The following is a 72,089-nucleotide window of genomic DNA, read 5'->3' as shown; positions in this document are numbered from 1 at the left end:
AGTATGCATTCATACTAACCGTAACCGTAAATTTTAGTTCCAATCCCCTTCTTATAACGTCAGCCTCAAAGAATTGTTTGTTTGAGCCAAAACGAGCTTGGAAAGTCTTGGTTCCAAGAAATGCTATTATCCTGAATATGGTTCAACCGTGAACTAGGTTAGATTATATAATGTGAACACGATAACACTTTCCCCGACCGAGAACGACCATAAACAATATTTGATAGCACGTTTACCAGTTATAATCAAAGCTAGTTTTAAGGCGGAGTGGCGCGGACCGATTGCCAAAACTTTTTTGTTGGACAACTTTGTGTTCAATCTACTTACAGAATCCTGATCTTTAACCATTGCATGGAGACAATACAAATACAAAACCAGTGATTTAATACACAACACAACTCTCCGCTCCCGCCAAATAAGAAACCATCAAATTTTAAATTTTCTTGTTTTCCTCTGCTTAGGTCACAAAATTTACATGCGTACGTAATTTACACAAATTCATACAAATACACACAGCTTAAACTCTATCGTATGCCGGAATAAGCAAAGTAAACGACAGCAATGACAGCTTGACGTCTTGCTAACAACGCCTGAGGCTGTGTTTGTCTTTGCTGCTACCACTTTGCTGTTGTAACTTCACCACTGAGAGAATTTCTCCGTTCAGCACCTATGGACAAATAAAAACAAAAATAACGAAAACCTTGAAGCGAAAAAGTAATTTGTGTTTTACGCTCCTTACGCCCTCATCAATGCCAATGCTAAGCGTCGCGAAGTTGCCGAGGTGCTTGCTTCTCTTATTACTGCCAGAGTCGTCAGTGTACCGCTTTGCCAAAGCAAAATTATTCTGTCGCTCCCGAGGTGTGCGTTGCTGGCGGTGTATTTACGCCAGAAGTTGCCAACTTTGCTCTGATTGCAACATATTGACTGTGGAATTTCAAAGTTAATGAAGAAAAGTTCACTCCGCGATGGGGGTGCTGCTGATATTTCAGCTACGTCAGCGCATAGCGAAGGCTGTTGTTTTTTTTTATAAATTCATTCAATGAGCTGTTTATTTTCATTTGTGATAAGCAACATTTACGATAAACATATGTTTGTATGTGCATGAAAGTGAAGTCATGTGCCAGATTTTTTCCGTATTTGGCAAACAATTCTTCGGGGCCATATCCATAATATTATATCTGCATTATGAGCTGTAACATGAGCGTACATACTATAATTTTGCATTAAGATGGAGCGTCAGTGTATGTACATTTTTTATATTTTCTAGTAATGTCATAGCAATGGAAAGTGGCTTAGGATAACTTTTTGAGGGCGCTTAGCCCATGATTCAAATATTAAAGGTGTGCTCACTTGTGACATTAGAACTCTGGCAGGTGAAGAAAGTGAACAAATTAAAGGTAAAAATGGTAACAAAAAAGTGTTTCTTTATTTAAATTATAAATAAATATATGATTTAAACGATTTCAATATGAAATTAAAAAAAAACAAAAATGGTTTAACTTAATCCAAGAACTTTATTTTGTGAGTTAATTTTTAAATTCAAAACGGCGAAGTTTCACCACCACGCTATTATGTTACCCAAGCGGTTTAATAATACATTTAAAATAAAAAAAATAAATAATTGGCGCGTACACTTCTGTTAGGTATTTAGCCGAGCTCCTCCTCCTATTTGTGGTGTGCGTCTTGATGTTGTTCCACAATTTGAGGGACCTACAGTTTCAAGCCGACTCCGAACGGCAGATATTTTTATGTGGAGCTTTTTCATGGCAGAAATACACTCGGAGGTTTGCCATTGCCTGCCGAGGGGCGACCGCTATTAGAAACATGTTTTTATTAGTTTTGCTTTCACCGAGATTCGAACCAACGACCTCTCTGTGAATTCCGAATGGTAATCACGCACCAACCCATTCGTCTACGGCGGCCGCCGTCATACATTTAGTAGACTTAAAAACAAACATTGAACACAACTTCACTCTAAATACGCTTAGGCCACGTAAATTTCCAGTTTAGACTCCAAGTCACTATTATTTTTACATTCCTAATTTCTTGACAAAACTACCTATACTAAATTATATTTGCATCAACCGCGGCCACGCTTATAATTGCTATAGATAGCCTTGCTATAAATACTGACGCATTACAAAAAGCGGGCTGTCCAGAAGAATTTTTTCTTTTTTTTTAATATTATTTATATTTTTGAATTAAAGTCTGTTCAATTTAAGCAATAAGTAATTATTTTTAAAGTAGTATTGGAATTCTTTGTTCTCTAACCAATGCTTCAGATTATGCTAAGATATTATTTTTTAAGTGTTATAATTATTATTATTATTCCCTCGGAGTTTTATTTCATTTTTCTTTATTGTTAATTTGTGTTTCTTAGGCTTTCTGTTTGTATACAATATATTACTTGCACCGTTTTATCTTTGTTCACCTCTATTCCCCATTTATCGAGCCATGTTACAGTGTCATTTAAAACCTTGTCATCCGCGAATGGGGCTATCATGCAATTTTTTGTTGTTGGGATCGGTATATCTGCTGTAAATATTTTGTTTATAACTCTGTGGCCTTGCTGCACAGTTGAATGCTGTCGTCTAAATCCAAATTGATGGCTTGGTATTATATTTATCTCTATCAGAATTTTGTCTAATCTGGTAAAGAATATTTTTCCAAACACTTTTGAAAGAATGGGCAAGAGACTGATGGGACGATATGATGTCGTTTCTGATGCATTTTATTTTTTGGTTTGGGGATTGCTGTTAGTTGTGCAACTTTCCTGAGGCGTGGAAAGCACTGTGTCCTTAATATGCTTTTAAATATTTGTCGTATATGTAATTGCTACATCAGGTAGTTCTTTTAGTGTTTCACCATTTATTAGATCGTAGCCCAGTACTTTTTTACTGTTCAGATTTTTCAAATGATATCTGATTTCTACTGATGTTGTCACTTTAAGAAGAATGGAGGCGTATTGCGTAATGCGAGGATGCATTACAAACACCCCTGTGGTATTTGAAACGTGGCCGCCGTAGGTTCATGAAACGTAAATGATAGAAAATGTTATTTGTGATAGCCGTCGCCCCTTTGCACGCAATGGCAAACCTTCAAGTGTATTTCTGGCATGAAAAAGCTACTCATAAAATACCGTCTGCCGTTCGGACGCTGTGATTAATTACTTATTGGCAAATGAACTTTTATTGGTAGCTTATGTATTTTTAAAGCAACTTCCATAACCTATATTTATCAGGTTTTGGGCTCACATTTTCAAAATGTTTATATTTCACGCGCATTGCCCCAAAAAAGTATCTACAATATGATGTCCTGATTTCAGCGGTATGTCAGGATGTATTCCATATCGTTTTGGTCGTGGACATATCGAGCATGTTCTTGCTCATATTCACATCTTTTTGAAAACGAAATGTTTTTCTTTCAAATTCTACTTTTCTTCCTCTTTTACTCAAAATGTTTGGAGTTAGCAAAGCAGTGTCTTGCTAAGGATCTTATTTCTCAAGAGGGAACGAGAAAGCTGCTTACTGAGCAAACCTTTTATTTTTGGATCATATGCTCAGCCTAATAAAATTTGGAAAAATAAACAAAATTTTACACAGCTCTAAATAAATTTCATACATCAAAGATTTTACTTGTTTTTAACTACAGTACTAATAGTAATAACTTCAACAAAAATAATTGAAACAATTAATAATACAAATCGATCTCTCTCGTCGCCACTAAAAATTCTCCACAATGCAGGGATTTTTCAATTCGCAACGCATTTATGGGAAAATGTGTGGTTCAGGACCTGATCTTCATAGAAACATGTTAGATTCCCCATAATGTGTGTTTAAGTACATACTTTATTCAATTTCTGACTCCACTTACTTTTCAAAATTTTTAAAGGAACTGAGATAATCTATAGGCTGATGGTAGAAGTGTCTGCTTGTTTTCTGCTTTGGTGGTCGTTCAGTGATTGGAGACATAAATAGATTCAAGTGATCAGATGGATAGCACAAAAATGCATTGTCATGATTCCCGAATCCTCTATAAGTAAGGGCCAGCTAACATAAATTCTGATAACATATTTCCACGGACTCGCAGAATAACTTTTCTAAAGTAACTGAAGAAAAATGTTTGCTTGCTTAGGACAAATGGGTGCCTACTCGAGAGGGGGCATAGAATCAAAAAATCAACCATTGTGATGCCATAAAGGAGAAAACAGAAAAGAACTAAACAAGGGAAAAAAGGAAGAATGGGCTTTGGATCGGAGGAGGATGAGCAATGGTGACTAATAACGTTTAAATTAACCGCTTCAAGCTACTGATGAAATTCACCAGAGTTGTAATATTAAAACCTGCAATTTCTGCAGGTGTAGCTAAAAGTAAGAGCCCACATATCTGAATCTTAGCCCGACGAGTGAAACGCAGCTTCGCAGAAGGTGCTGATATGATTCTACCTAATCCTCTAGTAATCCTAATCCTTTGCAGCAAGGACATGAAGTAGTTCCACGTCCCTCGTCTCATTGTGTTGGCGCGCAGCCCATCTCTTAGGAGTAGATCACAGATTCACAAGGGAACCACAATGATCTTACTTCGCAGTGAAACCGTCTCCAGAGTCCCTTGTCTAGACAGCTTATTAGCGCTGCAGTTTCGGTCTATGCAGGGATGGCCGGTAACCCAGATGAGTCTAATATCGAAGTATTCGGATGCAGTTGTGAGAACACACAGCATTCCTCGACTAACTTCGAGCTCAAAACAACGAGCCTAGGGCGCTAATTGCCGTCTGACTGTCGGAGAAGACACTTACCTCCCTTAAAGTCCGTACAGAAATAAGCAAGTACTCTAGTGTTTCTTTAATTGCGACTACCTCCGCTCGGAAAGCACTACAGTGGTACGGAAGTTAAATTTGAACATAATGGGGAGCTCCTCGCAGAATGCTTCTGCACTAGCCCTTCCGTTCAGCTTCGAGCCACTTGCCTACTTTTGAGCCAACCTCTATTTCATCGATATATATACATAAATTAATTTGAAATTAAATAAGTTTCGTAATGCTTTTTTCATGTTCGCTTGCTAATGGAATAGGGGTGACGATCCTGTTCAAACATAGGCGACACAAACATAGGAAACTAAGCAAAATCGAGGATATTTGTCTTAAAGTATAAATTAAAGAAACTCATCATGCCCACATTTGCACTATACTCAGAAAGAAAACCAGAATTCCGATAAATCTAGGACAACTTTTATGAAAATTGTTGAAAAGTCAATGATTAAAAGAGGCACAAGAAAGAACATTAACTAGTAATTAAAATGGATTCATTCAAGCGGCGAAGTGAAACTCACAAAGCCATGCAACATGGGTACAATTACGAAATTACAATCAACAGCTTTTGTGAGACTTTCATTACAGCAAAGCATTTCTAAGCAATGCCAACAACAATGCAACAACAATAACATCGATGCAAATGGAATCTGAATCCAGGACTACCTTTGTTCTATTTAACGGTGCATGCCAGTTGCTGTCAATGAGCTGCATTCGTACGAGCAGATACGCAAACACAAATCAACATTAGCGAAAGTGGCACAATGAGCAGAGCTACAATTATCTTATCTGCTGGATGCGTGGCACGATTAATTTGCAACCCAAACCAAGCACCCTGCCGGTAAGAGCAACAACGGGTGCAGCTAACGCAACATTTTCGCTAAACAAAAATAACAATAAATTAGTTGCAAGTAGCAGCTGCGTGGAAGCAACAGCTATGGGAGTAGAAAATTCATGATAACAACAAAAGCTAAATTCAACTGCAGCAAAAGTTTTGTATAGAAAGTTTGTAAACGCACGTTCGTTCAAGCCTCAACGGTAGCAGCCGTCGTCGCGGTATCGGGTTGCCACACTTGCGCTCATCCTCTACCACTGCCGCCGTTTCTATTGCACTCGCTTTCAATGCTAAACTTGTTGTCGGTGCCGAGGATTAGGCAACAGTTTTGCAGTTAAGTTTCGAGTGCGCGCAGTTTCACTTTTATAGCGAAATCCTTTTACCCACAAATCGGGGTCACCACGAGATCGCAACCAAATAAACTAACTCACTCATTCGAGTACACGAACAAAGCTAGGGGAAGTTGCCAAAACTAGGCAACGAAACCACTGACTGGATTTCGCAAGCACCAGCTCCGAGTATGGAATAACAAACAAACTGCACAAAAGTAAGTCAGCGAGCCGCACAACTACCAAAAATCTCACTTGACTGCTGCAGCACTAGCAAAGTGCTTGAGCAAACGCAGTAAATAGCGGACAAATTGAGCTGTTGCTAAGTTGTTGCGTATACGCCATGGCAACTTAGTGCCTAAGCCAGCACCGAGTTAACCGCCCCGGAGCTCACTCAGCCGATTTGCCAATTTGCCAAACAAATCACGTACATTGGCTTTAAACGAATTATTTCCAAATTATCAACGAACGAGAAGTGGTAAGCACTGCCACCAGCTGGGGCGCCTCTCCAAACGTATTTGCCGCAAGCATGCTCTTCAACGGCCGAAAATAGAGCGAGACTGTCCCATCGCTGTTGTTTAAATGTATATATCACTCACTCAAGTGCACACTATTTGAATAAAATTTACGAATCGCGCAACATCAAGCAGCACTAGCAGCCAGCCGTGCACCAGCGACTCATTTGCATACCTACGATTTATGCTTCAAGTGCCATTAGTAGAAGCGATTCTAATCGCTTTCACCTCCTCTTCTTCTAGCCTTGCATTGTGGCGAAAAAAGCAACAAGAAGTTCACTACTGCAGAAGCTACGCGAGCAATTTATGTAGAAACTTTGCCACAGGCATTGTTTTTGTTATCGTTGCCATTATTGGAGTTAAAGTTGTCGAACGTGCCTCGTGTTGTCAAGTGTTCTTTCTTTTGAGTTATGAGTAGCCGCGTTATTGATGCCTTGCTGATAATATTGTAGCAACACTAAAAAAATCAGCAGAAGATGAAAAGTATTTGAAGCTGCTACAGTGGAAGCGAGTGAGCCGAAGGCATAGGCAGGCAACGAGGAGAAGAGAAGGCAACCTGTAAAGACAAATTGAAACTTTCCTTTTATGCGCTAATTAATTTCCACTTGCTTTCAACTTCAGTGCAGCTAAACGTTGAAAATTCTAAAATGTTCACTTGAATATGTCCACCCGTTTTCCTTTATTGCCTCTGCTTTGACAGGCTGGTTTGTCAAACTACTTGAAAGACTTACGCAACACAGGCGGCATGCAGCAAGGCATCTTATATACATTAATGTAAAACTTTTTCTATTTCACCTAGTTGCATATCCATTAGTCGCTTTATTTGGTTGTCATTTTCTGAATTGCATCTCCAATATAAAATAGCCGGTACTATCCTTTCTCTTTATGGCATCTATTAGGTGGCCACTATCTTATGCTATTTATAATGTCCCGTTTTTCTGCTTTAAATTTTATATGACAGTGAAGTTGCAGCTCGTAAGGTATTCCAAGCAGGCGCTTGTCGATATCATTTTCTCACTGCAAATGGGACCTAAAGCATGGCAGCTGAGTAAAAAATTAGACACCCGATCTATTACACAAAAGAGTGTAACAGCCCATTATCTGTCGGCTGTTATTGTTGTTTTTTATTGCTCTTCCTGGCTGGCAGATCGACTATCGCTGGCTCAATAGAGCCCTGAGGAGTCCATGAGCCTTGAGCTCTGTCAGACCGAGCAGTTAAAATTAAATTTCTGTTATATCTTCAAAATGCTAGACGATGGAGGATAGTAGAGCATGAATGCAAACTTTGCGTTCAGGTGAGAAATTAATTTGGTAAATTTATCCCTTCACTTATTTTCATCACTTCTTTCAGGTCGATATTTTATAGCAGAAAGACCTAGTTTCTGTAGACAGTTTTTATTAACACACTTTTATTAGCTCGGGTTGTATGTATGTATGTATGTATGTAACGGAATCTTTGAGCTTATTTTCACTGGCTTCTAAAAATCTGATCGACTTGGAATTTTGCACACCTATCAAGGACGGATGACAATGCAATAATTTGATAAAAGTTTTCCATTATCCTTATTAGGATTGCCAGGATTAATATTTTCTTTTTTACCTGTGGGCAAAAAGTAAGGTGAATTTGGTTGTAAAATGAAAAATCTTTATTTATTCTTGTAAATCAATTTCATCCCCTTCAAAATAATCCCCTCTCGATGAAATACACTGCCAACGATTTTTACAATCTCCTCAATCGACTCGAAACGCGTTCCACGGAGTAGTCTCTTGAGTTTTGGGAATAGCCAGAAGTCACACGGAGCCAAATCAGGCGAATACGGTGGTTGCGGAACGATATGCGTAGAATTTTTGGCGAAATGGTCACGAAGAACGAGTGCAGTGTGAGACGGTGCATTATCGTGATGCAAAAACCAAGAGTTGTTGGCCCATAATTCTGGTCTTTTTAGACGAATTGCTTCACGTAAACGACGCATAACGCTCAAATAATATTCCTTATTAAGAGTTTGGCCAGGTGGAAGGAATTCATAGTGCACCACACCACGAAAATCGAAAAAAACTGACATCACGACCTTTATTTTTGAACGACTTTGAAGTGCTCTTTTCGGTCTGGCCTCGCCTTTAGCACGATATTCGCTTATTGGTCGGTTGTTTCAGGGTCGTAAGCATAAATCCAAGTCTCATCTCCCGTAATTATGCATTTGAGCTTCTCCTGATAGTCTGAAAGTATTGTTTCCCACACATCAACGCGACGACTTTTTTCCAAGAAATTGAGAGTTTTCGGTACCAAACGAGATTTGACTTTTGGTAGGCCCAAATGGTCTTTGAAAATGGTTTTCACAGATCCTTCTGATATTCCGATCATATCGGTAAGGTCTTTAACAGTCAACCTACGATTTTTGACCACTAGCTCCTTCAATTTATTGACGTATTGGTCATCTGTTGACGTCGATGGTCATCCGGAGCGCTCCAAGTCATCAACACGTTCTCGACCCTCTTTGAAGTCTTTGTACCACATATAAACATTTTTCTGCGACATGGTCGAATCACCAAATGCCTTCTGCATGCTAAACGTTTCCGCAGCCGAAATTTCATTCCGCAAACAAAATTTGATGGCCCTTCTCTGCTCACCGAAAAATGCACTCTTGGCCGTTTAGTAAACACAAGCGTAAATATTTTACTAATAATGACATTCACATGAAAGTTGGCCCAGATGTTATTAACAGTGCTGCCAACTCATGAAAAAAATAACTAGAGCGAAATTTTAATCCCGCGAACTTTGACAAATAAATGCACCTTACTTTTTGCCCACAGTAGTAGATCTTCTGTAGAAGTGTAAGAAAGACAGAGCTAACGTGCGGTCTGCGCATGCCTGCACTCTCCGAGTTACTCTTACTGATTTCGGGAGTCTGCGACTTACTCTTTCGAATTCGAACTTGCTCGGGCACGCGGCACTGCAGTACGAATAGAAGGCTAAAACGTTTTCAGGGTAGTTGCATTCTCACTTTGTATAGTCTTTACACATGCGTAGATACTACAAGTCTCATACATGCGAATTTACTCTATTCAATGTTCATATAAGATGAAATAATTTTCATATAAGATGTAATTTTGTTAATTACAATAAAATAATCAAAACATAAATTTTGAAATAATTTTACGGAACAAAATAAAGAAGGGATTTATCATTACCATAATTTCATTTATAAAATTTTATCGATTAAAGTACAATTCACAACAAAAATGAACTAAAAAAACCAAACTGGAACTTTACATCTCGTTTTGATTGTGTCAATATAATTCGCGGTCTCGTTTTTCTGTGCTAGGAGTATCTATTCTGTTGCAAGGCCAATGCTGGCCTTTCTTTGGATATATAGTCGGTGAAGAAGAAATTAAATATAACACAATTAAATCGGACTATAAATCACGGACTAAATGAGAACAATAATTTTCATTCAGAAAAACAAGGCTCGACCTTCAATTAATGATGTATATGGGAAAAACTATGTAACATATTGATTATGTCAGCATATTTTGTTGTTACCTCTCCGTTTCAGGAGTGGGGTAGCCGTTTCTCAGGCTCCCTCCACGAAATAAGTTCTTCATCCCGATTACTTCTTTATCACGGCCGATAACTGCATCCGCTCAAATGGAGATGGATATGCCATGCACTACGGTAACTTGCTTCCAAAATCAGCAAAATGGCCATCGACTAGAATGCAAGCGGATCGCGTAGGAGTAGACAAACCCGAAGCTCATGAGGCGCAGTCTTAATGATGAAATCAACTCAGCTGGGCTAAGCTCGACGTGGTCTCAAGTCAACGCAAAGGATGAAAAGTGAAGTAATTTTAAAACATTTGTGAAGGCACTATGCGTGCACCAGTCGGCGCAGTAGCAGTTGATTATATTACAATATTATTATTATTATTATTATTATATGATCAAATTTTGAGTTTGAATTCAATGGCCCTATGGACCTCAGAAGTTAGGTTATCGCAGAAATCAGTCATTTACAAAAAATTTCTCCTAAAAGGACTAAACATAAAAGAAAAGTGAATGAAACTATAAGACTTTAAAATTATTTCCCCAAGCTGCACAATAAATATTTGTCCCGCTGGTTTCATGAATCATCTAATCCTTTACGTGTCTTCCTCAAGCAATAAAAATGCACACTTCCCCTTCCGTTACTTATGCGCGCTGGCGTTAATGTCAACACCAAATATTGGCTGTCAATACCAATAAAGCCAAACTCTCGCTCAATATAAATCAACACAAAGGAAATTGCAAATTACTATTTAATTAACAATAAAGTAGCAACAAAAAGAATTCTAAGTGCTACAGAAGCAGTCATGCATCTTGGCATTGTTGCACATGCTTGGAGTGAGAATTCGTTTAATTTTATGTGAAAGTTTTGCGTGTGGCGGCCTCAGCACTCGAATGTGCTTGCATGTGGCGTTTCAGACATTGGGTCGAAGACTGTGAGTTTCATTCTAAATGCTTTACGAAGTGACCTTAAAACTACGAAATCACACATTTTTAAGAATAAAAGACAAAGAAAAGCGTGCAGCAAAAGAGGGGCCTAAACATTTCTTTATATTGCTGGTGTGCCGCTATTGAACTGACCAACGACAATGCACGGCGCTTGGCTGACCAAGTCCATTGTATGCGAAATTGTTGTCCAACTCTGAATGGAAAACCCATTTCGAAAGCATTCCAGCACATAACAATAAAAATCAAACTGCACTCAATTGCAACGCAAACTTTTACTTTAATTTCATGACTTTCTTGTACAATTCTTTTATAATAACACACACACCTACATGCACGTTTCTTTCCACTTCCTTTCATGCATTAGTGCATGCGTATGTGTGTGATTACAGATGGATATTTGCAGCCACACATCGTCTGCGATTTTCAATTTCGTTACAATGCTGTAAGTTTGCCACTGGGCGCCAACCGCACCGACAATTGTAAACCCCGCCTCCCGCAATCCTCGCTCCTGGAACGAATCTTATTTTTTGTTTGAATTTTATATTTGTGCGGAATTCTGTACTTAACTTCCGCCATAAAAAGAAACTTTACGACAGTCACGGTCAACTAAACCAGCATTCACCAACAACAATGTGCACGGCATGTAAGTGAGGGGAAGGGCAGATACAGAAGCACGAGCACATGCACACGTATTTTTATTTGTCTATGTGGGTTGAATGGAAACTTCAGAAAAACAACTTCCATTGAACCTACCACTACACATGCAGCTAAGTTTGTGCATACAACTCAGCGCTTGTACTTTGTTTTGTTTTCTCACAAAGCCCCGGTATATTTACTTCCCAGCTTGTTTTCGACCACTGTAACGCACAATAGCAGTCCCAACGGACAACTTCTATTCTTTGCAAAGCAATGCCTATGAATTGGCCTTCACCACTCCAGCGAGTGGCTACTTGCGTTGCGACAAACGGACAAAGGAAAAATATTGAAATCCCCGAATTTAATTTCCAACGCCGTCGGCCAAGATTTTAGCAACAAAATAAAGATGATGGCAGCAAATGGCTAAGCAAACGACTGCTTTATTTATTCATTTTATTGGCTTTACGCTTTTTAGTAACTTTATTGACTTTTTACGGAATGTGTTCTTTCTATTATTCTATTTACATATTTTTATTCCACTGCCATTTTTGTTTTTACCCTAATCGACTTTATGCAGTTACATTTCCCAGGAAAAAGAGGCCTATTCACTTGTATGTATACAGGTATTTGGGTCTAATTAGAATGTAAATGGTTACTTCTGCTTTAAATACTTACTTAGATATTGAATGGACTGATAAGCTCATTACATAGGAGGCTTTGGGAAGAACATTATCATCCTCTTAATACCTGAGGTATGTTTTTGGAAAGGTGGCGTTTAAGCGAACGCAGAGCTCCTATCCGACGGCTGTCGTCTGAATTCCTTCTCCACAACAGCCCTGCTTTCACGAGACTAAGTTCTTAGCTTTCAAAAATAGTCACCAGTAAGTACAGCAGTAAGCACAGCCCAGGCAGGTCTAAAAACTAGCGGCAAATCAAAGATCCAACAGCTCCACCTTTGGAAATATGCGGTACTAACATCGAAGAAGTAGTTATCCCAGGACTGTCATCAATAAAGGCGGCGGTTCGGCAGCCGATATACGCAGTCGAATATCGAAAGGCTCTGTGGTGTTTGGTATATTGAAAAAAGTGTAGAGGTCAAGGATATTCGAGTCCAATGTCAAGTCAGTTGTCTTGTATGGATTCGAGACTTGGAACGCTTCTGTGCGTGACATTCATGACCTACAAATGTTTATCAACCGCAGCCAATGCAGGATCATGCGCATTTTTTTGCCTAACACTGTCTCCAACAAAAATCTCTGGTCATGACAGAACAAGCGCCTGCCCAGCTAGAAATTCGGCGTCGGAAGTGGAAATTGGCTAGCCATACTTAGCCGAAAATCCAATTGGGACATCTCTAGACTGGAACCCACAAGGAAGTCGCAGATGCAGCAGACCATCGAACACGTAGAAACGACTAGTCGAAGCAGAGGCACTACAAGCTGTCCGTTCTTGGCGGCAAGTAAAGTTTTTTATTGAGGCCGTGTCTTTCACCTAGGAACGAAGGGAAAAATTGTATAATCTGGCTGAAAGAATGTATCGAAAGTGCGGTAATTTTATGGGCGATAAAGGCCACTTACTAATTCATTGCAGTACTTCAATTTATTTGTACGTCACCGTAGAAAAAGTGTGAATAAGAACTTTCGGAAAAGCGTCTCCGTCTTTCTTATGAAACAGACTAGACGAAGTCCAGCCGACTCAGCAGATAAAGACTATCGATCAGCAGTTTCGTTGTTGCTTCCCAGTTCGTAACTGAAAGCAGCTCGAGTTGGTCATTAAGATGATTCCTGAGTGAAACTGATAGTGAAACTGTTGTAAGGAAAGAAGAGGCGTCACATCGGTAAGTAATCGCACCGCTAAAGATTTTTCATCTTTTTTTTTTATTCAAGTTCTTAAATTAGTTCACACTAAAATGTTCACAATGGATGTTCCAACACACTACAAACCTAATATTTCAACGTAAATCATGTTTGACGATTTGCAAATTGAATTTTGAAATTTCTAATATCTGCATTAGGCAAAGGCCTGGCGATTTACGACCACAATTTTGATTACTCGACAATTTTCAATCTTTGGGCGATACTCGCAAAAATAATGTCCAATATTGCAGGCCATTGCCTTTTTCATAACATCCTTCACCTTACCTTCTATTTTCACTGCACATGACTTAACAAATTCTTTATTATTCTTCACTCTTCTACTATAATTTTTTCCTTGCTTCAACGCGTTTGCACTGTTAACCCTCCTCATTTTCGCCATAATAAAAAAAATATGACCTCAATCGATTTTTCTGCAGTGGCCGCCGTGATTCCTGTTTCACCAGCAGTAATTTATTGGCGTTTGGCAAAGGATTAAGAATACCAATAAATAAAATTGAATGCACACTTACAAACAGAAGTCAATGAGACCTGGGACGAATATCAAGCGAGAATGAAATCTAGATTGTCAGCGGAATAAATGTGTACGTATAAGCGAAGCAAATAGAAAACTGGCCTGCATCAGTGGAGCAACAGATTTCAACGCATTCACCCCCAAGTGAATTTGAGTGGCTCCCAGCTGACAAGTTTCATGAAAATTTCGAACCTTACGTAATTCACGCACAGCAAGTCGACGGACATTACTTAACTCGTCAATGCTTACGATAGATATCAGATTTTTCATTCCAGCTCCACAAGTTGAGACGCACAAATGCAGGCTGTGATTTGTTGGTGAGCATTACAAAATAAATACTGCCTCGTAAAGATGCGTTTTAACAAGGAATTGGCCTAAAATAGCAGCTTAGTAGTATCAGCAATAAGAAAGCACTAAAAACAGCGAAAAGAGCGTGCGGCAATAGCAAATATTCAACAAAATGGAATAAATGCGTATACGTGACAGATTTCTTTCCTTTGCCTCATTATTTGGTGCGTGCGAGGAAGTTTGTTGCCTTATGTGCTGAAATCCTTTAGATGCGTAGCCAAATTGCTTGCTTCCCCAAATAAATACAATTGAACAAAGAAAGAAAGCTGTGACTTAGGAAAGCAAATGGAACAATTTGTCCTTGAAAGATAAAGGGCATCATCTCTTGGCACCAGATGTTTGCACATACACACATTCATAGGAGTATATGTGTATAAACAGAGTCCTTTGTTAATTAAGCCCGTGCACATTTCCGCCTGAGGGTACTGCAACTTTATTTACGCATTCACGGTAATATAGAACTCTTCTATTCGTCACTTCTCTGCTCGGCTCACTACTCTTGCTAACGCTTGGCAAAATGAAGAGGCCTATTCAATCCAAAAACTCGACCCATTTCCTTGCTTCCTGTGCTAGCTAAAGTTTTTGTTTGTATAAAATAGTGAGGAGAAGATTGTGGGAATCGTGCGATGAAAAAATACTTAAAACTCAGCATACATACATGGCAAAGCACATGAGCATCTACTAAAATCAAAAATAAATAAAAGCTTAAGTCGTCAAAAACACTGCATATTTGTTTCTGAAGATCTCGAAAAATCATTCGGCAGGGTGTAGGGCAGATCGCCTCCTCGTGGTGCACCCTGGGTAACGCCAAATGATCTGCGGCCTTAACGGCCTTAAACCTGAACGGTGACGACCCTGCATTCTTTTGGCATTCTCTCTACTCTATGGTCTTGAACTTCGTTTCCTGAGCTGGTGGTTGCGGCATTCTGCCACCTGAGTACGCTGGGGTGAAACTCAACCGAAACGGCTGGTGGGCAAATGTCGTGACTGCCCCCGTCCCGTTAAAACCCTGGCAGGCCTCGGAGTACGTTCCAAACTCGTCGCCATTGGGTTGGTGGTGTAGGTGCGGTTGAGATGACTCCCGCTTTGCGTCCGATCTGGCTCTGAACGCATACCTCATAAGGGTATGCGTCAACCCTAGCACGGCCTCCCTGCCTCGGCACAGATAACCGTGGGATCACTTAGGGACGACTACACTTTCGGGTCATGGATAGCGGCTCCGAGTGGGGACCCAGTAAAACAAACATGAATATTAACAACAACAACAACAACAAAAAAAAAAAACCAAAAACCCGAAAAATTTAGGCGGCAGTGGGGATTCGGAGCCGAACCCCAAGGTCTCCTCACTTAAGGAAAGAGGGGCGGAACCGCCTTCTCTAACCAGCCCTAACCGAGAGGCAAACCCGGGGGACAAAACAAGTAGGTGCGGAAGGGTGTCGGAGTCGACGCTCAAAGCGTTATCTGGGTGGAAGTCGGAATCGACTTCGAGCACCATCCCAGGGGGGGTGAGCGGGAACCCGCTTTACGTAGGTAGACGGTCGCTTGCGGAACCGCCTGCGACCCGTAGTGAGGTAGGGCTGGAGGGGATGGCCAGTACCAGTAAGGGGTTTTCCCCAAGCTTTCCGGGGGTTTCTGGGACTTCTTCTCAGGGGTCCCTTGCTAGGCTTAAACGGCAGCCAGGACAGAGCAGGAAAGCCTTCTCTGGCCAACGCATAGCCGCTAAAATCCTGGAACGCTACGGCGGCCAAAATGCTTCGCAGGTACCTGAGAAGTATTTAAGGACGCTTGAGTGGGCCAGGATGGTACTTAGCGGGGCAGAGAAAGGCCGAGTGGAAAGGGTGGGTGCGGTAGCACCGCCAGTAGAATCGGCAGTGAAGCGGCAACGCTCTCAAGAGGAGGAAATTCTCCGGCCGAAGAAACCGAGGACTGGGGGCGGTCCGCCGAAATCTTTTAGCGAAGTCGCTAAGCAGGCGGGATCCATCACTCTGGGGGTGGTCGACAACAGCAGGGAAGATGGCGCCATTTCCAGGGACGAGTGGAAAGTAGTGGCATCGGCCATCTCTGCGGTGTTTATGAAGGTGGTAAGGGAAAACCCTGGACCTCCACCGTGCTGTGAGAGTGCCGGGTGGCACAACGGCACCTTTAAGCGAATTGTGTGTGCCGATGAGCGGTCGGCCACAATGTATAGGGCGGCAGTAGCTCTGGTGGGGGAGGTCTGGAAGGGACCCAGCCGGAAGCTGTGGACAAAAAGGACCTACCTCTTCGTCCGCGCGCCCGGGTCTGGCTTCCCTCAGAGCCCTCTGCTCCAGAGGATATGGAGGAAATCCTCCGTTACTGTAACCCTAAACTTCCCACGCATAACTGGAAGGTAGTCAAGGTGGAGAAGTCCGAAGGACATTTTCGGCAAGCGCTGATTCTGCTAAATGCAGAGTCCCTCGGGCCTCTCGCTGAAACTAAAAGGATCATCACCTATGGCTTCGAGAAGGTAGTCATGAAGGTTTACCAGACCAATGCCAGAGGTGATGTCTCTGCAACTCCGGTAATGCTGGGAGGGGATAGGCCCACGGTAGAGGAAGCTCCCGTGGAGATGGACGTGGAATCTGTCATGTCGGATGGGGGCAGTGCTGACGACGTCCGCTCTCTAGCGGGGTCAGTCTTCAGTATCGGGCAACTGTTCGACAGGGCGGAGGAGGAGGGGCTTCTGGCCTCGGATAGTGAGGAGGCTGACCTCAGGATGTTGGAGAAGATTATTGAAGATGAAGATTCTTCAAATAAATCTCCAGCACTTTAAGGCAGCTTCCGCTAACTTACTAATCCACCTTGAGCAAGGTGGAGTTGACGTAGTCCTGATCCAGGAGCCGTGGCTGAGCAGTAGTGGTATCTCTGGAATTAGGACGAAAAACCATTTACTGATGGTTCACAGTGGTGCAGGTAAACCAAAATCCTGCATACTCATCAGAAAAGAACTAAAAGCATTCATTTTGCCTAATTTCAGCAATGAGGACATTGTCTCTATAAGCCTAGAGAGCACCACCGGGAGACTCTGGCTGATCTCAGCCTATATGGCACACGATGACGAGGTGGAGCCACCTCCGTTACTGCTAAGGGAGGCCCTAGCTGAGACGAGGCGGAGAAAAATCGACGTCATTATCGGAACCGATGCAAATTCCCATCACACTTGCTGGGGAAGTTCGGATATCAACTCAAGAGGTGAGTCACTTTTTGATTTTATTTTAAGCGAAGACTTGGTTATTTGCAATAGAGGTAAGGACCCAACCTTCATTACGGCGGTTAGGGAAGAGGTGCTTGACCTCACCTTAGCCTCTTCTACACTTAGGTATCGAATATCTGATTGGAGGGTGCTCTGCGCCCATTCCTTTTCGGATCACAGATACATCCAGTTTTCTTTGAATGAAACCAAACCGAATAGATCCTCCTACAGGAACCTTAGGAGCACGGACTGGGACCTATACTGCAGAAACCTGCAGGCTTTCCTTCCGGAAGCACCGCAAGAAAACGCGGATCTCTCGGAAGAATCTATAGATGTATTGGCGGAGACATTCACCGCTGCGTGCAACAGAGCTCTCGAGAGCGCTTGTCCACTAAGATCGCCCCCCAAAAAGGAAAAACCGCCTTGGTGGACAACCGAGCTCACGGAAATCAGGGCTTCTTGTAGGCGGCTCTTTAATAGAGCCAGAAGACTTAAGTCTCCCTCGGGATGGGAACTGTACAAAGTAGGACTGGGAATTTTCAAGTCCGAAATCAGGAAAGCGAAGCGAGACTCATGGCGGAGATTCTGCGAACGCGTGGAAGGCTGTCATGAGTCCGCGAGATTCAGACGTATTCTCTCGAGGAATTCCACGCCTATGGAGTACCTGAAAGACAGCTCGGGGTGCTGGACCATGAGCAGCGAGGAGTCACTCCGGTTACTCCTTGACGCCCATTTTCCGACAAATCCGGGCTCGCTTAATATCGGCTGGGATAGGGCGCATAGCACTCCACGCACCCACCACGGATGGCTGAATAAGCGACGCCTGGCTTGGGCGATTGACTCTTTTAAGCCCTTCAAGTCACCTGGGCCCGATGGCATTATACCGGCTCAACTGCAGAAATCTGCTGAGGTATCTTGTCATTGGCTTCTTCCGATCTACGCGAGCTGCATAGATAGGGGCTACATACCCAGATCATGGAGGGCTGTGAGAGTAACTTTCATACCCAAGGCAGGAAAGATTTCACACGTATCCCCTAAGGATTTCAGACCAATCAGTCTCTCCTCGTTCCTGATAAAAACCCTGGAGAGGCTGATTGATCTGCACATAAGGAGTGAAATTCCTCGGGGGCGTTTATCGTACGCTCAACATGCTTACTGTAAAGGCAGATCGGTAGAGTCTGCTTTGCATACAATTGTTAAGGATATCGAGGTGTCCCTCCACCAGAAGGAGTTCACTGTGGGTGCCTTCCTCGACATTGAGGGGGCTTTTAATAATGTCCTCCCGGAGGCAATCACCAGGTCGCTAGGTAAACTAGAAGTCGGAACCGAACTCATAAGGCTTATCCACACGATGCTTACCGATAGAACGATCGTGGCAGAATGGGGTGACACCTCTCTCCGCCGGCAAGTGAACAGAGGCACTCCGCAAGGCGGTGTTCTCTCGCCACTACTCTGGGTTGCCGTACTTAACGGTCTGCTGGAGGAGCTGGAGGGGAGGGGATGTAAGGTGATTGCATACGCGGATGACGTGGCACTTATTGTCAGAGACAAGTTTCTAGATACTCTGATGGAACTGATGCAGGGTTATTTGAATCTAGTTATAAATTGGACCGCAAATTCCGGCCTATCGATAAATCCTCTGAAGACGGAGCTCGTCTTATTTACGAGGAAATACAAAATACCAAGAGTGTTTCTCCCCTCAATATTGGGCGCTCCGTTGGAGCTCTCTGACAAGGTGAAGTACCTGGGACTCATCCTTGACAGAGGTCTTACATGGAAGCCAAACATTGAGGAAAGAATCAGAAAGGCAACAGTCGCCTTGTATGGTTGCAGGGGCGCTATCGGCAAAAGATGGGGCCTCTCGCCTAAAGTCACTTTTTGGCTTTATAATACGATTATAAAACCAATCTTGCTATACGGAGTCCTTGTCTGGTGGAACTCGCTAGAAAGGATGGTATCAGTTAAGAAGCTGGAGAGGGTACAAAGGTCTGCCCTCATTGGAATCAGTGGGGCTCTCCGTACCACTCCTACTCTAGCACTTAACGCTATGCTGAATGTGGCGCCCGTGGACATTGTAGGAAAAACTACCGCTGCACGCGCCGCAATCAGATTGAGGTGTTCGGGCCATAGGCTAGACTTAAGTTACGGACACTCTAGCATTCTTAAAAACTTTGAGTTCATCCCTACGGTGCTGGACCACTGTACACCCACGCTAGGTCCGAGCGGACCTTTTTCTACTCACATTCCCTCAAGGGATGAGTGGGCGGGGTGCAACATTCGGCGGCAAGGCATGGCAAACATGTTCACAGATGGCTCGAAGTTGGACGGAAGGGTTGGTGCGGGAGTATTCTGTAAGGAGCCTCCCATCAAACTTAAATTTAGGCTCCCGGACCACTGTAGTGTTTTCCAAGCGGAGGTATCCGCAATTAAGGAAGCGGTGGACTGGTTGCTTAATTCGGTAATTACCGTTAAGGAAGTAAATATTTACTCCGATAGCCAATCGGCAATTAGGGCCTTGGGCTCGCTGTTTGTGCGTTCGAGACTAGTCGGGGAATGTCTGGCTTCTCTCTCGACTGCATCCGAATACTTCATCATCAGGCTCATTTGGGTTCCCGGTCACAGCGGCATAGAGGGAAACTGCTGGGCTGATGAGCTGGCTAGACAGGGAACTTTGGAGACGGTTTCGTCGCGTAATGAGAGAATTGGGGTTCCCCTGAGAACCTGTGGTCTGCTCCTGGAAAGATGGGCCTCGAGACAACTCAGCGAGCGCTGGGCTAGTGCGCAAACGTGCAAGGTCGCGAGATCCTTCTGGCCACGGGTAGATCGGGGACGCTCAAGGGAACTCCTAAGGCTAACAAAGCCCCAGCTCTCAAATTTGGTGGGCATCCTTACCGGACATTGTCCGTTAGGTGTTCACGCTGTAAGACTTGGGATTACCTCAAGTCCGTTCTGCAGAAACTGTCTGGAGGACGAGGTGGAATCATCTCAACACCTTCTTCTCAGCTACCCTGCTCTCGTCTGGCAAAGACTTAGAAATCTGGGCTCCCACTTTTTCGCTACGCCTACGGATATAGCCGGCGTAAGTATCATAAATTTGGTGAAGTTCATTAGTAGTTTGATACGGCTAACTACGAACGTAAATCAGCCCCCGTCGGCGCCGTCGTAAAATGTATGGTCATCATCGTATCTAATCCCAAGGCTCCTTCTTCCCTCCCATCTCCTCTCTCCTCTCCCATGTATGGCACCACAACGGACGAATTTCTTAACATTTGTCCAAGTGAGCCCTTTAGCTAGGGCAGCCATTTAACCTAACCTAACCTGGGCATACCCAAAATATTTTAAAAATGTCCATCATCTTTCCTCTCGCACAGAAGAATCCCCGTAAAGGTAGAAAGTTACCCATTTCAGAACTTTAATTCCGCAAGGCTCCCCCTTCTCAGTATTTCTTTCCAATTCTTACACGAACTCATTGCCAAAAACATTAAAAAAGATGCATAGAACTGATTTCATTGGCATCTATGCAGATAACATCTTCGCATTGTCTACAGGCACTCAAGAAAAAGTATCACAAGGCCTCAACGAGATTGATAAAAAATCTACGAATGGTCGATCAAAATGGGAACAGTAATTCTAGCTGATAAAACGAAAGCTTTGCCTCTTTCCCACGCGTACACTTCTGTCTTGTGTTTGGCCGAGCTCCTCATCCTATTAGTGGTGTGCGTCTTGATGTTTTTCTCCAAAATTGAGCGACGTATAGTGTTAAAACGACTCTGAACGGCGGTTTCCTATGAGGAGCCTTTTCAGACGATAATTCTGATTTAACGCTGCTCATTTTTCATAGGACAACGTAAAATCTCTTACCTGGCCTGAAAGCCATCATAACTCACGTTCTTCTTTAGATTGGGCCCCATTTGGGCGGATTTGTCATCTAAAAGTAGTTTACTAGAATGCATTACCTTTAGCGGAGCCGTAGGAACTATTTTTTTCAAAATTATACCACACAAAATGTCATCGTCTGTGTTAAGCGTCTTAACCTTCAAGTCGCTTGCTGTTTATTGTATCAGGTTATTCTCCTATTCTCTTTCGATCTGCGCTTTCACAGTTATTTTCATAATTTCCAAGAATGTTTCTCTTTCGTATATAAGAAGTATTGAAGCGCCTAAATAAATACGTATATATTTTTCCGTTGTAGGCAATCTGTTCGCTAAACTCACTCTCTATTTTACTTCATTGAGAACGGTTGTTCTTTTATTCTACGTATTTCTACAGTCTGAATAAAAGCAAGTGCATAACATAAATTTCAATACTATCCAATTTTATACATCAAATTATACAGGCTATTTCACACACAAGTTTATTGCAAAATTGATAAAAAATGTATCGTAACTTATTTTGCAAATTGTCAATCTTTAAAAACAACATAACGCAAAATTCTTGATTTTTAAGGCGGAAATAATCATCGGAATGAGTCGACAATTCAAAGGCTGATGAAGGAATGTCAAGAAACTGGAGTTTCTGTTGAGAAAATTGTTGCTGTAGTGCAAAGTGTTGCTGAACAACATTCCACTTCGATATCTCGACGTTCTCAACAATGAGGCATTCATGAATCGAGAGAAGTCAGGCGGATTTTGATGGACATTTAAATGATGTCACTTTTCACTTAAATTGAATAGAAATTGTGAAACCTAAAAAAAATAAATATTTACATATTATATTTTAATACAGCAGTAGTCGGTGCGCTACAAATCTCTATCATGACGGCCTTTACTCCCCTTCGTACTACAAAACAGTCACCCCACTCGCTCCGTACCCAAAAGTATCGTTCAAAGGCAAAAAGCCGCTGCCTAAGAAACCAATGCAAAACTATATCATAGCGGACAGCGGGTGACGCCACAATACTGCTACGGCGAAATTGTTTTCAAAGGGTACCGCGTCCATTAGCCAAGAGCGTCGTAAGACAACCACGCTAGACAGCAGATGAGCATTAAGGCAAAGCGCCTAAAGCACCTACATTGAATCTTGTGATACGAACACCAGGTCCGACTGAATCCCAAGCTAGTCTGAGGCCCAAGCTAGCTCATTCCACCATATATCCATACTATCAACAACGGGCCTAAAAACTTTGTTGTTGGGGTTACAGATAGATCCGATTACCACGAACGCCGTTCAATTGACAAATTTTGATCTCACTAAATGTCTTCCTTTACAGGCAAACGAACGGAATGGAATATTCATTGCTGCTTTTAAGTCCTGCTTCGGGTGTTCGATGAAACCATTTTCTCTATTCTGAGCTCTATTGGACGATTAAAACGACCAAAACTATTTACAGACTCGGGGAATGCAGTTTCCATGGATCCACCATTTATAGTGGATACTAATAATTAGTATACGGCTCTCGAGTGAAATCGAACTCATTTTTGTAAATTGTAGACTCTCTACTTAACATTTGTCAAAAGAGATGACAACGAACTGAGGCAGCCTAAAAAAACACTGCTGAAAACGAAATTGAAATTTGAAAGGTCTTTAGGAAAGGCATAAATAAATATAACCTTTATAAACGCCACATGTCATGCAAAATATGCCTCAGGTAAGCAAAGTTCAGTTTAACCTAAAGTTAGAAACTTATTTACTTGTTTTCTATGCTAAGTAAGAAAAGTTGTTAATGACTTTTCGTCAGAAGTAGGCAATATATAATTAGAAACAATTGCCAAAAAGTACAAACACACATACAAAACTTTCAAGGGCCGAAATCTGCCTCTTCCACGTTACCGCTCGTCAAAATGTCAAAACTTTGCGTGACTGTAAGCCTTTAAGAGACAGGAGAGAAAGAGCTTAGCAGCTCTTGTCAAAATTTGAAATAGGCAGAGATTTCTAATGAAAATTCACAGGTGCATATGTGTGTGTTAACGCTGCTGAAAAAAAATTTTAATATTTTGCAATTAAGTTGAACGAAACAACTCGTTTTTTGTGCTACCATTGAACAATTTTTGTAGCTTTAAGTAATCGAGTCAGACTAGGACTCACTTCAAGCGTACAAGAAATGCAAGCAGAGAAAAGTTTTCAATATTCCTCAAGTGAGTGCTACAGCAGACAACTTCCCCCATTTCTGCAGCTCAAAAACGCTTCCAGCCCTTCAATTCATCAAAATATGCACATCAATCCTAATTAGCTAGCACTGCTGCCAATTAATTACAATTGACCTACTTAGCAACTAAGTAATAGTCCACCGATGCATGTTGCATGACATTTCCGTCGCACATCCAAGCATGCGAATGCTTTTAAATAATTTTTAATTGAATTACCCAGAAAGTCATAAAGCATACTCGCATACTCTCGTTTCCGTTTTCGTGTCGGAAATCTCATTTTCCTGGCAATCGCCTCGCTCCTTCATATTAATGACGCATCTTTGTGCCTCAATTGTTGTAAATGTTTATTACCAAGGACAACATTTCCAGCCAGACTTTCATTGCCGCAAGTAGTAAGCAACGTTAAGCAAACTGGAACGCATTGCGGAAGGAATTCAAAAGCTAAAACAACACGAAATTCAAAACAAACAAAAAACAATAATAAAAAATTGTTTATGGACAAACGTGCGCTGACTGCAAGACGATGTTGTCGCCGCCGCCGCCGCGCTGCGAATATCTATATTACTAATGGCTCATCATGCGACTCCACGTAATTACCATTTGCATTATGGCCAAATGTCCACCCACGGGGCGTGGTCACGAGTTCATTAAAATATTCACACTGGCAGCGGCACTTGAACTACAACAACGTCTGCTTCGACGTGTGGCCACTTGCGAATGCCAGGAAAATGGAATGAAATGGAACGTCGACGACAACTGCAGTGCTCGTTTCTTTAAGTACTTGCCACATTCAACTGGCTTGCAACTATCACCGAGAAGTTGATGGGGCGCAGTGACTGTCAATTTGCCATAGGCAACAAACAGCCGCAGCCTTGAGTCATTGGATGAAGGTGCGCTGCCACCATTGGACCCTCGAGGCATTATCAACGTTTCAGCGCAACTTTTACTCCTCCAAAAACAAAGAAAGTTCAGCGTGAATGGGCAAATAAAGTGCAAAGGCGGAAATGAAAATGGAGCTATAACTTTCATTGCAACAACAAAGCGTTATGACATTCGTACAGCAATCGAGCGAAATACAGGAAACAGAAAAAGTTCACCGTGGCGTTGGTGGCACTTCTATTTTTTATTTTCCATATTTTTCTGCTTTTTCTTATTTCGCATACGTTGTTGTTGTTTTTTGGTTGTGCTACAATAGCGTCGCTTTTGCTGAGTGCAGATGACTTTGTGAATTGGGTCACATTTAAAATTTAAATGCACATTCGGTTGAGTTAACTGCCAAATGGATTTATTTATGCTTCATACACACACACACACACAGAAACACACGCAGGCACTTTCATGCGCACCGAGTGCTTAAGTTTATTTACGCACAGCAGCTTTGTTGCCAAATTTTAATCGCATACCAAATTGCTACATAGTAATGCAAAGCGTTGAACAACTGCAAATTTTACAACTTTTTTTTTTTTTGTAGCCACTAGAGATGCCAATCCCGTGAAAGAAAGAAGGCGATTAACAATCAATTTATTTCAATATCCAAGCCACTATTGACGACATACGACCAGATTTATAAGAAAAAGTAGTCAAAAATTGGTCTGATCGAATGAACCATTAAACTCGTGGCCACGACGGACACATGCAGGATATCATTTTCTAAAAATAAGAGCCGTGAAATTATCTACCATATTATAATGAAACAATTCACTCCAACAATATTTCTGTTTTGTACTACCATTTTAAGTTCCCGAGCTCTTAAAAACACCCGATATCATAATATCTATTTTAATGGTATTTCTTCTATAAATTGTTGATGTACAGGATATAATCCTATGATAAAGAAGAAGTAAATAATATTCATTTTTATTTAAAACATAACATATATTTTTTCATACAGAATTTGTGTATATAAAAACCCTGTTTTACACTTGCCGGAAAAATTTAAAAAATCCGTCAGTGCTCAAGCATCTAAAAGAAGGATTCTGGAAGCAGGTTTAAAATGCTCAAGCCCAAACGAAACCGTGGCTTTCAGCAGAAATCAGAAAAGTATTGAGAATGAGCTCTCCAACATTTATGGAGGAAGATTGGCCGAATGCTCCGTGGTCTGATGAAACGAACTTCGAGGTAAACTTATTTTACATCGTTTTAAAATATCGAGGAAATAACACAAATCTTATTGTACAAAACGATTAGTTTTCCTTTCCTTCAGGCGTTCGTGAGGCGACGGGTTGCAGAGGAATACTATCCGGATTTGCGGGGTACCCACTGTTAAGCATGGGGGAGGCAGTATTATGATCTGGGACTGTGTGGCTGCTGATGGTGTCGGCGAAAGCCGATGGTGTATTAGAAACTGTAATTTGCCTTCGTTAATCTGCATTTTCGGCGACACTAATTTAGGTAGAGTTCAATTCCAACAAGACAACGCTCCTAGCCACTAAACAACGACTACGGTGCGTTGATTTAAAGCGCAACATAAAAGAACACAGCAACACCGCAAACAGGCCTGAAAAAAACTTTAATTCAGCAAGCAAAGCTTGTACGCAGCATGACCCAGAGGATTGCAGTTGTGATCAAAGCAAAGGACGGACCAACTAAATATTAATGTTCTTATCACTAAAGCCCTTTATTTGTACTTATTTATTAATAAAAGATAATTAACATTTTTTTAAAACGAGAAATTCAGTAGGTAATTAATGGGCTGCCTTATACTTTTGACCAAGGCTGTATTTACTTAAATAGATATTAGCATAGAAGGTGGTTTCACTGGCTCGATCTCACGAATGGCTTGCTCAATATTCGCCTTACAAGCCTTAATCCTTAACGAATTCTTCGCATAACGACATCGAATTTCAGTTCCGAGGTGACTAACTGCCAACGGTGAGTCGACTGATAACACAATTACCGAACTTGGTGCACACAAAATCAGTTGTGGCATGGACTGTGTGACATGTGCGCTACGCACCGTTCTATTGAAACCAAAGACAGCCCAAATCTACCTCTTTAACTTTTGACCACATAAAATCGTTTGTCTTGACTCTGTAGTGCTTAGAATCTACCGAAAATTCATAGAAAAATGGGCCAAAACTGGCATCAAACTGTCATTCTCTGAACATTCAGTGGCTTTGTGGTGAGCAATTGCGGGTTTTCCGACCCGCAGATGCCGCAGTTTTGCTTAATAACAAAGCCACCAAGATGAAAATTCGCTTCTTCAAAAAAGATGAGTTTTCGAGCAAAATCGTTATTTAATAAGTTTTTCCCAAAATTTTTCAAGTGTAAAGTTATGCATTTCGTTCCGGGGAGATAAGATATTGACTTCCAGCCAAGGTTTCCTGCATGGAAGAACTTCTATGACGAACTTCAAAATAACATATAATATGATTAAGAAAATGCATTATTTGGATCACCCTGTACAGCTATTCAAGGGGAATAAAAGGCTCCTAAAGAAGCCATTTTTTTGAGTTTTGTATTTGGTGAAACAAGTTATGAGTCACAGCATTTCAAAATAGTTTCACCTTTAAAAGTCCGCTAAATTATTCAGTGAAAGGTGAAAAGTCGGAGAAGGTGGCTAAAACAACGATTCATATTTATGAGCCGAACTCAGCAACCGGTTGATTCCAATTATTTTGTTCTGATAGGCCAGCCATCGCTTAAGTTGGCAAATTCATGGAAATCCGCAGATCGGATCGACATATGAGCACTTATTCCATTACCCGGGAATCGAAAATTCATCAGAACATTTTTTAGAGCCATTTGCATAAGGATGGTCCATTATAACTACGCATTTATATTATTTGCATGGTTTCAACCGAAAACCCTTTCAAAGCTTTTTACTTCACCTATCATTAATCTTCAATAGACTACCTCAGTTTCTGCAAAATTTGCCCCCAGCAATAACTCTCACCAATATCCTCGAATTACGCTTTCCATTCATATTTTATTTCCCTCAATTATCCGCTTATTGCCATAAAAACATTTCACATTGCCAATGCAATTTTTTCTTAAATATTTCCGGCATCGACTGGCATTTGTTTTCATATATTTGTACATTTTTACGTTGTGTGTCACACAGGTCAATGACGAATATACCTTTTTTCAACTTTTTTAACTTGTTTCATGTATATTCAATATGTATGTCCAAATAAAAGTTTTAACACTGAATGTCGCCTTGCATTTGACAAAAACATTCTGTCAAAATACTACCGGAATTGTTCTATAAAACGCAAAATAATTGTTTAATCATCAAACTTTATTTTGTCGCAGCAATACGCTTAGTTCGCTTTGTTCGAAGCAATACGCTTAGGCCAACGATTAGTCCAATCATCAAAGCACCTTTTAAACGCATTTGAAGAGTTCTTCTTCAGCTCCTTCAGCGAATTCTCCTTAATGGCCTCTATCAACTCAAAGTGCGCGGATGCCACCACAGTGGCAATTTAAGGGTTGGGAAAAGAATAAAGTCACAGGCGGCTAACTCCGGTGAATACGGTGGTGTTCGGTGATATTTGTCGAGTTTTTGGGCAAAACAGTGTTCACAATAAGAACCTTGTGAGACGGTGTATTATCAGGGGGCAAGAACGAGTTTTCTTTCCATAAATTGAGCCGTTTCCTACGCACTTCCTTCCTTCTCTCTCAACCGTCGTATTACTTCCAAATAATATTCTTCATTTACCGTAGAACCATTTGGAACGAATTCCGAGTACACAACACCATGATAATCAAAGAAAACGATTAGTATAACTTTCACTTTTGACCGACTTTGACGTGGTTTTTTGGGTTTCGGCTCATGTGGATAGCGCCATTCAGCCGCCTGTTGACTGGTTTGGATGTCAAACTCATATACCCACGTCTCATGATCTGTTATGAAGCGCTGGATAAACGTTGGGGCCGAATTCACTTGCTCAAACATGTCTTCAACCACCTTTTTCCAATGAATTTTTTGAAAGAGATTCAACTCTCTTGGAACGAGTCGAGCAGCCACGAGTCTCATACCCAATTGATGGTGTAAAATGTTACGAATTGATTCACGAGACACGCTAAGGTCACGAGCTACCTCCCTCAAACTTAAATGACCATCTCCTTGACTTTGTTGGCGTTTTCATCCGTTGAAGACGTTAATGGGCGCCCTTATCGGAGCAAATCTTCCACGACTTCTCGGCCCATTGCAAAAGCCTTATACCACTCGTAGACCCGTGTTTTTGATAAACGACACAGGCCATAGACTTTCTGCAACATTTTCAATGATTCGGCATACGAATTCCCGTTAAAAATACAAAATGTATGACAAATTCTTTGTTCAATATTTTTATCCATAGTGAAAATCGCTGAACACACCTGCGTTTGACTGATATAATTAAATGCCAAAAAGAAGCTAATTGACAGATCACACTAACACTCTGCGACACTATAGAGGACAGTGTGTAACGCGCGCTTTTTAAATGAACAATTCCCAATATTTTTTTGACAGAATGTATTTTCTGGTAGCGAAAAATAACAATACAAAAATTTGGAAAAATAGTAAATCATAATATTTTAATTCCTGCTCAAAAGCGCATCAAATTTTTTTCATAGCCCCACACAAATACGTACCTGAAATGTTTGAGTGAGAATACTTGTTGAAAATTAAATTCAACGAGAGTATAAATCTCAAAGCACATTTTACTGAAAACCAAACGCAGAAGTGATGGGAGTAGATTCAGCGAAGCGATTTGCGATTTGCAGTCCAATAAAGAAATCAGGCATCAAATTTGGTCAACTCAGTGAATATCCAAAAAAACGTCTATGCCGACAATTGCCTTTCAGCTCATTCAATCTAATTCTAAATGAAATTATACCAGAATAGCTAACATGTGCAGAAATGCTAGTAAACTGACCCTAAGCACCGAAATCGCCTCGGTTAGTCCGGAGGAAAGAAGTACTCAAAGTACTTCTACATATACACTGCTTTTGGCACCTAAAGACGATCTGATACCCACAATTTCATTTTGAAGCAGTCCAGAATGCATTCCGGGAGGTTTGGCGGATATTTTCTTTGCCGATGGGTCCAAGAATGAAATAAGGCCTGGAGCCGGATTGTACTTAAACGATAGTAATAAGTATCACTATGCTATGGGGGAAATGGCAACTGTTTTCCAAACGGAAGTTTTTGCCTTCCTGAAAGTAGCCGAATGGATAATCGGCAGGAGATGGAGCTGGAAACAGATTGGAGTTTACAGTGACAGTCAGGCTGCACTGAAAGCCCTGGAGAACGCGAAGCAAACTTGAAAGATTGTTCAAGAATGTAAGAAGAAGCTTAATTCTGTTGCAAGACAAAACAGGCTTGTACTTATATGGGTTCCGGGACACTCCGGTGTTCAATAAAACGAAATTTCCGATGAATTGGTCAACCGTGGATCAGAGGTTCTCCCACAAAGGCCAGAACCAATAATTGGAATCAGTTCCGCAGGAACCATGAATTGGATCAGCGATTATGTATGCAATCTACATAAAGAGCGATAGTCCGGTCTAGAACGTTGCAGAACTGTAAAGTGTTTTGTGACAAGTCCGAACAGAAAACTGTCAAACTTTCTACTAAAACTTGGAAGGAAAGACGTTCGGTTGATGGTGGGTATCATTACAGGACACAACAAATGGGGTCAGCATATGACCACCATTGGAATCATTGAGGACCCAATGTGCCTATCGTGCGTGGAGGAGACGGATAGCACTGAGCACTTTCTCTGTGAGTGTCCTGCCTTTGCTAGAGCGCGACTACGGGTATTGGGTTCCGATGTCGTGAGAATGAGTAATATTCGTTCTCAAAAACTGGAGGATATTTACAGATTTGCCAAAGAATCTGGAAAATTGTCACAGGACTAACTATCTCTATCTCTGTCTATATTCTTTCCTATCTCTTTCTCTGATACTTTTCTCCTTCCCTCCTTGACTATCTACCTTCTTTCCAGAGCTTTAAATACAATGGGCTTTTCAGCCTGAGTGTTTTAGGAGCCCCCAAATCTCCTGGTGCTCCTTGGCTCAACCTTTTCAAATTTCATTTCAGTTTACATATTCAAGCCCATAAACATTTATAAATAAATATATAAATATAATATATACATTACAATTGTTGCTTTTGTTTTCATTTGATGGACGATTCAGTAATGAAAAGTTGTGTAAAGTTTGACAGCTGATTTCGGATGCTACTTAGCCCACTGATGCAATTTGGAAGTAAAGGAAAAATGGGCATAAGTTGATCCCCTTTCTAAAAGGTTGTAAAAACTAAAAAGCGGTCGAGACGAATATCCTAAATTCAGAAGCTCGTAGCTTAACAAACAATTGGGATATCTAAAACCACACAGATATAAAATACAGCTTAACTAAGACTTTTCAACTTAATTGTTGGATTTTAACGATTTTTCCAACTTTCGGTACGCTTCACGAAAGCTTTGACAACCTGACAACCTTAAAAACTATAAGTTCCCCACAAAATATATATTTCCTCAATTATCAGAAGACCTTTGTTTATATACGTACGGATTTTCAGTATTTCCTGTGCCATATTGTTCAGGCCCAATGAATTGTTTTGGTTGGGTTTTCTAACTATTTGGATTTCACAAGTCGTAACTTAAGACGGGCAAATTCGTTTTCCCTCTTGAAACTCACGATAATCAGCGTGTGATCTAAATCAATTCAATTCTTTTAATTAAAACTACACTTAAAAAAAGTATTCACTCTATTTGCGTGAAACTGTCAAACAAAGCATGGGGTCGAGCTCCTTCCAGCAATGCAAAACTGCAATAGTCAGCAGAAGAGCAACACTAGACAACTTCGCCCTCTTCCGATCTGGACCGATCTAGAAATCCATAGCCGAAAAGAGGTGCACGTAAACTTTTTCGCCAGGTTACAATGAAGTGCCCTATGATTTTACCCATTCTTTTCTTTTCATTTTATCTTTTGCGACATGAAGAGAGCGTTAAGGTTGTCCTCTTTTGCCCACGTTTTGTGCCACAACAAAAACTTTTTAGCAAAAGTTTTCTTTTCTATGCCTTTGAGTTGTTGTTGTTGTTGAGGTGGTTGAACATTTCCACTGAAATGCTCCTAATTAGTGACCAGTACCGTTTTACTACCACTATCTCGTGTGATGATGTATTTTTTTTTTTTTGTTTCCAAGTCAGATCCATTTAGTGAGGTCCAAGTATAGCAGCAAATCCTTTATCTCGATGTCTGTGATCTCCTTAATTTGCTGTAGGAAGGGCTTACCGAAGGATCGGAGTCGTGCCCTGACTAGTCGCATAAATAGTGGAAAAGACTTTCCTTTGCCCCTTCCGCTTGACAGCTTCTGCAGATAGGATTGAAGTGTAGATTGAGTCTAGCTGCATGATCCCCTACTTTCCAATAGCATGTAAGGGTTGCAGTGATGCGTGAAATGTTTGGCCGAGAACATCCTAGCAGGTCATTCGTCCTTTGGATTTTATATGACGGCCATGTGTTTTTTGTTGTAATACATGTAGGTATTTGCTTCCATCTTCTTTCGGCTAAAGCATGATAGTGTGAAGCAATGGATGCTTTTAATGTGTTCAGTGGGGTGGAGACTGCCACCACCTCTGCTATGTCTAGTGTCGAACCTTTTCTTGCCAGCTCATCCGCTATCTCATTGCCCCGTATGTTCCTATGACCGGGAACCCATATCAGAGTAATTTCAAGCCAATGGCTGTAAGACCAGTTTGGATGAAATGTAGTTGGAGTTTAAGGCCTTAATAGCTACTTGACTGTCTGAGAAGATATGTAGCTACTCTTGCACCAACTTCCTTGTTGAGCTCTATTTCTCTAGAATTTGCAGGTGAAAATTAGACATCTTACATCACCTTTGTTTCTTACTTGATTTCTCGAAATAATATTGAAATTTTGTTTCGATTGTGCAAAATATTTATATCTATTATGTATAATTAACATAACGAATATTTAAACAAAAAAAAAATTACGTTTTTCTCCCTAACTTATTTTCGCTGTCCCATCTTTCATTTGATTAAACAAAAGGCAAAGGTGAATAATCAATTGGCATTTTGCTTAGTTTTCTTCTTCACTACTCCTAGCCGCATATGTAAATATGTAAATACAATTCCATATATGTATGCACGTGCTCGAACGCACTGACTCACGTTTTTTTCGCACTTTTCGCTTCAGGCTACTTCGCTGAGGTTTCTCCTTGTTGCTAGCGCTAAATTACCTGTAAACAAATACTCTCCTCATAATTATGCTAAAGTGCCCAACGGCGCCAAGTGTATTAATAGCTTTTGTTTTTTAATGATGCTATAATCGCTCTGATTGCACAAGTTGTTATATACTATTACCCGTGAATCGGCATTTGAAAAATGTTTACATTTATGTACATTGGAAATTTATACAATGAATTTGTATGCAAATTTCAAGCTGCTGCTTAAATAAAAGCATTAAAGTTAAGAAAAAAATTCGCAGCGCCGGAATGTGGCAGAAAGATAAACATTCGGTTAAGTGAAAAGTTCTGAAATATCTTTGTCCATATTACAAAACTGTTGCGGCCGTTCGGAGAACGTAGATTCAAATCTCTCCAAGTGTATTTCTGCCATAAAAAAGCACTTCATTAAAAAATATCTGCCGTTCAGAATCGGCTTAAAACTGTAGGTCCCTCCATTTGTCGAGCAACATCAAGACGCACGCCACAAATAGGAGGAGGAGTTCGCCCGAACACCCAAAAAGGGTGTAAGCGCCAATTATAGATGGATAGATGTTACAAAATTTATAAATAGTTACAGTCTGTCTATTAAGAGCGTGGCCAAAAACTCCAATTTAGAGTTCCGTTATAAAAATATTTGAAAGCTGCTAAATAGGCATAACTTGAAAATTGAAGAGGATAACATGGACGACACTTGGTTTCAACAGAAGGGTGCAACTTGTCACACTGCCAAAGTTACACTCGAACGTTTGGCTACCGTTTTTGAAAAGCGAATAATCAGCCGAAATTCCGACATCAATTGGCCACCTTGGAGCTGTGATTTAAGCTCGTTGGACTATTTTTTGTGGGGAGCCGTTAAGGACAAATGCTATGCGAACCATCCAGAGACGATTGATGCTTTAAAACACGAAATCGAAATTAAAAATTGGGTTGATCGAATGGCCTACTGTAAAGCCAGTCGTGGCAGTCATTTGAACGATATTATTCTTCATTCATAAATGACAATGTTCAATCTTCAAAATAAAAAAAAAGTTTGATAAAATATTGACTAGTTTTTTTTTAAAGCCGATTCAAAAAGCAAATTTTACATGGCCCTTAAACCGCAAAATGGGATTGAAATGTTGGAATGGCCTTCACAGCCGCCTGAGGCCAAACGTATTGAAAATTGTTAAACAAAAACTCAAAAGAAAACAAATATGGACGTCAAATAGCTATCAACGTGAAGTCGGCGGTTACCTTCATAAATTGGTGGTGACTATTGGGCAATTTTTATTATCCAATTATAGATGGATAGATGTTACAAAATTTATAAATAGTTACAGTCTGTCTATTAAGAGCGTGGCCGAAAAACTCCAATTTAGAGTTTCGTTATAAAAATATTTGAAAGCTGCTAAATAGGCATAACTTGAAAATTGAAGAGGATAACATGGACGACACTTGGTTTCAACAGAAGGGTGCAACTTGTCACACTGCCAAAGTTACACTCGAACGTTTGGCTACCGTTTTTGAAAAGCGAATAATCAGCCGAAATTCCGACATCAATTGGCCACCTTGGAGCTGTGATTTAAGCTCGTTGGACTATTTTTTGTGGGGAGCCGTTAAGGACAAATGCTATGCGAACCATCCAGAGACGATTGATGCTTTAAAACACGAAATCGAAATTAAAAATTGGGTTGATCGAATGGCCTACTGTAAAGCCAGTCGTGGCAGTCATTTGAACGATATTATTCTTCATTCATAAATGACAATGTTCAATCTTCAAAATAAAAAAAAAGTTTGATAAAATATTGACTAGTTTTTTTTTAAAGCCGATTCAAAAAGCAAATTTTACATGGCCCTTAAACCGCAAAATGGGATTGAAATGTTGGAATGGCCTTCACAGCCGCCTGAGGCCAAACGTATTGAAAATTGTTAAACAAAAACTCAAAAGAAAACAAATATGGACGTCAAATAGCTATCAACGTGAAGTCGGCGGTTACCTTCATAAATTGGTGGTGACTATTGGGCAATTTTTATTATTTTTGCATAGAACCATTCGTAGAATTTTTTTTTTAAAGATAATCACTTTCAAATGTTGACCGCAATTGGTCGTAATTCGGTCATCCGTAATAACCAATTTTGAATGATTCACTGGAGAACTTCGGTCGGTATCTCGTGAATAACTTTAGTAATGTAGGCTTCCAGTGCCTTAATCGCAACTGGTCCAAAGCTGTGATATCACACGAGCTTGGTGGCTAATCCACTGGTCGGAGACAAGAGATAAATTGCTCACCAAAACGACGACGCAGTAAATCCATTGTTTCACGGGCTGTATGGCAAGAAGCGCCGTCTTGTTGAATCCAATTGTTGTGGAGACCACGGGCTTCAATTTTCGGCATCAAAAAGTCGTTTACCATGGCATGATTGCGTTCGCCATTCACTGTTAGAGGCCAGCCGCGTCTTTGCAGAAATATGGTCCGATGATTCCTCCACCCTATAGGCCGCAGCAAACTGTTGTTTTCAATGGATGGAATGGCTGTGCTTCGGGTTACTCTTCAGCCCAAATGCGATAATTTTGCTTATTGACACAGCCATTAAGCCAAAAATAGGTCTCATTGCCGAACACCATAAGTTGGCCTAAGACTTTTCACAGAGCATCAATTTTCCTAATGGAATTGAACGATTTGCAAATGTTGTTGAGGCGTAAGTCTTTCCCTGACGAAATGTCAATGAATACCGAAAAAAGCATATATTTAGTTTGACAGTAGTCTCGTGTTGTCACTCAAAAAACCCCTATTGGGAAAAGTATCTCCAATCTGATAACTCTTTAGTTTGCAAGTTATGGTGGTCACGCTTCTATTATGCAGACTGTGTAAAATTTATGTAGCGTTTTTTTTTTTTTCGACGATGTAATTAAGATATTCAAGTTTATATGGATTAGTTTGGTCCCTTGCCAATGAATGCGTGCTCGCATGTCGGCCCGGCGCAAATGTTTTCATTATTTTATCGGCGTTTCTGATGATTGCCCTATCAGGGGTGGTACCTCATCTTTTAACGTCCGTATTATAACAACTGTATCGATCAACCTATACCCGATTGGCATAAAATTCACTAGTCCTATTCGGGTATAAAAGGCGACTATGGCCGATGGGTATTAAGAACAACTAGTCTCATTTCGCACCCCTCCGGCTAGAAAGGGTTGCAATTAATATTTCAACGCACCTAAAACTGGTATTAGTCCCACGGCTCATCCCATTATTTGGATTTAAACAAAACGACACAGACAAGCACTTGCGGTGAACGCTTTTAAGTAATTTAAATGAACTTTTCATTAATTTTCATTGCCAGTGAAATGTTTTGCCACCACAGTCGGTTTGTTGTCTTTCCAAGCTATTAAACCAACATTAAATTCATTTTCATTAATGCGCTCGCAAAAACCAATAGCAGCAGTAACTCACCCAACCATCGCTTCTACACACCTACACAGACACATGCGAATGAATGTCTTCACGTATTTCAGGATTTGTGCAAAAATAAACGTTTGCCTATTCGTGGTTTTTGGTGCCTGTATCCCACTTGTTCGTCATTGGCAAATGTCTTCTTTGACATATCCGTCTCAGCACCGTTTGCCATCTAAAATAACGATTTTGGTAAATACTTTAGTCTTTCCGAGCTCAACAATATTGGTTGATTTCCATTTATTCCGACATCTCCATGGCTTTTACAATTAAAGTAAAAGTTTTTTGCTACAAAATTTACTGCTCCAGTGGCCACTTGGGCAATTAATCTTCTAGTGCTCTCACTTGCTACCTCTTCCTAGCCCAACAAAATTCGTTAAAAGCATTTTTACTTGCCAATTTAACAACACACCTCCCATTAAGCTACCAAAGCCGTCACGACCTGATGGCATGGAACTAAAAATGATAAATTACCCTAATGGGCGAACAAAACTATGCAAAATGGCATGACGTTGCGAACCGGACAAAAAGCGTTTGGGCATACATTTTTGGAAAGAGTACAGTGTGTGGCGAAATAGGAGGACAAATAAATTCCTCAATTATTTCCGACCACTTTACTCAAACCAAACTCTTTGCACTGGGGAGAAGAACTAATTAAACGGTAAATTATGCGAAATTAAGTTTTAAAATTGCGGTCACCACTTTTCACTGGAAACTCCTATTCCAAGTACTCGTCTTTCTCACAATCAATTACGTCAGTCAATCAATCACTTTGTGAAGTTACTACAGTAACCGCAAATCAAAAGTTTATTTGCTGACGGACAATGATATTAGTGGCAACAGGAACAAGGGCAAGAATACATATCTACTGGTGCAAAAGTATGTAAGAATCACAGCTAGCACATAAGAAGTGCTTCTGTAGCTAGGCTTTCAAAAATTTGATGGGTAAGTGGGCACTAAGGCATGATCCTGCTGAGTTCAAAGGCGTTCTACTTTTAGTCCAATTCACTTCTCAGATCTTTCAAAAGCTTATTTCTTTCAACATAAAAAAGGGAAAGTTTTGCTATCATCATCAAATGTAAATTTTGTGCAGGAACTCCTTTTTTTCTGAAAACAAATATTAAACCAAAGACGCTAAATGTGAAGGCTTCGAAGAGACCCTAGCGTAGGAAGCAAGATTCTTACAAAATGGCTTATCGGCATCCTTTAATATCTTTTATTATAGCATAGAATGCTCTCGTAAACTAATACCTTCTAGTCCTCAAGTTCTTAGAGGAATCTACACTTTTTTGTGTCACTACATAAATAGACTCCTGCTTCGATTCCATTTAATAGTGACGAATCGAAATTTTGTGCCTACATAAACTTGAGTTCACAAATTCGTCCCTGTCCTCACAACACAGATTCCAAATCTTGCGCTGGTATTAGCCACACTAAGATAATATTCAAGAATACTCAAAATGATCGTAGATGTTATTCCAACCATTTTTATGAATTTTTGCTTTTCAAACTTGTGGTTTCCAGAAGAAGTAATTTGGAAGATGTTGCCTGAAATGGCAGCTCTGCGCACTGATTGTCTTCAATTGACTCTATATCGAGTTTCAGTAAACTACACATCTTATGAATAATCAGTTTTGTAATATAAGCAGAGGCGTAGCGAGCTTTTTCAGCGCCTGAGGCAAGGTGACAATTTAGCACCGCGAAAAAAAAGTTCTATATTATATCCGTACGATTTCGGCGCCCTCTTGATCTGGCGCCTGAGGCGGCCGCCTCACTCGCCTCGCCCACGCTACGCCACTGAGTTTAAGGGTCCATGTAATCAGAAGACATCTCTTCCAAAGGATCTATCCAGCCAAATCATAAAAGTCTTTTTAATAAACTCCACTCAAAAGAATGTTTGCTCAACATAGATCCCTCAAGCATTTATCGAAACACCAAAAATTTTACCAAAACTAAAACTAAACGACTTTGGGCACAACTTTCATAAGGAACACTGGTTATTTTTTTCTTTATTTAAGTTAAGTCAATGGTAGCAATCTTACTGAGTAGATTTACAGGGTACAAATGCTTAAGAACTAAAATTAAATATACAGTTTATTTGACAAATAATAAATCTGAATAAGTGCCTTAAATAAAGGCCTTGGTATCGCAAAATCAAGATCAAGACTTCTAGAAAGCCGATGAAACGCTTCAAATTCTCTTGTAAAAGGGGCGAAGGTTATTAGATCTGAAAACTTCAACATAAAATGGGTTACAAGAGCGAAGTACTCCATTAGGAACATTGAACTTATTTGGCCGAGTAGATCCGAAAAGTTAATGGTGCCAGATATTATTTCGTATTTACGCATTAAATTTCGAACAAGTCGTCGGATCTCAAATAATAGAACATTGGTAAGCACTGCATGATCGCAAGGGACTATCAAAATGCAAGCTTTGAAGAGCTAAACGCACAAACCTACGTTAAACTCTTTCAATTCTAACAGAATGCGAGGAATACATTCGATTCTAGGCGACGGAGGCACACTCCAACTTCGAGCGGACTAAAGCATTATGTAAGATTTTTCCAGTATATGGATTGTTGTTTTTGTTGCTGTTGTTGTAGCAGTAACTTTGGCCTGTCAGTGTAGTTTAATCACCGGTCCAGGAAACTAGCTGTTTCGACAGGTTGAGCCCACAGGGGTGTTAGATGAGTGGGTTTGGTGGGGCATGTGAAAAGGTGGTTAGTGTCGTGCGGGGTGCCTTAACATACCGGAAATGTGTTTAGTATGCCGGGGTCGATTCTGGACAAGTAGGTGGTGGTTGGGCACCGATAACAGCATTCGGGGGTCGGGAGCTTAGGAAGATGGTAATGGTCTCCCGATGAACGTCGTTTATGGTCTGTCTGCACACTGTCCGATCAAGTAGCTGTCTGTCTGTTTTGTCTTGGATCTCGTCCGCGTAATTGAGGGGATATATAATATGCAAAACCACTAGTGCATTAAAACCACTAGCACAGCATCGCAAAAAAGGCTAAGTTGGGAAATGCTTTCGGAATAATAGAGTTAATATGGGTAACGAACGTGAAAGACGAATCAAAAATAACACCAAGATCACGAATTTCGTTGACTGAGACAAGAGTTACATTTGAAACATATTAAGTTCAGGAAAGGGGATTCATGGACTTGGAAAACGTCACGTTATAGCACTTACTAGTAAAAGATTGCACTTACCTAAGACATTGTTTGTTTTGAAGAGCCCAGTCATTCAGAGCATTCAAGTCTTTCTGTAATAACAATGCATCCGATAGAGATGAGATCCTACAAAAAAGTCTTAAATCATCTTCAAAGAGTAAATATTTAGAATGCGTGAAACAACGACGAAAAGTATAAACAAGACAGGATTACTAATGATACCTTGAGGTCCTTCAGAAGTTGACACAAATGTATGCGATTTAGTACTCCCAATTTGAAAAAAATTAGGTTCTATTTGGCAGGTATGGTTTCTGTCGTAATAGAACGACCGAATGGAAGCTCAGATTATCAAGATTCCACATGAGTATTTTATGTGAGAACGTGTCAAATGCTTTCGAAAAATCGGTGTACTAAACAAGGATCAGTTAATGCTTTGATAGCAAATGGTAGCCTGTCTTTGACCGCGTCCTCAAAAAGTTTGAAACAAGTCGATAATTTAGGTATAGGCTTATAATTTGTTACTTTATTCTTTTAGTAAAGTGTAAAGATTTGAGTGATGAACGGTCAATGAAAATGCCAGTAGATAGGGAAATATTGAAGAAGCTTGAGTGTGCACAAAGTGAATTACTACAGTTTTTAAGTAAAAAATCATGTCTCCTTTGCAATCCTCCTTGTAAAGATGAAATATATACCATTAATAATACCGACCCAAAGTTTACGGTTTTGGTTGCATCAAAACAAAAATCATAGTTGGTCTTTTCTGAATCCACGACAAAATTGGATTTGAAGAATGCAGCAAAAAGGTTTACGCAGTCAGAAAAACTCTCTAAAAATTGTCATTAACTTTCACTCTGATTGGACATTCGAATTACCCTTTTTCGAATAGATGGACTTGCAGAAAATATTTTGATCTCTTTTTAACTCCTTTTCGCATCGAAAAATAGATTTATTATACAAAAATTTGTCCAGGACATTGAACTGGGCCACATAATCTATGTATTTATCTTTAAAGGCAATATTGTTAGTTTCCTTATATAGCTTAAAATTTTTGTTTCTTAGATTATTTGACGTGCTAGTATACCAGGACAGTTTATGCCCTCCAAAAATGTTCAGCTTCGAAACTTGACTTCCAATCAAGTTCAGAAATTAGAGACTTTTCCCGCAAAAACTTCCATAACCCAAACTTTCCTGCGCTGTTTTCTTGTTTAAATGCAAAAAGCAATTCCGAGCAATTCAACAAAAAAAAATCCAACCGCAGCATTGCACGCTGAATATGGCTAAATTACGCAACACAAACTATCCTAGGCGTCAGACCTCCGCTTTACTGAAAAGAGTTAACTGCCAAATCACTCCAGCAAAATAATACTTTGTCAGTGATTCCACAGTAGCTACTTGTGGTGGCAGTATATTTCGACACCTCCTCCCACCCACTATAAAAAAGCCTTTCTTTTGTTTTCTTAAGGGGTTATACGCAGTTATGACTTTCAAAAAAATCGATTTTTTTATTGCATTTTTGTAATGTACATATATTCAAAAGTATACGCACGAAATTTGAAGTAGATCTAAGCAATACTTTCGGAGTTATACCTAAATATGTAGAGATGCCTCGGCACGTTTTAAGGTAGGTATTGAAACTTTAAACGTGTTTTTTTCAAAACGACATTTTTCAAGTCGGTGTACACGATATCTCGAAAACGGCTTGTTTGATCGGTCAACCGTTTTAACTCAATCTTTAAAGATACATTTTCTAGTAATTAATCGTTCCTTTTGTAAATCTGATACTTATTTTCCATTTTATAATCAATTTACGGCCAAATTTTAACGTAAAAATCGAAATCATTTCTTTTAAAAGCTGCCATTTTGTGAAAATTCACTATTTTGATTAGCCGAACGATTAATTACTAGATAATCTAATATATTAACAAAATTTGTTTGGTTTTTTGATTTCAGATAATCCAATCCTGAGTTACGATGTACACCGTAAATCGTCTTTTTTTAAAGGAGGTTCCAGAAATCGCCTGCAGCGCGCTCTATAATCAACATTTTCATAAATAAAAAATTTTGTTACGTTCTTGAAGGATGCTTTTACAACCGCCAAAAATGTTCAAATTAAAATATTCTGCAGTTTCTTCAGGATAAATCCTTGACAACCCGTATTTTATTTGCTTCATAACTGCGTATAACCCCTTAAGTAAGTTACTTAAGATCTCTGTGAATCTTCTTCACATAACAAAAGCTTGTCACTCAAAAAACCACACCCTTTTTGCGGTAAGTGCTCACTAATGTATACTACCATAGCTTCAAGATGAGTATTCCGAAGTCCAATCGATATTAACGCCAATGGTTTTACTTGCTTAATATGGAAATTTCGAGCACTTAGGTGGGATGCCTTTGAATTGAACATGAATTGACATCCTTTCATCTGTCAGTACGCATGTATTTTACTCTCTAGTGTAGCCCAGATCTCACACATAAATCATGCACACATCAATGCATTGACACTCCAATTTCCAGCCTCCTTCCCAATACTACTACATATGGGCTCATGCATGTATATAGATATGTGTAACTGTAAAGCGATATACGGCTGGAACTTATGAATATATCAAAGGCTGAAGAATTTGTATTCAAATCATCAATTCACAGAAATCCCAAGAAGCCAGCAAATGCAAAGCTCAATCAGCAATATTTCCAGGCATCACTCAGTTCACGATGCACGATGTAGGCAACACTGGCTTATGTGCATGTGCGCTTGTGTATGTTATGCATGTGTGTGTGTGTGTGTGTAAAAAGCTCGTATCGCATGGCTTATCAGGCTAGATTCGGATTAATGCGCAAATTGAGATTCAAATTCAAATTGCAAATTTCCAATACTCGCATTCACTTCTCTTCGATGCAAATGCAAATATAAAATATATAGTACGCATGTGTGCGTGTATGTGTGCGCATGTATTGCTGCTCGCATGTCGAAATGAATTGAAATTCGAGTGTATGAGCACAAAAGACAAATAGCAAGCAAATGAAATAGCTGCTGCTCGCCCAGCAATTTAATCGAGCAGGCACATAGACACCCGTTCATAAGCACAAACACATGCTCACTTTAACTGGTATTGAAATGTGGCTACAAAATGCATTTAGTGCAACATGAGTGCATGCATCCAATACGCCAATCCCGTATCGCCCCCACCACTCTGTGCGTGCTTTCAATTGCCGTTGCAAGCAAAACCGCAGCACCGGCAACATGCAACCATTGGCAGCGAGCTGCGTACCTGTCGCCACCATGCCCAAAGTGTTCGCTGCAGCAACAATAGAGTCATCCAAACCTCATTGCTGCTATTCTCAATAATTAATGTTGCACAGTAGTTTTATGTATGTACACATGCCACCGCCTCAGGCGCCACACCACTCACTAATCGCAACGACAACATGTACCGGCTCCCGCGCTTGCGACATGAGTCGCCGTTATCGTCGTTGTTAATGCTACATGGACAACAGCATGCGTAATGGCGTCGAAACTGCATGTACCGAAAACACACCCACACACACACACAACGCAGTGGCGTTCTAGATTTCGCATTAATGGCGCTGCGCTTATTGCAGGCGTTCGTGGAGGCGAGCTAACTTAAGTGAGGGTGAAGGCGTGTGTGCATGCGTTGGTGCACGTGGATGTACCTGCGTGTTAAGTTCGCCCACAAGCTGCTTATATATGACGCGAATTCTCGTGTGACAGCCAACACAATTACATGAAATTCTCACAACGTGAGGTGCCAAAGACTTGCTGCAGCCAGCGCAAAAACTTGAATGTCAAGTTGTCAATTAGGTTTATGCTTCAATGCACAGTAATTCATGCCGACAAGTTGCAACGAGTATGAGATCCAGCTCAAAACCGTTTAGCAGTAATAGCGAGCGAAGGCAGAGGGACCGTTTGACCTTACTTTCGTCAAAAAAAATGCAATGCATCAGAAAGTTCAAAAATACGTGTTTGAAGAGGTTCCAGTTTCAACAATTAGGCAAATTCATAAGAAGTAGAAGCATTTGACCTTCAAGATACCAGAATGGGAGGAGAAGAAAAGCTTATTCTTGGAAAAGGAATCATCCGGCACAAGTAATTTGAATTGCATTGAATTTCTTCTCCTTTGAGGACGTACTTATTAGTAAATATTTAATCTGATGCATTTGGTTCGAATGGTTTACCTATTAAATTCATTACAACGTTACCATCCATTATTAGATATCTTATATGAGACTAATCACTCAGTTAGAACTCATTTACTTCGAGGGACGAATTCTAGGCAATTACTACTATAACGATAAACGCCTATGACTTGGTCCTGATGGTATCGGGACCGTTTCCTTCAGTCATGGCTGAGATTTCTGAAAAGTCACTGGCTATACTTAGTCGCTGGGCTGCCACCTGCGGTCTTCGAGTCAACTCTGACAAAACGGAGCTGGTGCTATTTACCAGAAAATATAAACCTCCAGCCTTTCGACTTCCCAAATTAAACAAGCACGTTCTCCCACTTTCATCGGAAGTTAGGTATCTTGGAGTGATACTTGACTCCAAACTATACACATTGCTACACATTGAAAATCGGGTAAAGAAGGTCAGTATAGCCCTCTACTCCTGCAAATGTATGTTCGGTAGAAAATGGGGACTCAAGCCACAGGCCGTGCTGTGGATGTACAACGCAGTGGTTTTACCAATTTTAACGTATGGATGCTTAATTTGGCGGAAAGCACTTCGGAAGGGCTATAATAACACTAAACTGGGGAAAGTGCAAAGGACTGCATGCATTGGCATCACCGGAGCATGTAAAACTTGCTCCAGTGCTGCTCTGAATTTCCTTTTGCACTTGCTTCCCATCGACTTTTCCGTCATGTCCATCGCAGCTCAAAGTGCAGTTAGGTTAAAGGAGATTGGCCTCTGGAGCCAATCTTTCAAGGGACATGGTAGCATTTCCGGGCAGTTAACACCGTATTTCTCCGAACTTCGAAAAGATCTCTCTATCCGCAAACTGGAGTTTGAGGGTCGTGCTAGGGCAATCTTTCCAAATAAGCAGGATTAGATCGAGGGTAAAATCTGCGCCGCAGCGGCTTGCACCTCTGTCTTCACTGACGGTTCAAAGATGGAATCGGGAGTCGGGGCAGGGAGGGGGTTTCTCTAAATCAACCAATTTATCCACATCCTTTAAACTGCCGAATACTGCTAGTGTTTTCCAAGAAGAAGTCTATGCGATCCTTCAGACATGCAAAATGCTTAGGGAACGCGGGTGCGAGAGAGATATTAAAATTGTCTCCAATAGTCATGCTATGGTGCAGAACGAAACTAAGAAACTCCTGTACGGAGGAGATCAAATCTTTTGGGTGTGCAGGTAACATTTCTCTGATCTGGGTTCTAGGACATAGGAACATAGAGGGAAATGAAATCGCAAATGAGCTTGCCAGGAAGAGTACTGAATTGGCCTCAGAGACCTCCTACCCGGTCATCGGCATCCCCGACAGTTGTTAAAGGGGAACTGCACAAATTATTTCTCAGGAAAGCGCAGAAACGATGGAGCTCCATTTCTTCATGTACTATTTCGAAAACTCTTTGGCCCCAATACGATATTCGAAAGACTAAGCAAGTCCTTTGGACTCCTCGCCATTCAATTTCCAAACTTGTAGCTGGCACTTCAACCATTTCTCCTACCTACGATAAACGCCAATAGTGCATACAATCAAATGTGCTCAATATGTAGAACTAATAAGCAGTCACAGGATTAGATCTATAATGGGCGGCGACTGTAATGCCAAACATACGCAATGGGGATCACGACTCCCAACGACCAAAGGGAGAGAACTTTACGATACACTTAAAAACACAGGATGCATTTCTATATCGACGAGCAGACCAACGTACTGGCCAACAGATCCTCAGAAAACACCGGATTTAATTAAATTTTTCATTCCTGAAAAGTCTGAACCGCTTATGTAAGCGTTGAAAATGGCTTGAGTGTGTCTTGAGATCACTCTCTTATTTGTTTAACTCTGCACCAAAATATTATGACAATACAATATCTATTTAATCTGACAAGCCACCCTATAAATTGGGATTGCTTTAAACAAATCTTGGAAGGTAATTAACACAAAAGATCATCTCGACGACGAAGTACTTCGATTAATAAATGTTATCCAACACGCAGCTTGGCAGAGTACACCTATCATAAAGAATATCGTCTCAGGTCACAAGTATATCAAAGAAATAAATTAAACGATATTGCAGAAACGGAAAATGCGAAGAAAATAGCATCAAACACAACCACCTCTTGACAAAAGGGGCATCAGCTGCCTGTTAGTTGGCTAAATGAGAGTCCAGAGTATTGTTTACAAGCAAACGGAACCATTTTGCCGAGAGTAAACGCGAAAAAAGAAAATCGGTAATGGATTTCAAAAGTAATAGTGTGATTGCATTATGTTTGGCTGAAAAATCACAACCAACGATTGTTCGTGAGCTTGAGCACCTTAAAGTAAATAAAGTTTTTGTTTATCGCACCATTACCCGTTAAAATTATACTGATAGCATCGCGAAAGCTTATGGAGGTGGTCATCAAAAAACTGCAACGTCACGTTAAATAGTTCAAAAAGTGAAGAAGCGACTTGAGCGAATTCTCCGACGAAGTGCCAATCAAATGGCGAAAGAACTGGAAATATCTGACCATAGCATCCGCTTCATACTGATAAATTATCTCAAAGTCAAGCCTTACAAGATCCAAAAGTCGCATGATCTCACACCAAAGCAGTAACAAGTCAGACTCGAGCGAGCGAAGTAGTTGCTTCGCTTGGCCGAAAGCGGTCAGTCTCCGATTTTTTGGGATTTCGGGCACCAAACCGAGACAATTGGAGGCATATGCTGTAGCAGGCTAATACCCGACCAGGGTTTTCTAGCCAACAATGATGATGATGATCTCTTTAAAAATACTTGTAGTAAGTTTGTGTTGGCTATCGTCGCATTCGACGTCTCCCACCCGTAAATTAACGATGATTTTACATTAGAATTAAATATTTTAAGTTTTTCAATTTTATTTAAACGGAGTTTCAACGCCACTTTTCTTCTTTTCCAACCCTTCTCACATCTCAACAACCAATAAATTCAGTGAAACCCTTCAGCAAATGGGCAGGCCGCCTTTACTCTGGTGCAGCAATTGCCTTCATTGCTTTTAATACCCTCAATTAGTAAATCTTAATTTGCAAATGTTATTTGATATCAAGCGATTTATAACGTTTCCATCAACAGCAGCTGTTATGCAATTAATTATGTTCACCATTGGATTCGCCGTTGTTTGAAGAAAGTCTCAGCTCATAAAGTTCGTTAAAATACATAGCAACTAAAAATAGGAGAGAAAAGAATACCAAGCAAGAAATTTAAGCCGATAAGAAGAAATACAAAAACAATGCAATCGTCGTTGACCCGGTCGTGTGGCAATTATTTCTCCAGTCTTTGGCTACTGCAAGTTCCCGCATTGTTGATCTTCTTTAAGTATTTTTTTTTGTTTGGTCACCGCGACTTCTGCTGCTGTTACGTGGCTTCCGTCTGTTATGCTGCCAGGCGTAGTTCTTAATAGATGATTTTTAGATTTGTGAGCTTTACCGTACAGGAATTAAGTCGCCCAAACGCTGCTCTGGCTTTACTTGGCCGGTTATTGACATTTTTCTCGGCTCTGGCCTTTAGTTGTTATTGTGCATCCGAAGTAGTAGAAAGTATCAACATATTCCACTAGATGACCCTCGATCTGTATCTGCTTACGTTAGGAGTGATTGGCTCTCACGTCCTTGGTTAACCGTTATCCCGTTCTAGCAGAACCAGTGGATTCACCTTCGCTGGTATGTCTGTGAGAGAGTAAGCATATGTCATCGGCAAAGTTCAAGCCTTCAAGCTGTCTGGAGAAGTTCCGAATGATATCTCTTTTTTGCGAGGTTAGTTTGGTTATTCCATCGTCTAGGACGGTTGCAACGAGTAGTGGCGAGAGAGAGCATCCTTGTCCCTCCAACGTTTGATGTGGAAGATTTTCTGATTACACTATTGTCAAGTACTGCCAGCACCGAGTTTTCGTACCTTACTCTTATAAAACTAATCAGTTCCTGGGAGCTCGTCTGCTGTATGTAAAACGATACCCATATTGCGCTTTCTTTGATTGTATGGAAGACTTTCTTAAAGCCGACGAAAAGCATGTAGAGTGGCGAAAGCCATCCAATTGATTGCTCGGTGAGTTCTCAATTCGCTGTAGTCTTTCTTAAAAATTTCTTCAGAAGTGTTATTCCCCTCCAAGGTTTGCAGTGTCGTATGATGCCCTTCTTTGGTAGTTCCACAAAGGTGCCCTTGATGATAGAGGATACAGTACTTCAGCTGAAGTTAGCGGATCAGCCATTAATAATTCGGCTTGAACACCACCTGCTCCTGCTGCCTTGTTTCTTTTATTTTTAAACTTGCATCCTTAATTTCCATTATACTGGGAACGTTTATTGGAATCTTTTCGGGCTTAGTGTTGCACGCTTCAGCCGCGAACGATTCATAAAAGTGGGTGACGTTACTAATTTCCTCAAAATGTTCTTTCTATCGCTGGATGTGTTTATCATAGCTCGTTAGTAAATTGCCCGTTTTGTCTCTGGCTAATTGGTTCCTTGTTCATGTGTTACTAAAGCGCTTTTCTCAACTTCAGTACGATCGAAACAGGAGTACGATCGATTGTCTGGAGCCCGAATTATTAAATTTTCATAGATAAGCTACAATACATTCAAAATATTTTTTGCATTAGAAAAGGTTCGATGGCACTCATTATATTCTCCCCCCCTACAATAGTCGTAGAGTGGGGAACTCACGGTAGTTTTAGAAAAATTCTAAATTAAATACTCATTTCTATTTAACTGCTCACTGGGTGCATTTTTAGTCCATGTTTGTCTGAGGTTAAGCTTAATATTCCCTCTAGTATACGGAGGTACTTTAGGCCTCTTTTTTAAAACCATGTAAGATAAAATTACGACATTAATGACAAAATGGTAAAGTCTTAACTCATATTCTAGTACTTCTGATATATCGCAACCATTTTTTACCATCAAAAACACTATGCGATCAGCCCTCAAAAAATAAAAACTAGGGTCTGTCAGACTCACGCACGGTAGAAGTGAAACTTCTAAGTTGGTTGTTCCATGCATGGGAGCCCCGGTTTAGATCTCTCCCCCCTCTCTCGTGTTAAATTCAGGTTTTCATATTTTTTTTTCTATATCACTCCACATAAATTTGTACTATTTATTTTTGTCCTTATTAGCTTCAAATTTGACACTTGGGTGCAGTGTTGCACTTGACGCTGACATTTCTTTGCACTTCCAATGGTATTTTTTGCCTACTTTTGGCGCGTTAATCAATTTGCTTTGATCACTGAAACGGTTGAAATGTCATTTTACAACCTTCTACTTCAACTATCGTCACTCGTTTGGCAAATGCACTCATTGTATCGCTTCGTCTCCTCCATACCTACCATCTATTTACTTCACAGCAGTTTCTTATTGCTTTCCCGCTTACACACATTCAATCGGCGCTTTATCTGATACTCACACACAGCACTCATTTGCACGGGCTATGGCTATCTATAATACCCGTTGTCGGTTGTCGATTGTCGGTTGCCTGCATGTCGTCAGTCTACTTCAATGCTTACTTGTGTGCTATATACATTTCGGCGTGTCTCGGTGGCTCCCTCACATCGTTCAGCGCTTGCGATGCGAGAGAGCGACAGAGAGAGCGAATAGGCGAGAGTGGGAAGGAGCAGCTGCTCCTTGGCCCCGCCCATTTGACGGATTTCGGTAACGCTCCGAACTTACCGTTTCACTCGCCTATTTTCAATCTGCCTTGGGGCCCCCAACGCGCCTAAAGAAGTTTCACTTCAATAGCTGGGGAGGCATGTCTCTAACTATTCATTCAGCTGATGATTTTTTTTTTTTTTTTTTGTAGCTCCTGCCTTTCTTGGTGCCAAACCAAAAATTATCCGCACGTCATGCGGATTGTGCCCCTCCTGGAAGGATGACAATCATTGGGCTTATAATTTTTATTAAAAATACTTAAAGAGTAACTGTATTATTTGCTACTTATTTCGTTCGCCTAGCGCACATATTTGATATTCTCAACAAGCTTATGAAATAAATAATTCAAAGCGCAAACAAACGGAACTCCTCATTTGAGCCAAGCAGATAGCAACTATAAACCCTACGACAACTAAAGCCATCGAATGATTATTAAAGGGCAGTTAATGGAACAGCCGCTGCTATCTCTCCTTTATTCTACCCTAATATATAACATTCTCACTAGCGAATAGTTGACTTAGTGTTCGCACAAAAACCTTTCACGTTACTAACCATATGTTACTACTGGTGGCTATCATTGCTTTAATGGTCACTAGAGTAACTGTAGCTGACCGCTGCTGTGGCCGAATTGGCTGGCGTATGACTACTATTTTGATCGGGCTCGGAACCCCAAATTATAGAAAAAGTGTAGCGGTCGCTCCTACAGCTCCTAAAGAAAACAGCAAGCACATCCGGCGTTGGCATAAAACCGTAGGTCCCTCCATTTATGGAAAAACATCAAAAAGCACGCCACAATAAAAGGGTATGAGCGTCAAGTGTATACAAGGTGGCGCAAAATTAATCAACCTACAGGAAGATTTATAATTTTTGCAACTGGTGTCATACGCCAATCATATTTCACACTTGTGATTAGATTAAATTTATATTTATTGGAGGTTTGCACTTCGCCTTTGAGCCCTCTACTCATCATCATACCTCATCCACACTCAGTTCTCTTGTTAAACTTAAGATAGGGATTTGTTGTAATGAGCGAATGTGTCTTTCTCCTACAATTAATCGCAGAAACGACAAAAGTCAGTGGACCATATCCCGTTCAGATGACTGCGCAGTATGGACTGGCCTGTGATAATGCCTGTGAGTATTCTCAGTTTAGCCTTGGGGAGAATTATGAGTTTTTAAACCCCTTTTGGTTGTACCCCCCAGTAAGGATTTCGCCTGGCTTGGCTCCATGGTCTGGGGGCAGCCAACCTCTCTTAGCTTTAGCTATTCACTCCTAAGCTTCTCCTTGATGGTGTGTTGTCCTACAGGACTCGGGTTTTATTAATGTCGAGGCGTAGCCTCCCTTGCCAATGCGTTCGCTACTTCGTTCCCAGTTATTCTCTTGTGTCCTAGGGCCTAAATTATCTGTACGCTATTGTGTGTTCTTAATAAATTCAGTTTCCTAATACACTCAAGGACAAGTGAGGGCGTAATCTCAAGGGATGACAAATGCTTGAATGCCGCCTGAGTGTCGCTCAGAATGGCAATTCGCCATTCCGGAAGTTCCTATCTAAGTTAATCTCTGCACATAGAACGATGACATACACATCCACTTGGAAAATGCATGGAAACCTAGCCATCAGCACAGAACGCTTGATTCTGGGGCCATATATTCAAACTTCTGAACTACACAGCTGCAAAAAGCGTGAGGTCGAGTCAACTGCATGTGCAATGTTTACTTACAGGGAACAAAAAACTTTTTCGATTAGATATGTGAATAGCTGAAAAACTGTGTAAGATTTTTCTTTTTTAACTGTTGAAAGTTTAAAACAATTTTCGTTCTACAATCGTGAATAAAAAACGTGTCATCTATTGAAAAAAGTTATCCATCCATGTAGAATATAATGATAGATAATCGTATACTTGAACAGTTGAACTTTCAAGTCTGTCGGCCAAAATTTATTCGAGTTGCGAGTCCAACCTGTTTATAAACTGTGTGTTCGAGGAAAATCCATTTTAAGTTTTCGGTACGGTAGGTGTCGGACTACGAGGGAAAGCGCCAAAATGTATTCAATTTTTTTTAAGGCATTAGTGGATCTTTTAAATTTCGGCAGTTGTCTAATCCCTTAAATCAGCCTCTCAAGGCATGCTCTCGGCTCCTGTGCAGCAAAAGCTCAACGAATTATCGCGCTCAGATAAATTATTTATGCGCCATCAGCAGCAAGTAAGTTAAACCTAAGGGTACACAAACACGAAACTATAAAACTAGTACACCACCGTCAAATTAACTCCCCACTTATCCCATCTACATGAGGCTCTTAGCTTCCCTATACAAACAAATACTTCCTTTTATGCTGATGACAAATTTAACTTTAATTTTAAGAAACAGTGTTGGTAGATTTCCCCCTCAGTTCTCACATTTCAGATCTTCCCTCCACCCCTAACTTACGCTCAAGCTTTGTTCATATACTCGGTATGGCCTTTAACGCTCAAGTTCATCCGGTTTTTCGAGCCTTTGAAAGTTTGTCAAATCAGCTTTGTTGATTTGGCTGCTGTTGTTGGCATTTGAATGTCGCCTTCGAATTCGTGAAAGTGCCACAAATGGCCGTGTTAAAATTGTAAATTGCTCTCGTTTACAACCGAAATAAAAATTCTGCCCAATATTGTGGGAGTCATCCACAACAACGATGAAGTAAATCTCTACAACAATGGCATCATTACGAATAACAAGCAAGCAAAATTGTCATAGCAGTTGATAGAAAATTAATGTAAGAGTGAGAGCTGGAAAAAAGGCGAACGAAATGCAAAAGCACTCTGCTGTCAATCAGCTTAGTTGGTGTTATAACTTGCGTTGTTGTTATTGTAGCTTAGGGTTATTAGATTCACCTCTGCACTAGAGCCGACAAAGAATATTTCTGGCTTTACTTGAACTGAATTAACATTCGACAAAGTAAAACTCAAGCAAAAAGGAGCCCTTGAAAATCTCATGACGCAAAAATTGAAGGACGCAACCAGTATATCTGACGCCTACAAATGAATTCGCTTTTATTTGTCTGTTCGTTTGTACTTGCGACCGAAGTCAAGCAGATGCTACGGAGAACAGATAGAAGAGAAGAAGACTTAGCTCACAATCCATTATTCTTGAAGAATGCTGAGAAAATAGCAAGAAAATGGCGAGAATGATAGAATGTAAATGAAGCAGCAATAATGGCCCGGCGTTGCAGCGATGAAAGATGGCAAGCAATAAAACTGGTCACACAATGAGCTCAGGTGAATTGTTAAGACCCACACAGGCTAACACACACGCACACTACTCCTTTGTAGGAGTATTTCGGCAATGTTACGTGAATTCATATTTGCTCACATTTATCCGAAGAAATACGGTGCAGTGTAGTAATATTTCACAATCAACATAAGTCATACGAATTAATAAAGGCAGGGATGTTGCGTAATTTTTGTCAGCGCTGTACGAGTATATGTTAATGTACTGCTGAATTATGGCAAATGCAAAGGACAGCAGGGGCGTCTTTGGCGAAAGAAACATTTCTTCTAAGCTAAGTATGCAAGAAGACTTGTACTTTGAAACGCAAGCAATGGAAGAAGAATAGTTTGAGGTGAGTGTGAGATATTTATTAATTCTGAACTGAAACTTGCTTTCATTGTGGAGAGCGAGTATTGATAATAAAAAATGGATATGCAAGGCACACATTTCTTCGTAACGCAAAACTTAATTTGAAGTGTGCGAATAAAACATAAAAGATAAATTATTCGTATGAAAATATTAGTTTGGAGAAAAAGAAATCCTTAATTTCTGGGTAGATGGCTATAGTGATCGAGATCTCGTTAAGTATTCAACAATTTAAAGTTTATGCTCGTTGTCAAGGGCAAATTGTACACTAAAAAAATTTGATTGTTGTTTTTTGTTCGTTCCCTTCAGTAGTGAGTTACTGGGTGTAACAATGGAAGTCCACAAAGAGAAAATACGGTACGTATTACAGTTTTTCTTTGATAAAGACGAAAATTAAGCCCGGCCGCTTCAATTGGCAGACCGATTATTTATTAAAACCTTTTTCGAGGCAGAAATACACTCGAAGGTCCGCCATTGCCAGCCGAGGAGCGACAACTCTTAGACATTTTTTTAATTTTTATTTAAGGTATAACCAAGGTGAGTTGAATACTGAATATGGCATCTTCCTAAATCAGTCACTCTATTTTTCGAGATTTCGACAAGTCTAACGCCAGGCTTCTTTCCAATACAACAACAAACGAAAAAAGCAAACAAACGAAAGAGAAACTGCATGTTTGTGAAAATTCTGTGAATGACTTGGTAATATTGAGATTTGTGGCATTTAAACTAAACAAACTAATGAAAAGTGTTCTGTTTTAAATTGTGGAAGCAAAAATATAAAGCCTTCGAATGCATTTTTAGGATTTCCCATTTCCAGTGTTTCCAGGTAGGTTTTAACGGGTTTGGCAACGTGATGCCGAGCATATTGCGTCCGCTTCACGCGGGTGAGGTAGGGTTCAAAATGCCTTCGCACTTACAGCGACCGTCGTCTACTGCGTCATGTGGTGTGGCCACTAAAACGATCCCTCCTCTTCTTCTGGGGAGACACCCTTCTCGGAACTGCTTTCTGTATTACTTTGGGAGGTTCCATCCATAAAGGACCGATTCTATTCATCCACGTCTTGGTCCACCATATTTGTAGCCAGCTTTCATGCTATAGGCTCGTCTTCTTGTGTCTCTATCTGTGCGGCTTCACTTTGCCGCACTGTGTCGAGTTCGATCTTTTTCTCCGTAGTACGTTCGCAATGTATTTCTTTACCACGTTCCAACTGTCCTCGCGTTCGAGCATTTTGATGATTATGTTGCTCGGTGCGATGTCGCCAATCTGCTCCCTCAGAGCATTTCTTTCCGCGAGCCATCTATTACAACTAAAAAAATGTGTGCTCAGCGTCATCGCTCAGCGCTTCGCAGTATATGCACTTGGAATCGGTTACCTTGCCCATGCCGTATAGGTATCTCCGGAAGTATCCGTGACCCGAGAAGAACTGAGTTAAGAAGTAGTTCACTTCCCCGAAGTTCCTTCGGTCCAATCGCGTAGTGCTCGGCTCAATCGCATCAATTGAAGTCGATACCGATTCGCTTGGTTTTAACAGTTCATAATAAATAATACCAACTTGGTCCCACCAACATAGCATAACCTTCGCAGCGTGAATATTCGGCCGAGGCGACGACGCACAAGCATGACCGGGCAGTCCTCATGACTTTCTTTTCTTTGGATTGCTGTAATGAGTCCAATTTTCATCACCCGTCACGATGCAATGAAGAAACCCCTTCCTTTTTTGCCAATGGAGCAATGGTTCACAGGCGAAAAAACGACGTTCAACATCTCTTGGTTTTAACTCATAAGAAACCCAAGTTTCCTGTTTCTGAATCATTCCCAAAGCATGCAATCGCTTGAAAATGGACTGGCGGATAACTCCTAATACTGAAGCAAGCTCTTCTTGCGTTTGACAAGGATCCTCATTGCGCAATACCTTCAATTCAGCGTCTTCGAGGGTTTTTGGCCTTCCTTCACGCGGACGGTCGTCAACATTAAAATCACCGTCTTTGAAGCGACGAAACCAATCTCGGCACGTTGTTTCACTTAAAGCAGAATCTCCATAAACTTTTTGTAGCCCTTGATGAGCTTCAGCCGCGGTTTTTTTCGAATGAAAGAGGAAAATCAACATTTCCCGCAAATGACGAATATTCGGCACACAATCAGACATTTTCACAATACCAAAAGTATATGATACTCGTACCAAAACAAAATCACTAATGTGTCGAAGCAGTTTGTTTATGACGTTTAGGTTATGTTAGAATCGACTAGCACACACTGCTGGCGGCATCTATTGACAAACAGCGGGAACTTAGTTGTGCACCTAATAAAATTGGTGGCGTAGCGAATTTCGTCCTAGTTTTTCGTATGCCTAAATTATTTCATTTTACAACCTAAAGTACGTAAAATGTACACAAAAGGTGAAATTTGCACATGAATTCTTAACATTGATGTTGATGGCACTACTATTATTTTGAACAGAGCTGTATTTTAATGCATATTATGACCTTAAGAGTTTTTAAGTTTATTTTTATTAAATAATGACTTATTCACTCTAATTACAACAGATACAAAGTTGCCTCCAACTTCACAGAAGGAGAGAAAAGCGGACAGCCAACTTTTACGCAACTGCTGCTGCGCTCATTTACATGTTTTGATAACTTTTTTTTTTACCTAACCAACTCCGTAAGTAACTCTCTTCCTACTTTGTAGTAATTTTGCTAATCTTTTACCGCTTGCCGAGCTTTCTTAGGGAATTATAATAGTTAAGGGAAGCCTTAAGTATGCCCACTTGCGTTCCAGCTATAAACGCTTGATATTTAATTCGCGCAAAATGCATAAGATGTAAGTGCAGAAAGTGGCGAGATAAAGCAGAACGAGAAATACTTAACCAACTGGGCTTAAACATTTATACCCTTCAGACTGGAAACATATTTTATTTAAACATTTAATATCTTTATTTTATTCTCTGTACTTTAATTCCCGATTTTGTTCTATATCGACGCTTCTTGGAATATCAGACCAATTAATTGACTACTAATTAGTTCAATAATATACGTACTGGGCATATTACGTGCACATCTACACACACAAATATGTTTCACGATAAAGTGCACAGAAGTGAGCAAAAGTGAAAAAAAAACTTTGCAGACATGACCGCAAACTTTCCGCGAGAATTTTTCTGGCAAACTCAAACAAAAAAATATTTACTAATTGTTCAGATTCAGCATAAAAGGCATCAGGCGCCCTTCAAACTTAGTTGCCGTGGCAGGTTTGAAATGCTCTGCAAGAGGCCACATGGAGAATACGACAGAGAGAGTTTTGAACTAATTTATGCCTGCGAATATGTGAGTGCCAACAAAGTAGCTTTAATGTACACATTAGGGGGTACTTTTCACAAGAGCCCACAGATTTTTTTAAAGGTTTACGTTTAAAAATCAGCTTAGACGCCAAGATGTCTGTAGGAAATATTTCCACGACGGTACTTTTTTAAGTCATATTTCACATTTGCCATTTTGTGGATCTTTAAGAACAATATATCCCAAAATTCGTGATCCCCATAAAATAAATATATATTGTACATAATTAAATTACAAACGTACATCTAACTTTACTCAAAAATAGAGTTCAATAGTACAGAAAATTCTTTCTTTGAAACTGAGAAATCTAGAAAGTAGAAATTGGAGATTTCAATCACGAAGACACGTTCAATAGGAGCATTACGAGCATAATTGGTATTGAATTTATTAAAATAAAAAAGAGGTTGTCTGTAAAGTCGGTTTACTGACGATAGTTTAACGTGACAACGTCATAAGAAAATACTAATGGAATGATTAAATTTTTGAAAAGAAAATTTAATTTTATTTGTTTGATAGATATTTTGTATGGATATAGAGAAGGAGGTAAATGGAATCGCAATGGAATAGGTCAAGTTACATTTACACAAACGTGAAAAATGACGAAACATTTATCAAATTCATGAAAGATATGTTCAATTTCGATTGTGCATCAGACGTTAATAAGTCAACAACACTAAGAGGCAACATCATCGATTTGCCTTTTTCAAGACACATTACACTCGAAACACTCCCTTTCATTTCCTACTTTTCCTATCATCGTCCTATTCTGAACAGAGAAATGGTTCATTACCATGCACACAGGAAGAAGGCAAAATCAAATACAAATATGTGAATTTGTATACATATGCGCATAGGTATATGTACATACTATACATATACATATATGCTCACTCAAGTAGGAGAGAGCCACATGTCGAACGTTGCCGAACGCGGGGCCGATTGTGCCTCTTTGTCATTCCTTCCGTACTCTCGCTTGCAGTTCAAGCAAGATAACGCCGCATGAGAAAGATAACGCAGCATGAGCAAGGCAACTCCGCAAGAGCAGGATAACGCCGCATTTTTTGGTGCGTGCAGCCGGCTACATCGAAATATAAGGAAGCACGTCAAAAGGAAGCGCGTTACGAGGAGTTTTGGGAGGTGTAAGAAAATTAATACTTTGGAGCAGAAATGGGCAACTTTTATTTACATTGAAAAAAAAACAAAGGAGTGAAAATCGATCTACTACTTTCTAAAGACTCCAAGCTGATCAGTAACAAACGAGATGTGTAAGATGGGATAGGATAAGAAAATTTTACCGATCCTAGTATAAATTTCACAGATTTCAAGTTTCTTTAGATTCTTTAACAGAAGTAAAATATTAGATAGGCTACAAGAAGTATGAAAGACAATAGAGATTTTGATTTTTGAAAGACAAATAGGGCCAAGTGGCAATGACAGCATTTTTTATATTTAAGAAAGTTGAGATTTTTGACACCACATAACAAATTTGTTTATATATATCTGCCTGTAGCCTGCATACGGCAGTTGTGTTATTTATAACCGAAAATATTTTGAAGTCGTCAGCATATAACAGAAAATTATAAAATGAGAAGCAGCTGCTGGTGCCGTTGATGAATAAAAAAAGAGTAGCCACTTCCCAGAGGTACTTCAAAGCAGGCAAGGAATGTTTCAGAGGATATACCATCAATGACCACATAAATTGGATTTCAGCACAAATTGGATTTCAACACATGCCGGGGAAAGCGGGCAGACTAGTCACGCTGGCACGCACTGTCGGAGAGAGAGAGAGAAAGGCTATGAGAGTCAACCACAATAAGTATAATGGCTGACGGGTGTCCGGTGGAATTTGTCAGCTTCTGCTACATCGGATACACTATGACGACAGACGGCGAAGCAGTTTAAGATGTCTAAACAAAGCAAGTGCGGCATTTGGGCGAATGCATACAGTGTAAACGAGTTCGCAAGTCTCTAGGCGCACTAAACTGCGAATATTCAGCTCGTGTGTGAAGTCAGTATTGTTGTAGAGAAATGAAACATGAGTGGTCTCCAACACCATCACACAGAAGCTACAATCTTTCGTTAACCAATGACTCCGCATCATTTGTAGAATATTCTAGCCGAACACCATCAGCAACGAAGCGCTGTGGAGATCAACAAATGAGAAGCTCAAGCATATCAAAGCAAAAGGTGGCGATGGATCCTGATGGCATCACGAGAATGGCACTGAACTGCGTGCGGGTGCGAAGGTCGATGTTGCGCGAGCTAGCAGATGCCGACATCACATGGGACAACACAAAAATAACTGCCTAAAGCCGTATACGTTGGAAGAGCCTTGCCGAGGCCCTATGCTCCGGAGCGAAGTGAACAAGGATATAACAAAAAACAATGGCAGGAAAACAGAGTGAATTTACACAGTGAAATGTTGTGAGAGACTCTTTCTAAAGCTTTGGTAAAATTCATGTGAATGCAGTCGAATTGCTGCCCTGCTGAGAAGGCTCTAATGCAATATTCATTCATATTATATTAGCGCACAGCGAAAAACCTTCAACATCGATATGTCGACGTTTTCAACAATTTGGCATTCATGAATCGACTGCTTAGCGGATTTTACCCGTAGACGTCCTCATGGTGGATATTTAAATAATGCCATTTTACACATAAGAGTGAAGAATAAAACCAGTGAAAACTAAAAGAATCTAAATTTTTACATATTTTACTTAAAAACAATATCTAAGCGCATCTTTTGTAAGACTCTTTATTTTCGAATTACATTAAAGGCCTTATTTTGCGAAATTATAATGATCAAACATGCAACCTGTTTTTTTTTAATTCCGTTACGCCTCTCTAATAAGACCCCTCGATCCTAATATAAAAATACTCAGAGATTTGATTTTCAAAGGCCCCTCTTAAGGCGAATTTTACAGCAGCAAAATCAGCCGACATAGACGCGAAAGGCAGGTTGGTGCCAGGTCCGAACTATAAGGTGGTGGTGCTAGTGGTGGAGGCGTTGTTTGAGTGACACACCCAAAGCCATTTAGCACGAAAGATGCCATTTTGATACACCACTTGTAGACACTGCTTTTTAATAGTCGAACTATCTTAATTTGGCTATGACTCTACCTATGTCGTCTATTTTCTTTTCCGCAATTTCTTTCAAGTTGACCATCGAGAATTCTCCCAGCATTCTATGTCATAGAACAAACAGATAGTGAAAGGCTTGTTCCTTATATTCTGCTTGATTGCAGCTTCTAAATCTATCGTTGTACAGCCACCCGCTCCTTCTGCAATGGTCTCTCCATGGCCGGTTATTGTTGACGTAATTCTGAATATGGCTGTTCGTGGCTTTATTAACAACTCGTCAGTTCTGGATTTGTTGAAATTGGGCCAAGTGTGTTTAGTCATTTCACGCGTATCGGTATTAGCCCATCTGTCAACGGACTGCTTCGAATTTGTTAAAGGATGCCTCTATCTTGCCAGTTCATCAGCTTTCTCATTTCCTTCTATGTACCCAGATGAGAGTGACGTCTGTCGCGCGCGCTAAAGCATTAAGTTCTTCTTTGCATTGTCTCACAATTTTTGAATTGGTTGTAGGTGACTTTGAGGCTACGATGGCTGCTTGACTATCTGAAAAAATACGGTGGGCACATAAGAATTTCGCAACAAAGCTCATGAACTTCTAACTCGTCACTATTGGCATGTGTGGCCTGGCTTTCTTCTAATGACATACAATTTGTCTTCTATTAATGATTGTGTACCCAAAAAATTCACTTTATTGTATGGCTAGCTTAGAGTGAAAATTTACTTTGTACACTTTTTCTAAAAATATGTATCTATTTTTATGCAAGATTCTGTGTAATATTGAAAACAACAGCATAATTTGTGAATCTTTGAAGTAAATGCCACCAAAAGCAACAATACAAAACAACAATAGAACAATGAGCGAGACGGTAATTTATGGAGCCATGATGAAGTAAGTAATTTGAATAATTTCGAACGTGGCACATAAAAGCCACTACTACTTCGTAACACTCTCTCCTCGTCAACTCTCCCCCATTCCGGCTCTGTAAGCAATGTTCAGATACTTCGTAGGGCTGGCGCAAACTTTTTATATGCGCCTTTCCACTGTTGCTATTCCCACCTTCTTCTGCATTTTTTTATGTTTATCTTACCACTTCATTCTTTTAAGCACTCTTGTTAGCTTGTTATTGTTGTGTTTCCTGGTTAGCATTTATTCTGCTGTGGCGGCTTCGTGGTTTGTGTGCAGCATCCTTGTGGCGCATATATCTCCACAACGTTGCGCGAGTACAAATTTGTTTAGCAGAAATATGAAATTTTAAGTAAAATGAATAAAAGTTCTTGCCACGGTGGATGCCACGATCAAAAATATGGACTACACGTAAATTATACAACAAAATAACAATGGCGTAGATAAATAGAGAAAGCGACAGGCTGCAGACAAAAGAGTGGACGAACGGCGAGGAAGCCTCGCAAATCTTAGTAACCGAGTTACGAAGCAGCAAATAGCGCTCAGAAGGAACGGTGAGGCATGCAATGTCGAAGTTTTTCGCGTATTCTACACAAATACCAAAATTCTTCTGCCAACATAGCAACAAAACAGAGCCCAGCAAATACACACAACGGTATGAATTTTGTTGAGTTGAATGTGAGCCAAGACGAATTATTCATGGAAATTCCTCAAGTTCGGGGCTTTGTTGGTGCAATTTCTGTTTTTTTTCGATTGTGTTCGAGTACTTAGCTGCTACTGAAATGTTAATTTTTCTGAGTAGGCAAAGCGAAATTTTTAAGTGGTTTCACACACACACATGCAAATAAACACAAACACGCAAAACGTATGAGCGTAACTGCGAAGCTACTAAATTAACCACATCGTTGCATATGTATAGGCGCATGAAATCGACCTCGCGCCCTCCTCACCTGTCGAGGCGCTTTCAACACCAGCTAATTATGCTAATGTAACGGGCCCACTCGCTTAGTGCTCACGTATGCACACACACACTCAGCATTTTTTGTTGCTATCGCTGCGGTGGCAACACCACAAATGCGCTGAGCGAGTAAATTGCCTGCACTTGCCAAAACGAAATACAGAATTTCACATAAAAGCCCAGCAATTTAATATATCGGAGCAAATATACCTTGCCACACCCACATCCGCACCACACACCTGCGCACACGCCAAGTGCAACGGCTTTGTAGCAGAGAATCGAGAAAAAATGTCGAAATTGCCAACACATAAACACAAATGCAACACATCCGCGGAGAAACCTGTTCACACACATGGCATTAGAGCCGGTCTTGCCGCAACAACCACATTAGCGGCATGCAGCTGGTTGAATGCAACAACGCAAAGTGTAGCGAGGTGTGCTGCTGCAATTGCAGGGCAACATTAGGAGCTAATTTGCTATTCGAAAAGTGCACAAAAGCCACATCGCCACGCTGCCACATTCGCTGCAGCCCTCACGCCACAGCTAATGCACGCACGTACCCGGTGCAGAGCTCAAGCGCAGCGTAAATTTATTTGGCAACCGCCGAGGCCGCGCCCAATTCAATATTTGCTGGCGATAAATTTGGAAAGTTTCATAGCAGGCAAGTGGAAAATTCAATTTCAAAGAGAATGGCAACTGGAAACTCTCAAAAAGCTGCAGCCATTAGTGACCAAAAAAAATTTTTTTTAACTATAAATGGCCATGGGCTGATTCCGGGTACTCACTAATCTCGTAAATCTAATCATTTCAATAACTGAACTTCAAGGACTTTAGTATAAATTAAACACATGAAATAACCCAATTGAACTCAGTTAAATTTAATTTGGCTTCAATTAGGGTTATTTCGTGTACGGATGACTTCTTTCCGACTCATTTTATTTCATTTCATTACTTGCCCACAATTTACATTTTTTTTAATATCCAAACAAAGTTATCGAGCGAGATTCGCCGTTAGTGAGTATGGTTTTACCTCATAAAACTGATATAACTAAGTGTTTTCAGTACTGCCTACCCAATTTCAAGAGAGTTTCATTAGACGGCGTTCATACAGGTAGACTTTTGCTGCTTCAACTTTATGAATTCTTTTTGATGTTCCCATCGTGTTCACCCATCTTGAAATGGTTAGTTTTAAGTCTAAGATCAACAACAACATTAAGAAGAAGAGAGAAAAAAGGGTTCTGACAGAGCACGAGCATCACAAGTAAGGAAATGAAGCAACGAATGTTTTCCTGTATGAACGCAGTCTTACTAAAACTCATTAAGTGCTTCTAGACAAGTATAATTTTTGGCAGCTCTTTACCAGTGCTGCCAAGATATGTTTGTTTATTCTTACCAGTTGCTTCATATATTCGCCCTTTGCTAACGCTTGGGGAAACGTCAAATATATCCAGCCTGTCGACGGATTTTATTCAAATTTATAATGGTATCTGTTGGTTTTTTCGTTGTTAAAAGTCTGTTATTAGCGGCTGCTTTTTTTCATTCTCGAGTTGTTTCTACAAGATGACGCAAAAGTAATCACCCTATCGGGGAATTTATAATTTGCAATTGTCGTCGTACGTTATGTAGCCAGAAAAGAATTATTCGAAAACAAAGTTGGATGATTAATTTTGCGCCACCTTGAACAATACTTATTATCCAGCTACACGCGATCTAAAGATTACGTTGAAATTTTGGTCCGCAGTGAGACTTGGTTAGTTCTAAAATGTTGCTCTTACACGAAACATTTTTACTTAAAAACGCATCCTTTTAGGAATTATGTTTTGTTTAGAAAAACACTTCTTGTTTTGAGATTCCTGCAAGAGCGAAAATTTCGTGTAGAAGAATTTATTAGTGAAGCCTGTTATTCCAAAATAGTTTAAAAAAGGCCCCGTAAAAGGAGAGTTGGATGTTATCTGCCTTAAATATTTCATGTTTATAAGTGTGGAACAAAGTTGTAATAGGTAACGCGTTCAAAAACGTAACCAAGTTATAATACGGACACAAACGTGGCTAGATTCACGTATCGTCAAATGAGCCACAGAAATAACGGAGCTGATACTTCTAACCAAGAAGCATATCCCGTTCGAAGCATGCAAACTTGTTCAAATACGCTAACCACAAAATAGGTCCTAGAGTACCTAGGCATAAGACTGGACCCAAGACTAAACTTCTGGGCCCAAATAAATCACGCAGCAGAAAAAGCCTACTCAGTAGATTGTTGCAAGCATAGGGGGACCAGTCCAGAGGAAACGGAAAATAATATTAACGGAAAATAATAATAATAACTGTGGGCAAATGCGCTAAAGGCAAATCACCGGTGTAAGGTCTTAGCATCGGTACAACGAACGGCAGCCCTAAGAATTGTGTTCACCTAGCGCACAGTAACAGCTGTTCAAGTAATAAGCGGTTCAATACCGATAGACTTACTAGCTTTTTAAAGAAATAGTAGTGGGCATTAAAGAAAGAAGGAATGAAAGAAGGAGTCAGCATACCTGCAGCACGCGAAATAAATAATGAAAGGCTAAGGATATATCAAAAGGCCGCTGGAGAAACGAAACATGCGGCAAATGGATGGCTAGGCCAATAAAAGACGTCGCTACATGATACAGCAGAAGCTTCGGTGAAGTCAATTTTAATACAGCCCAAATTCTTTCGGGGCACAAATATTCCCAGAAATACCTGTTCAAAATAAAAAAATACGAACAGCCCATATGCATATACGGCGATGTTGCAGAAAACGACGCTGAACACAACTTGAACACACTGAAAATCTAATCGATAAAAGATGCTAAGTAGTAAAGAAACGTAGGAAACCATCAGTGCTTTCACAGCAAAATTTTTTCTGGATTGTTCCGGCAGGCATTTTAAACCTCCTCACCCGCAAAAAAAATATCTAAAATATTTTAAGGCCGGCGGGCCAATTAGATGTCCTAAATTCAGTAGTTTTCGCGAAGCGTTGTAGGATGAGAAAAAAAAACAATTAGCCAAATGAAGTTTTGGGGATAGTTTAATATATATTTGAACTAAAAAAAAAATTTTTGTACAATCTCCAACAATATATTGTAAGCCGAGTTATCAATAGATTCCCAGAGCGCATGTATCCAACTTCTGTACAAGATACAACTTGCAATTTTCATCTGAAAACAAAAAAAAAAAGATTAGTAATTTTGATGTAATTATCTTCTATGTGAACTAAAAAACATCCAAAAACTTTTTTAAGCGACTTTTTTACCCAGTTGAAGAGTTTTTTTTTTCCTTGAAAAACCACTTTTTTTTTCTACCTTCCCCAAAAATTCGAATTTTACGTGTTTCTTAGTTCACATCGAAGATAATTACATCAAAATTAATAATCTTTTTTTTTTTTGTTTTCAGATGAAAATTGCAAGTTGTATCTTGTACAGAAGTTGGATACAGGCGCTCTGGGAATCTATTGATAACTCGGCTTACAATATATTGTTGGAGATTGTACAAAAATTTTTTTTTTAGTTCAAATATATATTAAACTATCCCCAAAACTTCATTTGGCTAATTGTTTTTTTTTCTCATCCTACAACGCTTCGCGAAAACTACTGAATTTAGGACATCTAATTGGCCCGCCGGCCTTAATAGACATTTACATTTCAGAATCATAATACAATACAACACCAAATATCGCCAGCGTTCCCACTGCGTTCATTTCGCTTTATTTCGTTGACCGCCCATGAAACTAATTCTTAACCTCTTGAGCCAGTTCGTTTGCCTACCTTGACTCTCCACATATATTTTGCAGGTCACATTCTGAAATAAATCAAAATTCACACAAAAATTTACATATAACATAAATGAGTAATAAAAACATAAGAAAAATTAAAACTTAATTAAAAAAAGGAAAAAAATTTTAAACTCAAAAATTAAAAATTTAGCAAAATCTTTTTTATTCTAATAATATTAATTAATTTTTACCCTACATTACTTTTGAAAGTCTTTGTTCAGAACTTTTTTCCACCTTATTCAGTTACCCTATCCTATTCCAGCATTTACTTTAGATGATGGCTATCAAACTAACTACACTGGATATGAATGAACTGCTTTTTCAAACCAAATTTGCAATCGCGGCATGCAGAACTGCAATATTTTGTATATCAAAAACCGCAGGCAAAATACATTTTTCTCTTCTACCCATTTTTGATTAGTTTATATTAAAACTCGTGCCACCAACCCCTCCCACAAACATCCACATTCACAGTTGCATTAACAGTCTCTGGTCAGTGGGTTGCCGTTTATTGGTATTTGCACACGCTTCCCAACATATTTTCCACCGCTAATCCAGCAAATATGGCAATGAATTATATTTGCTGCATCATCAGCACGACCAGCAACACAGTCAGAGTGATAAAAGCAAATTATCGAAATAGCTGGATTGGTATTTCGAACGTTACCAAATATAATGTAGTTGCGCCTCAACTGGCATTAATGTATAATATTTGCTCATTTTAGCGCCTGCGACCGGCCAGCTGCAACAGCAAAGCTCCACACTGCTCGCATTAGCCTCAAGCCTATTTTGGCGTGTTACCTCAACTTAGCGCGAAAATGATAAAAAGCTCATTATTGCCGCCTGGCTGAGTTACCAGCCACTCTGGCAGGCGAACAGAGCAATGCGATATCCGAATGCGGCTCTGCCACATACCACTTACTCTGCGTCGTATCTTTTAGCTATGTTCACCAATTACCACAATATTGCATTTATTTGCTGGTTTGTTTACATAATACCAACCACAAAATTACCAGCGAGGGAAGCAGCTGACTAAAGTAAGTAAATTGTTGGCAACAACTCTATCAACACATAAAATTGATACTTGACCAGTTAATAGATTTGAAATTTACACTAATTTCGTTTTAATTGGACGATAATTTTTATAAATAAAGAAATTATTAGATTAATAAAAAACCAGCAGTGCCTACATCAACACAAACGCAATTGCTTTTTTACTCTACATTGCAGTTGCTGCAACGAAATTTCTGAAAAAACCAAGTGGAAAGAAAAATTGAGTAAATAATTTTAATTATTGCTAATTGACAAGTGACTGACAGGGCTACTATGGAACATCGCCTTTGGCTTTACTGCCGGCCAGCTGGGGCATACATACAATGGAAAATGCTTCGGTCTATACTGCGACATATCCGCCTTGCGGAGAAAAAATAAAACAATACAGGGATGGAAAAAACTCCCTTAATAGGGGGCGCTCCGTTGGTGGTTTCTGGTGAAGGTGAAGTACCTAGGCCTAATCCTTGACAGTAAGCTAAAGACTAAGCTAAGACGGGAAGCCCAACATTGAGGAGAGGGTAAGGAAGGCAACAATAGCCCTTTATGACTGCACGGGCGCTATTGGAAAAAGATGGAGCATCTCGCGTCGAACCTTTATAAAGCCAATTTTGTTATATAGAGATATTGTCCGGTGAAACTCACTGGAGAGGATGACATCGGTGCAGAAGAAGAAAGTACAAAGGTCTCCGCCCATTGGAATCAATAAGGGCGCTTTGAACCACTCCTATTCTAGCGCTTAATGTAATGAAAAATTTGGTCCCTGTACAAAACTGCCGCTGCACACGCCGCAATCAGGCTGAGAGTTTCTGGCTCCAGGCTCGACCTCACTTACGAACACTCCAGTATCCCTTGAAACAGTGGATTCATCCGCCTGAGAATGGATCGGTGTATACCCTCGCTTAGTCCAAGCGGAACTTTATGCACGCACATTCCCTCAAGGAAGGAGTGGACTGGGTGCAACACTTGGCGACAGGCTTCGATGGCTCGGAGTTGGACGAAATGGTTGGCGGAGGAGTATTCTGGAAAGAGCTCCCCATCAGACACAAATTTAGGTTAACGGATCACTGCAGTGTGTTCCAAGCTAATCTAAGGAGCAGCTGTTTGCCTACTCACTTCCGTAATAACTGTTAAGAAAGTAAACATTTACTCCAATAGCCGAGCGGCAATTAAGGCGGAGATGGATTCATCTCATCACCTTCTCCTTAGCCTCCTTGCTCTCGCGGGATTAAGATTTAAGCATCTTGGCATCAGTATCACAAAGCGGCTAACATAACCTCAAATCACTCACCGTTCGTAATCCACAAATACTCAATCCCATCTCTTTCCCCCACCCTCTCCTCACTCTCCTTTCATCCTATCGGTTTCCTTCCCCTTTTCCCCCTTTCACTGCTATCACAAAGGATGACCTTGAATTCTTCGTCCAAGTGGGCCCACTTTCTGGGCAACCATTATAATGTAGCCTAACCTACACGTCAGGAAGGCTAAGTTTGGTTTGAACCGGGCTTTGTACAGCGTAATCGGGAAAGTAGTCCTAGATTCCTAGAGTTTCCTAGTTTCTACTTTCAAAACTTTCTGCATTTGAGAAAAATTGTACTTTTTTTAACCCTGAATACTCGCGCACATTTTAGTAATATTAATTTGGACTGGTTGTTAATTTTTGATCAAATAAACTCATAGACAATGAGAGTTATAGCTTATAGCATCTGAGAAACGGGCAGACAGTTAGCTTAAACATACACAAAGTGGGTATAGGTTTTATCCGATCTCAAAAATATTTAAGTGGGATTTCTCAGATTTATTTCGCATATATTCACAAACTCGTCCAACGAGTCGTTGTTCAGACGGCAACGAGGTATCATTGGTTAGTTTTTTTTTTTTTTTTTCGTATAACACCAACACAATCTCAGTTTTTTGTAAACACATCCCAAGTGACGTCAGCCCATCAGCTGACTTCTTTCTTCTTTCAAATTCGCTCAGAGTCTGTTAAAGCGTACACCTCTAACAATCTTTGCGCCATGGCAAAATCCGAATTCATTTGTTAAGGAAGATATACTTTAAAGAATTTTTGTCGATTTTTGAATTTTTCGTAACATTTAAAAGCAAGAAAAACAAGCTCTAATTGGTCATTTTAAGATATTGTAAATAATTATGAAAAAATCCCAGGTGAATTATGGAAAGAAGTAATGTGCAAAATTTCCAATGGCTGGTCCAGTTCTTTTTCAGTTACTGCATACACGGACTACGAGAGTAACAAGTTTAGTAAAATGTTTTAAAGTCGAGCAGGTAACGGGTGGGCCAAATAGCGTTTGCTTTTTGAACCACCTATTTTTTTGAGAATGGTAACACAAATGACATGTCAAATGTGTTCATAATTTACTTAAAGGTTTGACATTTACGAAATGGGACGCTATATGCTTGAACAAAACTGGGAAATATTGAAAACCTATTTCTAAAGTGGTGAGTCTTCTTCTTCTTCCGCGGTTACAGTAAATGGCGAGCGTTACCGTGACATGCTCAACGAGTATTTGTTTCCAAAAATTGAAGAGGATGACATGGACGACATTTGGTTTCAATAGGACGGTGCAACTTGTCACACTGCCAAAGTTACACTCGAACTTTTGGCTACCGTTTTTGAATTCCGACATCAATTGGCCGCCTCGGAGATGTAGTTTTTTGTGGGGAGCCGTTAAGGACAAATGCTATTTTTTTTTTTTTTTTTTTTTTGGTGGGTGAGGTAGGGTTCAAAATGCCTTCGCACTTACAGCGACCGTCGTCTACTGCGTCGTGTGGTGTGGCCACTAAAACAGTCCCTCCTCCTCTCCTGGGGAGACTCCCTCCCGGAACTGATTTGTACATTACTTCGGGAGGGCCCAGAACGGCGTCCTTGAAAAGGACCAAATTCTAATTCACCCACGTCTGGGTCCACCATATTTGTAGCCAGCATTCATGCTATAGGCTCGTCTTCTTTTGTCTCTATCTGCGGAGCTTCATGTTGTCGGTTTATCTTTTAGTCAAGTATATTTGGATCTCTGTCCATGTCAAGTTTTTTGGCACGTAGAACTCGCTCTATATACGTGCGAATAATTTGCCAATTTTCTGCGCTTTCTATCATTTTATCAGTGATGTTGTCAGCTCTTAAGGGGCCTAGTCTGCCTTCGACAGCTGTGCGATCTGGTTTCCATCTCTCACATTTGAAGAAAGTGTGATCTGCGTCGTCAATAAGTGCATCTCCGTAGATGCATTTAGTGGTTTCTGACTTGCCTATGTTGTTAAGGTATTTGTAAAAGTATCCATGTCCAGATAGCATCTGTGTGGTATAATAGTTTACCTCGCCGAACTGTCTGTTATACCATTTGTCTAGGTTTGGTATAAGTCTCTTCGTCCATCGGCCTTTCGTCTCTGACTCCCATCGCTCTTGCCATATTTGCAGTGTATGTGCTCTAATTTGCTGCTTTCCGCTCGTATTGGTGCGGGCGCGTGTGTGGTCTCCTATGGCGTTTGTCTCGCTCTTTTTGAAGTTCCATAGTTCTTTTCGCTCTCTCGCTAGCAGATCTATAGGTATCGTGCCGCTAATAATGAGTACTGCTGCTTCTGATACCGTGCGGTAAGCTGAAGCAACGCGGAGGGCGGCGGTTCTTTGGGCCTTGGCCAGGATCTTGCGGCGACACTCAGTTTTAAGTGTGTCCGCCCATACTTCACATCCGTATAGTAGAATGGATACCGTCGTGTCCATGAGCAGCTTCCGCCTGCTTGCGATGGGTCCTCCGATGTTTGCCATTAGTCTTGATAGCCTTGATATTGTTTTGGTGGATTTTTCAGCAGCGTACTGGATTTGTGCCCAGTATGTCAGTTTGTTGTCGAGTTTGATGCCCAGATATTTCACTACTTTTGAGGTTGTTTTGTTCTCTGTGTAGACTGGCATTGTCACTTCTACAGGTATGCGCGCTCTCGTGAATAGGATCAGTTCTGTTTTTTCCGGAGCTAAACTCAGGTCTTGCGAGTCGAGCCATGTCTTGATTCTTGTCATCGTTTATGTAAGTTTCCGCCTTGCTGCGTCTACATCCCGTGCGGTAATTACTGCTGCGACATCGTCAGCGTATCCTACTAGGTAGCAATCGTCGGGCATGTCGGTGGTGAGGATGCCATCATAGCTGATGTTCCAGAGATCGGGGCCTAGTATGGACCCTTGGGCCGCGCCAGAGGTTATCATTTTTGTCCGTTGAACTTTTCTTGTGTCGTAGACGAGTACGCGGTCTTTGAGGTAGCTGCGGATCATCTTCATCAGGTGTTGGGGTATTTTGAATCGCTTCTCCAATGCGTCTATCATATTTTTCCACTTTGCGCTGTTGAAAGCGTTCTTTACATCGATTGTAGCGAGGAGCACGATTGGTCGGGGAAAACGATTTATGCTCCGTGCTTTTGCTATGCTCTTTACTACATCTTCAATTGCTCCAATTGTGGACCTTCGCGGTCTAAAGCCGTGTTGCCTATCCGAGAGGCCTCCCGATTCGTTTATCGCTGCTGCCATTCGTGGTTTCAGCATTTTTTCTAGCAGCTTTCCTGCCGTGTCGAGCATGCACAGAGGGCGATACGCTGATGGGTTTCAGGGTCTCCTTTCCCTTTGCTTATGAGGACTAACTTTTGTCTCTTCCAAATTTCTGGAAAAGTTCCTTCATATAAGCAGGCATTGTACATGTGGAGAAGCGTTTGTGGGCGCTCAACTGCGATAATTTTCAAAACCTCCGATGGAATCCCGTCAGGACCTGGCGCTTTGTTATTTTTGAGGGTTGCAGCTGCGTCTCTCAGTTCCTCTACCGTGAAAAGCGGGGGTGGGTCGGTATTTTCCTCGTCAACTCTATCTGCCATGAGGTCATGTGTGGGGAAGAGTGTATTCACTATGTTTTCCATAGTGGCTTCGCTTAGTTCAGGAGGTGGCTGCCTTGCTCCGAGCTATGCGAACCATCCAGAGACGATTGATGCTTTAAAACACGAAATCGAAGATGCCATTCATGAAATTGGAGCCCAAACAATCGAAAGTGTGCGTAAAAATTGGGTTGATCGAATGGCCTACTGTAAAGCCAGTCGTGGCAGTCATTTAAACGATATTATTTTTCATTCATAAATGACAATGTTCAATCTTCAAAATAAAACAAAAAGTTTGCAAAAATATTGATTAGTTTTTTTTTATAGCCGATTCAAAAACTAAATTTTACATGGCCCACCCTATAGAAACCCGGCCTGGAACAACGGACGTCGAAATAGTCGTAGCTTTGTCAGTTTACTCCGATTGACATGAAGTTTTGGCAGAATATTTTTCAGACATTCATTAAATAAAAACACTCTTCCATTTGTGTACGAAGTTCACCTTTTCGGATCCTGAGGATTATACTTAAATTTGGATTTAATGACCACGGCTTGAAGTGGTAAGAACTCTTCACTCACTTGTTGTATTTCCACTGAAAGCTGTGAAATGTCAGCTGGGCTAAAATGTGCTATATAATAAAAGAGTAATCAGCTTTTTTGTAACTCATTAGCATCTGCTGCATACATTTTCTTATAAGCATTTACTATATTCCGAACAAAGTATGCTAGTGCAGCTACATGAATTCCCAACGTGGGGACCCCTCAGCAAATCTTCCGACAGCTTCAACGCCTTTATTCAATCCATTTGCTATCGCCACACATTCACACAAGCATCCACCTACTTTTGCACTAACCCTATTGCTGAGTAACTGTATTTTAATTAAATTCCACACTATTCGTTGTTTGTTGTAGCCCAGCTCATGCACAATCTCTCACAAGCACAATCACATGTACATACATGCATACTTACATATTCTGCACCAGCAACAGCTGTCCCTTTGCTTCGTTTACACTCTTCAACGATGTAAATTTTTCACACTTTAATTTATATTAGCGCACTTAATTTAAACACATTAATAGCGCACTAAAAGTGTCAGATATAAATGGACATAAAGCAGACCCGCCCCACGTTGCTTCCGCTCACAAAATCGCACCTTACTCGCACCACTTCAAATCCGATCGACTGTGGCCACCACAAACACCACTCACAAAGTCTGATGTGCGAATCCGTTAAGCTTT

At 40.4% G+C, this 72,089-nt stretch overlaps 1 protein-coding gene across 1 annotated transcript; it reads left to right on the top strand.

Annotated features, from left to right (window-relative positions):
* Positions 1–16,144: 16,144 nt before the first annotated feature.
* On the top strand, positions 16,145–65,745 carry LOC128856401 (uncharacterized). Its single transcript, XM_054091699.1, has 3 exons — positions 16,145–16,457; positions 17,028–17,555; positions 65,660–65,745. The coding sequence occupies exons 1-3, from the start codon at positions 16,145–16,147 to the stop codon at positions 65,743–65,745; spliced, it is 927 nt and encodes a 308-aa protein (XP_053947674.1).
* Positions 65,746–72,089: the final 6,344 nt, after the last annotated feature.

This window comes from Anastrepha ludens, chromosome 3 (assembly GCF_028408465.1).
Source record: "Anastrepha ludens isolate Willacy chromosome 3, idAnaLude1.1, whole genome shotgun sequence".
Classification (NCBI taxonomy): domain Eukaryota; kingdom Metazoa; phylum Arthropoda; class Insecta; order Diptera; family Tephritidae; genus Anastrepha; species Anastrepha ludens.
This window is presented reverse-complemented; position numbering and strand designations above follow the sequence as displayed.

Coding starts and splice junctions, on each gene's coding strand:
- LOC128856401 (XM_054091699.1), top strand. CDS start 16,145: ATGGTACTTAGCGGGGCAGAGAAAGGCCGAGTGGAAAGGGTGGGTGCG. Junction 16,458..17,027: donor CCCTGGACCTCCACCGTGCT/GTGAGAGTGCCG, acceptor ACTGTTCGACAG/GGCGGAGGAGGAGGGGCTTC. Junction 17,556..65,659: donor TTCGGATATCAACTCAAGAG/GTGAGTCACTTT, acceptor TGCTCATTTTAG/CGCCTGCGACCGGCCAGCTG.